The sequence below is a fragment of the Xenopus laevis genome, chromosome 1L (genome assembly GCF_017654675.1).
Source record: "Xenopus laevis strain J_2021 chromosome 1L, Xenopus_laevis_v10.1, whole genome shotgun sequence".
Classification (NCBI taxonomy): Eukaryota; Metazoa; Chordata; class Amphibia; order Anura; family Pipidae; genus Xenopus; species Xenopus laevis.
In genome coordinates, this window is record NC_054371.1 from 108871785 (window position 1) to 108943873 (window position 72089).

General features: G+C 41.0%; 2 protein-coding genes across 3 annotated transcripts; one reads left to right on the forward strand and one right to left on the reverse strand.

Moving 5' to 3' along the window:
• The first annotated feature begins 2755 nt into the window (after positions 1–2755).
• cbarp.L (CACN subunit beta associated regulatory protein L homeolog) lies at positions 2756–12028 on the forward strand. 2 transcript variants are annotated; one of them, XM_018225039.2, is made up of 10 exons: positions 2756–3265; positions 4806–4863; positions 6235–6377; positions 6528–6589; positions 6674–6836; positions 7263–7458; positions 8244–8399; positions 8538–8727; positions 9942–10101; positions 10248–12028. In XM_018225039.2, exons 2-10 carry the CDS (start codon positions 4816–4818, stop codon positions 11323–11325), a joined length of 2196 nt encoding a protein of 731 aa, XP_018080528.1. In that variant the 5' UTR covers positions 2756–3265; positions 4806–4815; the 3' UTR covers positions 11326–12028. The 2 variants fall into 2 exon arrangements, with proteins under 2 accessions (XP_018080528.1, XP_041441111.1); XM_041585177.1 differs by lacking the exon at positions 4806–4863 and having other exon boundaries at positions 2759–3265.
• Positions 12029–12208: 180 nt separating this feature from the next.
• Positions 12209–43741, reverse strand: stk11.L (serine/threonine kinase 11 L homeolog; the record flags this gene model as incomplete). The annotated part of the gene is given in 10 exon segments (NM_001090289.1): positions 12209–12534; positions 17632–17834; positions 18431–18618; positions 23352–23409; positions 30763–30890; positions 32115–32251; positions 32333–32465; positions 33061–33150; positions 35387–35470; positions 43297–43741. Coding segments are annotated over 9 exon segments (1299 nt in total). The 3' UTR covers positions 12209–12534; positions 17632–17652.
• Between the last annotated feature and the right edge of the window lie 28348 nt (positions 43742–72089).

A 72089-nucleotide genomic window follows, 5' to 3' on the forward strand; every position in this document is an offset into this window, starting at 1 on the left:
TTTGCTTAACTTTTGCCATGCTTTCTGATGAGGATCTCACAGGGCCCAGCACAACTGTACCCTCATTCCCCTGAATCCTGAAGAATAAGGCTCAGATTTGGTGCTTTGTAAGGAATGCACTTGATTTGGGCTGCAGTGCACCATGAATAGCCCGTTACCACAGCTCTACCATATAAGTTGGAGGTATTGACAAGGAGATACTCATCTTCTGGAAAATCAGCTTGACATCAAAGCACATAGGGTAATTGGGAAAGAGGATCTCAAAGAATACACAATTACTTAACAGTGGCATTTGTGCTTCATGTCACGTTCACACCAACTGATCCACAGTAATGACTGGTTGTTTCCCTCTTGCAGGGCAAGATCGGCTGTGTGTGGCATTAGCCTTACTCCATTCCCTCCCATACTCAATTCCCTGTACTATTTATGCTCCAATAGAAGAAAGAAGAGGGCTATTACCTGGTTTTGGTACAGCCACGACTATTGTGTTTGAACCAGTGAATTTTATGCCGAGGCGATGCAGATGTTTTAATTTTCGCCAGCAGCCCCTAAGGACTTTGTGCTTTCAAGCAATGAAGGCAATACCTAGCTCTGATGGTTCACACAAAGGGCTCACTAAATTGATAAAATATATGGACCCCAATGCAACTTTAAAGGCTGCACTGTAGATTGGTTCATTGTGCCTTATCAATGATAAAGTCAATGATAAGTTATGTATGCTAGCAACTCAAAAGAACTTCTGGAGCTGATTTTGCTATATAATATAATAAATTACTGAATTATTCAAAACAAAACCGTGAAGCCTCTCATAATGCTTTTTTTTTTTTCAAAAACATCCTGGATTGATGGGATTGTGTAATCTCTTTACCAAAGGCCGTTCTTTCTGGTTACGTAATGTATAAGCTTGCTGGTTCATCACCCTTGTGTTTCATAGCCATGGCAACATTGCACATCTTCATATGTTTCCATTTTTCTGTGTTCTCTATAAAAAATATGAGTTGAGAACATTCTGTCCTGTTATTTGTTTTATATATATATATATATATATATATATATATATATATATATATATATATATTGAATAAAGTACCCTCTCTTGTAAATCATAAGGACATTATAAGTTACCGAGGAGTTTGATGACCATATAAAAGCACGAGGCCAAAGGCTAAGTGTTTTTATACAGGTCATGGAATTCTGAGGTAACTTCTTATATCCTTATATTTTGCAACATGGGGTACTTTATTTATTATAATACACAAGTTTCAGTGAGTCATGTGACAGAAATGACATCACTACTCACCGTTTATAACTGATGACACCACTAGTCACCGTTTAAGGATATATTTTACAAGATATTCATGGCTTTTGTGTAATATATATATATATATATATATATATATATATATATATATATATATATATATATATTTGATGCATTTCAACACATTCAAAGCAAAATTGTTATTCTACAAGAACCCTTACAAAAAATGTGTGCTGTAATATTTTTTGAGCTGCAACGCTAGGACATTTGGTGAGATATCCCTGGGCATGGTATATAGCATATGACATACATATATTTATAGCTGTGCACATTGTATCCACGTTCTGCTGTCGTTGCTTTTTCCCCACCTCCATATTTCTGACCCCATTTCTTTGTTCTGTTCTTTCTCACTATTTTTTCTCCCACTCAGATCTCTCTTCCATATCCCCCTCCTCCATTTTAACCTTATTTGCCTGAGCCTATAAATAATTACACACACGGGCATGACTCAGTGCTCCCCACTTCCCCCCCTTCCATTCTTATTCACTGCCCCCCTCTTTCCCATTCACTGCTCCCCCTTCTTATTCTTATTCACTGCCCCCCTCTTTCCATTCACTGCTCCCCCTTCCATTCTTATTCACTGCCCCCTCTTTCCCATTCACAGCTCCCCCTTCCCATTCACAGCTCCCCCTTCCATTCTTATTCACTGCCCCCCTCTTTCCCATTCACTGCTCCCCCTTCCATTCTTATTCACACACTCCTCGCGCAGTTATACACACACAGTGTAAGACTGGACCCTTGTCCAGTGTCTTTCCCATCTCTCCCCTTCTTATTCTTATTCACTGCCCCCCTCTTTCCCATTCACTGCTCCCCCCTTCCATTCTTATTCACACACTCCTCGCGCAGTGATACACATACAGTGTAAGACTGGACCCTTGTCCAGTGTCTTTCCCATCTCTCCCCTTCTTATTCTTATTCACTGCCCCCTCTTTCCCATTCACAGCTCCCCCTTCCCATTCACTGCTCCCCCCTTCCATTCTTATTCACTGCCCCCTCTTTCCCATTCACTGCTCCCCCCTTCCATTCTTATTCACTGCCCCCCTCTTTCCCACCTCCCCCCTTCTTATTCACTGCCCCCTCTTTCCCATTCACAGCTCCCCCTTCCCATTCACTGCCCCCCCTTCCTATTCTTATTCACTGCCCGCTCTTTCCCATTTACAGTTCCCCCCTTCCATTCTTATTCACTGCCCCCCTCTTTCCCATTCACAGCTCCCCCTTCTTATTCACTGCCCCCTCTTTCCCATTCACAGCTCACCCCTTCAATTCTTATTCACTGCCCCCCTCTTTTCCATTCACAGCTCCCCATTCTTATTCACTGCCCCCTCTTTCCCATTCACAGCTCCCCCTTTTTATTCTCTGCCCCCCTCTTTCCCATTCACAGCTCCCCCCTTCCATTCTTATTCACACACTTCTCGCGCAGTGATACACACACAGTGTAAGACTGGACCCTTGTCCAGTGTCAGGATTATTCCATCTGCAAGAGAATATCTAAGGGTAGTTTGATTTCCCACACTAATAGTTTGCATTAAAAAGGCGGCCCATTTATACCAACTAATATAGTGAGTACAGCATAAATAACACGGTCAATGGCAAGGCACCAACACTTTGTTATTGACCGTGAAGTAAAAGGTTACCAAGGTTTCTCTGCTCACAGAATCAGTGTGCCAGTTCCCAGCATTAGGCACACTTCATGCCTCTCCCTCTCAGCATCATGAAAAACCGCGGGCCCTCGCCCCCTCATCTCTCTCAGTCTGCAGCCTGACAGGATCACATGGTTACGGTGGGCGCGGCTTATTCCTCGGGATTCATTCATAAATCTTTGGGCTGGTGACGGAACTGCAGCTCGGAGAGGAACCCGGTGTTGAGAAGCGGGCACCGGTAATAGTGGCATCTGGGGAAGGAAACAAGCTGGGAAACAGCTGGGCCGGGAGCGACAGTGTGGAAGTAAGAGCGGCGCTACCTTGCACATCTGGGCTTTGCCATTGTATAATGAAACACGTATTCCGATTGTTTTATTTTGTGTTTATAAGCTGGTGGGCATGTCATGGGCGCTGCCTAGGAACGATGTGGACATTCTCTCCGTGCGACGCCTTGTTAATATCCGCCTATTAGCTGTGAAACAAAAGGGCTTTTCTGGTGTCTAAGTAACGGGCTGTTTGATGTTGTGCAATTGCCAGTGTATTATCTGGGTGCCAGTTTGCCAGTTGTATTTGTGCAGCCGGCTATTGTATGCCCATTGCCGCTCTAACTTTTGCCTACACACAGCCTTGCTAGGAAGTGGCCACTGCATGGGGATTATGGGTATAAAAAAGGTGTTTATGTTTTAATTCGATGCCTGGTATTGTCACGGCACTACATTGGCACAAGCTATTATACTAACGCTTTCATTATGTTTTTTATGACTTTGGTTTTTATACACTGCCTGAGTGAATGTACAATGGGGTCCTATTACTGCCCAGGTATATTTGTGTCATATTTCTGTGGTGCCCACAATCTAAGGGGCAATTTATCAAGGGGCGAAGTGAATTAGAGGGAATTTCAAAAAATTCAAAGTAATTTTTTGAATACTTTGACCATCGAATAGGATAGTACGACTTCGAATTTACTTCGACTCGAAGTAAAAATCGTTAGACTATTCGATAATCGAAGTACAAAACTTCGACTTGAATACTTCGCCAACTTAAACCTGCCGAAGTGCTATGTTAGCCTGTGGGGAACCTTCCAGTTTTTTGTATTCAAAGGAAAATCGTATGATCGCACGATAAAATAGTTCGAATCGTACAATTCGAAGTACGATCGGAGTACGATCGTACTATGAATAAAATCCTCCGACTTCGAATGTCGGAGGTTTCTATTCAATGGTCGAATTTAGAAGTATTTTCCACTTCAAAATTCGACCCTTGATAAATCTGCCCCTAAGTGTGCAAAGTAGCATATCCAGCTTAAAGTATTATACAACTGGAAAACTACACATATACCAGGGATATATAACTGAATTGTTCCAAACCTATTACATACTCCAAACTATGCACCATGCCCAAGACATACATAATATGAATCCAATGTTTTATGGATGTACAAATATAATCATTGTTTTGGGACTACTTTAAACTTTGAAGTTTGCTCTCCATAGGGATGGGGGTTTGTGCAAGTTCCTCTGAGAGAGCCAAAAAAAAGGAATTCTTCTAAAGCGAATTCCGAAATCCTTTTTTTGGCATACCCTTTCTCCTAAATGTATGGTGCCCACGTTTCTACTGACTTTAGTGTCTGACAAATGTTTCTTCTTCAGCTACCTACTGCATATATGTTAACTGAATACTGTAAGGTCCACAGAATTAGTAAGTCTTCTATGCTTCAACTATAAGTAGCACTGTCTTCTCTGCTCATTTTTCACTTCCATACCACCCACTCCCAGCTCTGTCCTGCCCCCTCCATTCCAATTCTTTCTCTGTATTCCTCTCACTATTTCTTTCTCTTTCTGCAGGTGTAAGATCATGAGCTATGAGTCACCTGCATGGAACAATATAACTGATAGTTCCACGGTGAGGAAAACTGGCATATATATATATATATATATATATATATATACAGATAGATAAATACACACCATTTATAAATATATTCATACACAGCAAATGCACACAAGGTAGACATTTGCTAATATACTTTAATGAAAGAATGTGTTGCCATAAATTTGTATTTTTAGCAACTGAACATCATATGGGCTATGGATGGATGTTCAAAGAGAAATTAATCAGAATAGGTAAGGAAAAATTGAACCAGAAAAATATTCTGTAGCTCTCTGCCCTGCAAAATATTAGAAAAAAAGAAGAATGCTTTATAATAGAAGAGGTATGCTTGACGTTCATATGCCTGTGTATATATGTACATTTGACGATGGATACCTACAGATTAACAAACAATGAACTATAGCTGATAAATTCCTAATTTAGGGTATTTTAATAATTTAGAAGGAAATCCATTGTACTAAAGTAATAACGCTGAAGCACTTCGGTTCCCTGGGTTTGTTAATCTTTAGCCTGTAAAGCCCATATCCCTCAAACTTTGCATGTAAAAAGCCACTTCATGTTGCTGCCTTTTTTCTACTACTGTTGCTGTTGAGACATAACATTATTTTTGGCCAATGAACCCCTTACATTTCAGGCCTCTTTTCAGTTGCTAGTTCTGTAGCTCTGCCTTTTAGCTGGTACACTCTTTTGTTCAACATTAGTTCAGTATATGTCAAACCTACTTTTTGCCGATTGTTTAAATCACCAAAATTATGGCTACCGCATGTTTGGTCCTTGGAATGTAGATCATTAGATTACCACTGTATAAATAAACCCTTGCATAATGGACTTCTGCATATCTTCAAGACTAAAACAGTCTGGATTGACTAGCAGATTGATACAGAGCTCATTATTGCTATTTATACTAATTCCACGAATTAATGGTGAAAAAGAAATAACGCTGTGCTACTGCTTTACGACAGATGCATTGTTTTGATAAAAGATTAGACCGAATGTATCTTTATATTAGTTAGCCCTTTGAGGTAATTGCTGTAGAAGGCATTGGGCTTACTGAAACTGCTAACGTGCCAGTTAGGAGAGAGCTGGTAGGCTCCAACCTACACAGCTTTCTGTGCAAAAGAACTTTTGTTGTCTGGGCCATCATTGTTGCTGTGTGGTTCAGGACTCCAGAAGCAGTGAAAGGAGCCTTGGTCCTAGGTGTGTGCTACACCACTTCCTGGTCAAGACCAGGCTCGGACTTTAAAAAAAAAGTGGGAAGGGATTCCAAGGGGTCTAGGTCAAAATGGGCTTAGGTGCAACTTCCTTCAGTGTAACCACATAAAACACATTTGCATACTTGATGGCTGTAGAACTGACAAAGTCATTCATTTTTTTTTTAACCAGACCACCCCCAGCACGCCCTCACAAGATGGGTATGTTTTACTCTTGGTTCTGCTCTCAATCTTTATTGGAGGGACGCTTCTTCTACTCACTGGGGTACTCATCCTCTGCAAACGCTGCTGTGACTCCCGTCTACGGCAATCCAGGTAAAATAAATATAATATAAATATATATATCTTTCTACACTGGGCATTCTGGATAAAAAAAATGTAAATAGGTTTTAAATGTACATTTAAATGTATTTTCTAATAACACAAATTGATAAATGTTTTATATTTGCATTGTCTGTTTTCCAGACCCAGTGATGATGCAGAAAAAACAAACACTTCATATGTGGATGAATCACAGCCACCTCATGGTGAATTAACATTTGGTAAAAAGAAAACCATTTAATCTGGTACAATAACATTTCTCATTTAACTTAATTTTGCCTGATCTACAGAAATTACAATCCGAGTGGACGATGCTGAATGTTTGTCAGCCACAGCTCTCAGAGATATGGAGTCAGAGAGATTTGTGTGTACAACTTCCAGTGGACGTAGAGTATCATTTAACGAAGGTGCTCTTTCTGGACAAGAGAGGAGAGATAGGGAAAAGGGAAGAAGGTAAGACAAAATAAACATGAATTATGATAGAATGTAAGGTCAAAGAGGAAGATGGGTAAGGGAATAATTCATTAAAAGAAGAGAGATGGACAGAGAAAACAAACAGTAAATGGAAAAGAATGTTGAGGAACCAGAACCCTACAATCTGTTATATCATGATTTTAGTCATGTATATGTGATTAAAGGGGTTATTCGCCTTTACATTAATTTGTAGCATGATGTAGAGAGTAATATCCTGAGACAATTTCCAATTAGTTTGTTGAGTTCAGGTTGCTAGGGTCCAAAATTACTTGAATAAAAGACGAATATGAAGAGGCGAGGGTCTGCATTCTACAACATACTAAAACTGAACGTAAATGTGAATCACCCCTTTAATGCAAATGGCCTGAATGGTATTGCATATTTCTTTCCAACCTTCCAACTCAGGTACACCTTGACTGAAGGAGATTTCCACTATCTAAAAAATGCACGGCTTACATTTCAACCTCTCCCATCACTACCCCCCACTGCTCTACAAATCCTAACCATACATGAGAGTGAAGGTGGGGAAAGCAGCAGCAGTGGAGGAGCTTCTGAGACAAGACAAACTTCTCCCAGCAAATCTAATATCTCAATATATCAGGTCTGTGTGTGCATGCATATGTAACTGTCAGTTCTTCTTTGTACTCTTCCTTGTTCAGCCATTTGTCCAATTTCCTAACTACTCCCACATGCCATCTAGGGATCATCTTTCCACTTATCTTAAAGGGATCCTGTCATCAGAAAACATGTTTTTTTTTCAAAACGCATCAGTTAATAGTGCTACTCCAGCAGAATTCTGCACTGAAATCCATTTCTCAAAAGAGCAAACAGATTTTTTTAAATTCAATTTTGAAATCTGACATGGGGCTAGACATTTTGTCAACTTCCCAGCTGCCCCAGTCATGTGACTTGTGCCTGCACTTTAGGAGAGAAATGTTTTCTGGCAGGCTGCTATTTTACCTTCTCAATGTAACTGAATGTCTCAGTGGGACATGGGTTTCTACTATTGAGTGTTGTTCTCAGATCTACCAGGCAGCTGTTATCTTGTGTTAGGGAGCTGTTATCTGGTTACCTTCCCATTGTTCTTTTGTTTGGCTGCTGGGGGGGGGAGGGAGGGGGTGATATCACTCCAACTTGCAGTACAGCAGTAAAGAGTGATTGAAGTTTATCATAGCACAAGTCACATGACTTGGGGCAGCTGGGAAATTGACAATATGTCTAGCCCCATGTCAGATTTCAAAATTGAAAATGTTTGCTCTTTTTAGAAATGGATTTCAGTGCAGAATTCTGCTGGAGCAGCACTATTAACTGATTCATTTTGAAAAAAACATTTTTTCCCCATGACAGTATCCCTATGGTCTTTGACTGTAGGATGTATCTTCTTAGCCTCCCCGCAGTTCTCCCGCACCGGTGACTCGCCTATCACTCAGTCTAAGCTCTGCTCTTCCTGGAGATATGTACAATTCTGTGGTTGATACCAGCTTTATGGAAACCCCAGTGCACAGACCTCCCACTCCTAGACAGAGCCCAGCCAGTGACAATGTAAGTAATAACTTTACCTTAAAAATGTATCTGACATAGTGAAATATATCTGTCATTGAAGCTAAATGAAAAGCAGGAGATTGCCATGTTCCACTGTTTTACTAGCTTCTTTCTTTCTTTCTTTCTTTCTTTCTTCAGTTCGACTTCAACAGCCATCCTCAAGGGTGTCAAGGGCCAGACATAGGGCCTAGCCGAGGACATGGTGCTGTCCTACATTTCTTCAGCCGTTTGCGTCGCCATGCAAGCTTGGAAGGAGCAAGCCCTTATTTAAAGATCAAGAAATGGAAATTAGGAAATGTGCAGAGAGCAAGCAGCCTTGACACTAGAGGTAAAAAGATAACAAACCTTAGATCAGGCTTAGCACAAATGATGTGACTAATGCAAGGTATACAAAATGTAGATCTAGCCATTCAGCCATATAGGGGGCCCAAAAGTCCAGTTATGTCAGGTGGAGGGACAAATGCCATCAATACAATACAATCAATAAAAAAACAGCTCAGCCAAAAGCAACAACCACAGCCAGATCTGATCATTTATCTTACATGTCCAGTAAGAATCTGTTGTGATCTATACACATTCTGACTGAAATGTCACATTTTTTGGTTCACACACAAGCATACATCAGGACTTTGTGACCAATACCCAATAAACTTTTATGGAGTAATAGAGAAAAATAGTAATGCACAGCAACCAACCCAAAGTTTTCTTTCAACCAGGTGACAAGTGAATATTTCCAGCTCTTTGGTTTCCAGACCTGATAAAAACTTTGTGGAATTTTACTAAATAACTCCAATAGTACAAAGAATTGCAGTGTTTGACGTTTTCTAATTAGTAGCCTTCCTCTTTTCGTCCTGTAAAAGAAAATGCTATACAGGTCAAGAATTAAGAATTGGTGTTGTAAAAGCTTAATAATCAGTGTAGCTCAAAACTGCCCATCAAAAATCTTAATAGTTCATGGTTTTAGAGATTTCCTTTTGTGCGTTAATTGCTAATGCAATCAGTGTCTCACTTATTCTGGCAGGTGATCTACTACTGTCAGAATCAAACATGTAGAGAAGGATCTCTCAAACATTGTTCTGACATTATGCACCTCATTTCTAGGTAGCAAAGTTAAAAGAAAATGCTTTTAAGGAGAAGGAAAGATCAAATTGCTGGGGGCTATTATAATCACATAACAGTTACCCCAGGCTGGTGCTCTACTTCAAAAAAATGCACTTTTCAGCATGCCTGTAGAGCACATGTGCATTACATAAATCTTTGGGAAAATTCTGTACTGAGCATACAATCACCCTAAGGAACACACTCCTAGAATAGAAAGATGATTGTGGTATGTTGCATAAAAAAGAGAAAAACTTTTTTTAAAAAAAAAAAAAAAAGAGAAAAACACTAGCTTGGCCAGTAACTAGAATCACTGGGGGTGGGGGTGCTACCCAAAAGTATAGCATCAGCACTGAAAAGATAGGAATGTATTCACAGTTTAAAACGATAAGTTAGTAAGAACTAATGTGGTTTTATTAACATCACTACCATTTTCCATTGAAGGGTCTCCAAAACGGCAACAGTTTCAGCGACAGAGAGCAGCAAGTGAGAGTGCTGAACGAGATGATGTTATACAGTATATTGTTCACACACAAGATACCTTTCCATCTTCTTCCGGACACGTCATCTCACAGCATGGGACCCCACCACACTCTCTCGGCAGGTATTCTTCTATGTATTCCCACTCAATGATCAGCTTTCTTTTCCCCAAACATCCTTCCCATTCCTAGGCATCATACCCCTTTTCTTGCATCCACTTAATAGGGAAGAAATACTTTGCCCTGACCATGACCTTTTCATACTCTGCAGGTTAGACCATGGGGCAGAAGGCTCTCTATCAGATTTAGGGAGCACTGAGCAGGCACAGCTTCCCCCTCAGTGTGACATTTGGAGCTTACGTGCATCTCTGGAGCTTTGTGCTTCTGACCAAAGCAGCAGTAACAATGATCGGGACTCTGTGCGTAGTGATGCAGATAGTGTGAGCTCTTTGAGTGGACTTCCTAGCCTTTCCTCTCAGGACCTGCCAGATGGCCGACCCACACGTGGTTCAGAGTCAGATACAGGATCCCGAAAACTACTACAGATGGACAGTGGTTATGCTTCTATTGAAGCCCCCTGTCGCTCTGCAGAGGAGCCATGTAGCAGTCCTCGTGACAAAACTGCATCTGAGAAAAGACTGTTTTTCACATATGCTGGGAGAAAAGGCACTGTCTTTGAGAGTTTGGAAGGCCGCTTATATGAGCAAAGTACTTCAAAAGGTGAAGAAGAAGCTTGGCATCCACAAGGCCTAGCATCAGCCCCACCAGAATCCATCTCACAACGCGATTACAGCATTGACGAGAAAACAGATGCACTATTTAATGAGTTTTTAAGGCATGACCCCCAATATGATGACTCTCCTCTGCGTATGAAGCATCGATCTCGTGCCCATCTCCGTAAACAGTGGCAGAGAACAAAGCAGTATAGTGACCCAGGCGTGCGCTATCCCCCACCACTGGACAGACACCGTGCACAAGCACTACACAGAGGAGACAGTACTAGCTACCTGTCTGACACACGTTACCACAGCACTTTGCCAAGGATTGCAAGCTCCACAGATGAAGAAGGGGTTGATGGCTGTCTGCAAAGTTCTGCTTCACTTTCTCCTGAAGACAAAATCCAGGCAATTGAGGAGGAGCCCAGCGAGCATGGGCCATGTCCTGAAGATCCTCGATGTGCCCCAGACCCTGATCAAGATTATGGTTATGGACCTCAAACCACAGAGCTACTGGAAAAGATAGGCGTTGGGTTAGAGGAGCGGCTATACCCCAGTGTACAGAGGACAGCACGTAGTCCTGAAAGACTTTGCACTGTGGCACATATTTCACCAGATCACAGTCCAGTGTAGAACTGCTGAAAAGGGAAAAGAACGCAGAAATCTGCAGCAGGGAGGTAGATATTTTGTTACTGAACAAGTATAACATTCATTACTTCCAAACACTGCAGTGCCAATTAATGTAAAAACAGTAGTAGCAGCTCACTCATACATTTTATATATACATACACAGATACCCATCCTCTCTCTCAAGTTGCCATATTGTGCGATATGGACACTAGGCATGACTGTAAATACAAGCAGCGCATCTGCAACATGAACAAAACATCCCTAAAAACACATACAGCATGAAGGTTCAAATTGCATCATTTACACAGGAGCACAGAAGCTGTAAAAATTTCTTCCAAGCAATATAAAATTTCTTCCTGACTACTAGATAATATGCACTGCCCTCAGGAATTCTGCACCAGAGAGGTATAGCAGGACGGTATGATGAAAAGGCTCCTCCAGCTCTCTTTTCGATTGCTGCCATTCTGGATCTCCATATCCAAAAAAAAAAAAAAATATTGAGTCACAAGGAATGATGGAGTAAGAGATGGATAGCTGCATAATATTGCACCTGTTTTTGGGGTGGAGTGTATTTATTTTTTTAAGCAAATTCTTGTTTCTGTATATATGAGTCAGTTCTTCCCTTGTATTCTCACAATTGCACTCTGTGGGGTACTTTTTCCCATTGATAGATATTCCCTTATTAAATTACCAATTATTTATTAAACTGATCTCACAATCTGAAGGGTTATTTGGGCACTGAAAAGCCTTTAGACCAAAAGAAGACTTTCTATAGAAGGCTAAAGCCCTCTCCTTAGGGACAAAAACCAAATAAAGGAACTCATGGAGTCAAAAATAATAATGAACACAAGGCTCTATTTTTCCCCAAATCCACACACGCAAAACATCACTGAAAGGGTCCGATAAACCCCATTTGCATTTTATTGTATAAGGGTTCAGGAAGGGCTGCAGGTGGGATTACCCAATTTTTTATATAATACGTGGGTATACAGCCAAATGAACAAGGGAGATAGGATGAGTTCAAGTCATAAAGTGCAGCGGCCTCTGCAAAGTCCTAGAGGTCCAGAGAGTTGACTGGGGCAGATGGTGAGGCAGGGAGTTAGAACATAATTAATTGACGAGTCCCTCTACTGCAGCAGTTTTGATGTTCACTCCAAAATGGAAGAATCCTTCCCAAGGAGGAATCCCAAAGAACAGCTGTAGTCTGCACCACTAGAAGGAAAGGAAAATAGATGAATATGAGATCACCTGCAGGCTTGAAATGTTTCTTCAGAGTGAGAATTTTGCATGGTAGGGGATACAAAAAACAGATTAACAGATACATGTTTCTTGCAATTCAAAAACACTTTTAAATACAATGAATCAAAAGAAGAAATATACAAAGAAAATGACAGGTGATAATGGAAGGCAAGGACAACAGCACGTCTATAATCTGTCGTCTGCAGATGGTACTTTGTGAAATGATATTTACAGCTTGAGTAAAAGCTAAACTTGCCCTAATTTCTGCACTACTCTGCAATGAATGTAGCAACATGGGGTGGCAAGATTATTCTTGGATAGAACACAAGGACAGAAACAAAGAACAGCCAGAAATGTAAATGAAATACTCCAGTATTTAGCCAAGTCTGTTTCAATAATATGTTGACCATGTGTACATATGATGTGCATATGGTCTACTCTAGAAAGCAAGGTGTAGATGAATGCAAATATTGAATTAGAAATGCTCACTACAGATTTTGCAGAGATGGCAGGAGTGGTTCAGGGGGAATTACTGAAAGATTCTGCACCCAGTCACACTAAAAAGAAGCAAGCTACACAGATAATATAGAATTCATCTGGTCAAATCAGAAGCTAGAATGTGATTTACACTATAAAAAACAGCCATTTTAGTTGGTGTAGACGAGAGAATTCTCTCGTCTTTATTTTTTGTTTTAATGTACTTTTTTTGTCAGCAGATCTTGATTTAACATGTTATCTAGTTACTAAGGGTTAATTACCCCAACAGCCAGAAAGCAATTTTGAAATCAAAACAAAAGATGAATCGTAGAGAGCCTGAAAAAAATTGAATCTACGCAGTCAATTTGGTTTTGGTTGCCCCGACAACCAGAAATAATTTTGCAGTCTGGAAACAGCCCGAATAGTAAGGATTATAAATAACCAAACCAAAAAATAATGAAAAATAAATAATGAAAAGTTGTTTAGAGTAGGCCCATCTATGGCACTATATAAATATATACATACATTAGTTCTAGCTTAAAGGAGACATATTATGTAAAAAATAAGAATGTGCCAATGCATTAAACTCTTGGATATAGTAGGAATGTGCTTTAAAAAGTTGGGTTTCTGGTTACTTTATTGAAAATTTCAGCAAAAACCCTACTAGTCCCACTTCCTGCCTGCTGAATTGTCTAGCAGGGGAGCGGTAGCACTCAAGAACACTGCACTGTAGAATAGGGACCAATCAGCATCTAGGCTGACCTGATAGGAAACTGAAGCCTGTCTTTGTTCGTGTGACTGCAGGGCTGTGATTGGCTGTCCCCCCTCATACTGTGCTTCTGGCAGGGACACGCCCACCCTTCACCTGAAACAGGGACCAGAGAACATCTATGGGGAGCTCAAATAAATGGGCTAATTTTGAAGTAGACATTGTTAAAATTTGTTTTTTTTTAAATGTATCCTATATGTCTCCTTTAAAGGTTAGTTAAGAGAGGGATATAGGGTGAATAATTATTTGCCGTCTCAAGATATTCTGGATATTGACTGATTTCCTGAGCTAAGAAGTGCCCTGACCAAAGCTTGAACCTTCAAGAGGAGCTGGAACTGGGTGCTAAAGTAATTGTCAAGGGTTAATAAATCGGTAATAATATAGTGAATAAAGTACCCCCTCTTGTAAAATATAAGGATATTACTAGTTACCGAGGAGTTTCATGACCATATAAAAACACGAGGCCGAAGGCCGAGTGTTTTTATAAAGGTCATGGAACTCCGAGGTAACTTCTAATATCCTCATATTTTACAACTGGGGGTACTTTATTTATTATAATACACAAATTTCAGTGAGTCATGTGACAGAAATGACATCAGAACTCACCGTTTATAACTGATGACATCAGAACTCACCGTTTATAAGGATATAATTTACAAGATATTCATGGCTTTTGTGTATTATAAAGGTATATACTACTGGACAATCAAATGTACAGGCCCGAAAACTCATCACAATCTGAGTAAGTGATATACAAACTGGAGAATTTTATCAATTATAAGGGATACTTTATAAATACATTTCTACATCATTAAAACACCAATTTTGGCATTGCACTATCCTAAAAATTGTCAACCCAAAGCTTAGGAAGTCTGATTGGTGCAGGCTCCAGGAGCAACTCAACTTCCTCAGCACCTTAAGGAGCCTGCCTTGGGAATCAGGATGCTGAACCACCAAAACCAAGCTTTCAGGTGACACATTTTTAAAACAGTGTCAGTATAAAAACTAGTACAGATATGGGATCCATTGTCCAGAAATCGGTTATCCAGAAAGCTGGAAAATGGGAAGGCCATCTTCCATATACTCCATTATAAGCAAAGAATTTTGAATTTTTAAAATTCATTTCCTTTTTCTCTGTTATAATAAAACAATACCTTGTACTGGATCCAAAGTAACATATAATCCTCATTGGAGGTAAAATATGCTTAGGGCAGAGACACATGGGAAGATTCAGGAGATTTAGTCACTTTAGTTACTAATTGACTCTTCTTCGGGCGACTAAAAAAGAAGAAAAGCCTTCACGCCGGCTAGAATCTAAATCGCCGGCTGAATGGCACTCGGAACACTTCGTTTTCCGAAGTTGCCTCACGAGGAAACTTCGGGCGACTTTGGCTTGAAATATTTTATTTGGTTTTCACAATCAACCATAAAAATCAATATGATAAACAAATAGTATGCAGAATAAGAAGATTAATACAATGACATATTATACAGAATGTATAATTTACAATGAAGTAATATGTAAAATAAAATAGAAACAAGAACTAACTATCACTAACTAAGCCAGTGGACACATAGACATTCTGAAAAGAAAAAGCCCATTAACGGGCGACTTTGGAAAACTAAGCACTTAGAGTGCCATCCTGCCGGGGATTTAGTTGGCGTGAAGGCTTTTTGGGGAGATTAGTCGCCCGCAGAAGAGGCGATTAGTCGCCGGGCAACTAAATTTCCCTGAATCGTCCTGTGTGTCTCTGCCCCTAAAGCCCAGAGATCCAAATTACCAAATTTTTTACACAAGAAAGAGGAGCCATAAAATTCTCTCTACTTAGGTTTACAGATATATGCAAGGTCAGCAATAAGTGGGGCTACAATTATACATTTTTAGTAAATTTAACTAAGCTAGTTTACTACATCCAGCATAGATCTACAGTCAGTGTTTTGGAATTGTAGCAGGAGCAACGGCAAAACTCTAATGCAGACAAAAATTAAAGCAAAGGGGTGAAATGAAGAAAACATCAAAATATGAAATAAAGTAAAACTATTTTAAAAGAAGCAGCGTCAAAGAAAGACTGTATAAGCTATGTGGGTGCAAAAAGACCTAGTGCTACCAATCAATTTTTTGAACTACGCATGAGAGTTAGCAAACTGAAGCTGTGGCAAAACAAATTTTAGAATTGAGCAGCCCATAGGAAATTGTAGTTGTGGCTTTGGTACTGCTCCTCATTCTACTGGCCTGACCGGTAAAAATTATGCTTGATCCCAATGTTATTAATAGGGAAAAAAATCTAAACATACAGTCAGGCCAGTATTTTTTCCCAAAAAAGGTGGCAACCCTACCTGCATCTGAGGCCCTATATCTGGAGATTAGTTAAAGGACAGGTACAGGCACAATGCTGGAAAACCCAAAGCTGTATCAACACTGGACTGTAATAATGTTTATCAAAGAAGCCAAAAACAATAACATTTATGAAAGATCTGGGTTTAGTATAAAATGTGCAGTTTGCCCACGGCAGCTACTATTCTAAATGAATGTGTAGAGTAAATAGATGCAATGAATGAAAAAGAAAAGTAGTGGAAATGGTTAATCTATGTAAAAAAAAAAAGGTGTCACACAGGAGTAGCGGAATAGATGTGGAGAGTGCTGGAGATGGAAGAGCAGGGGGAAGGGATGAACAATGAGCGTCACAGAGGACTTGCTGTCACAGGCAGTGACTCATTCTCTGTTGGATATGAATGAGGACACCTCTTATTCAGACCTCATTATCTCTGCTGCTTCTCACTTCTGCCGCCTACACAATACCGGTTCTAGCTTATGATCCCACCCTCCCCCATCCCACAGCAACTTTGAGGAACCTGGAAAACTACCTTTGTAAATATAAAATTACATTAAACCTTTATGTGTCCAGAGAAGGACCATTAGTAGTAACACGTTGCCCCCCCCCCCAATCCCTGGGCTTCTGTAACAAGGCCAGTCTGCTGCTTCAAGGTCACTGTAGCACACTCAGGGCTGCCATCAGGGGGGCACAGGGGGTACAACTGCACTGGGCCCAGGCCTGAAGGGGGGCCCAGCAGTGCTGCACTTTTAGAAAGAGCCGCACCCCCCTTGACAGTGCCGAAGCTGCGCCGCCCTTCCAAATTCCTGAACCCACTGAAAAGCCAAACAGCCGAAGTCCCGAAGCGGCAAAAAGACCCGAAGTCACAAAAACAGCCGAAGTCCCGAAGCTGCAAAAAGACCCGAAGTCACAAAAACAGCCGAAGTCCCGAAGTGGCAAAAAGACCTGAAGTCACAAAAACAGCCGAAGTCCCGAAGCGGCGAAAAGACCCGAAGTCACAAAAACGGCCGAAATTTAAGTCCCGAAGAGGCGAAAAGACCCGAAGTCACAAAAACGGCCAATTGGTGGCCACCAATGTATTATTTTAATATTCTATAGGCTCCTGCCACCAATGTTTTTTTAAAAAATATTCGCTAGGCCCCAATTTTTTTTTACTTGTAAGGGGGGCCCTGGCACCAATGTTTTTTTAAAAAAACTTTTATGGGGGGCCCTGGCGCTACAATTTTCCAGTGACCAGTGTGCTATAGCGACCTTGGACTGGTTATAGATTATTCTGAGCCTGAGCAGGGGGTCTTATAGGCCGTTTAGCATCTGACACCTGAAAAGGAGGTTAGCAGGTACAGCACGCTAGTACTGTATGAATATATTCTAAGGCAAATATTAAGTTAGTGTATAAAACTAAATGCCATATGAAGATTTTCTCTCCAAAAACAGTACAGCATTCCCTAATGACCACAGAAACTTCCACATCTGCTTCATAATGTTATATACCTTGCAAAGTTGTTCCCCCAGTCACTGTTGTTTGCAGGCAGATAATTTTCGTACTTTGCTTCCAGTTGTACTGGCCTTGCGCTGTGATGAAGAGCTGACCCTTCTTTCTGTTTTGAGCTGGCTCTCAGTGCCATTCATACACAGCTGCTTTGAGGGAGCGGTGCTCTGTGTCTGTGCAAAGTAGTCATCCTCAGCCACCTGACCTAAATTGGAAAGGAATCACAAAACACTGGTCAAAACAGAGGCATTTTTCTTTGAAACTTACCTTTACATCCAATTTTTATTTAATTTTTGGCCAATATCACCCTTTCGAGGCAACAGAATGTTGTACTGGGATTATTCTGAATTTAGATTTTCTTTTGAGAGCACATGTAGTACAGAGGAAGGAACCAGTTACACATAGTTCGTTACCCCTTCCTTGCTCTCAAGAGTTCAAATGAATTTAGTCCCCTTAATTCTTTCTCTAATGAATCAGATGGCCATTGTGTGACCTGTATCTGCACTTGTGAAGTGTTTTGGAATCCGGTGTCCCTTGGTTCTGCTGAAAGACATCTCATGCTATTCTGTATGTGTCCAACCCTGCTTACAGTCATAATAGGAAATATTCGCTCTCTGGAGACATTATAATTGGTGAGCAACAGTTCTCCAGTTTGATGTGTAGTTAATGCAATACTATGCTGCAGCCTGGAAAAACTCACATTATATATAGTTTTTAGAGAGAGAGGCCAACAAATTAGGGCATTGAAACAAATCTTGCAAAAATTTCATAGGGTTGTTGTGTTTAGAATAACCTTTTTACCTGGCACTGTGAAATCCTGTGTATAGATTATATCATCTTCAAAATCACACAGATCCTCCTCCTCACTATACCCGTGCAGATCCTCCAGATAAGGCACAACTGTTAGACTTCTCCAGCGGTCCTTTGTTTCTGGGCTGGGAGGTATGGGAACAATGGGATCCATATGAGGGTGTTTCTTCCGGAACCAGCTGTGAGCAATGTAACATATGGATGTTTTTTTTTTTTAAATCTTATCTATGTAATAATTACATTTTACATTAGAGTAATCACAAAAAAATGCTTTCCTTCCAACATATGAGTACAGTACATCTTTTTTAGACGTTATCACAGGTTAAAATAAATAAACCTTCCCAAATGAATTCTTTCCTTACACCCTCCTGTTATCAAACTACTAAGCTGTTTCCATATACAGTACGAGACCTGTTATCCAGAATGCTTGGGGCCTGGGGTTTTCCAGATAATCGATCTTTCCATAATTTGGATCTTCATACTAGAAAATCATGTAAACCTTAAATAAACCCAATAGGATGGTTTTGCTTTCAATAAGGATTAATTTTATCTTAGTTGGGATCAACTACAAGGTACTGTTTTATTATTACAGAGAAAAAGGGAATCATTTTTAAAAAATTTGATTATTTGGATAAAATGGGAGTCTATGGGAGATGGACTTTCCATAATTTGGAGCTATCTGATAATCCATCCAATACCTGTATTTATATCTTGTTCTCAACCAATACAATTCTCTCAGTGAAGATAAATGCATTGTGATATCTAATAAATCACTTTAGCCACTTGAAAAGGAGTGCCGAGTGCTGGTCCTTGCCACAGTTTATATAAACAATTCTGACTGTGCACATGCATTACATACATTATATAGGAAAAAATGTACCCCTTATTGTAAAATACAAGGATATTATAAATCACCAAGGAGTTCCATAACCATAAAAGCCAGAAGGCCAAGGGCTGATTGCTTCTGTAAAGTCAAGGAACTCCGCAGTGACTTCTAGAATTATTGTATTTTACAACAGGAGGAACTTTATATATATCATAATACACAAGTTTCAGTGATTCATGCAACAGAAATTACATCACTAAGTGCCTATAACTGATGACATCACCAAGCACTGTTTATATAGTAAAGAAAGTACCCCTATTGTAAAATACAAGGCTATTATAAGTCATTGAGGAGTTCCATGACCATATAAAACAGCCGAGTGCTTTTATACAGGTCATGGAACTCCAAGGTTATCTCTTATATCCTCATATCCAAAAAGGTACTTAATTTATTATAATACACAAGTTTTAGTGAGTTACGTGACAAAAATGACATCACTAAGCTCCATTTATAGCTCATGACATCACTAAGAGGCGTTTAAAAGTGTCAGGGGGCCTATTGGCTCGCAGCGGGAGAAGTCTGGACCAAAGAGGAAGCTTCGGGTAAAAGTCCAAGTTCAGCGTATCCAAAAGGGGTCAGACGAAAGTGTAGTCAAATTCAGGCAAAGGTTCAAAAGGCAGGCAGCAAGAATCATAGGCAATGTAGAAGTCAGGAAACCAGGAAACAGGAATTTAGGGAACTCAGGAACACAAGTCAGCAAGTCCTATAATCAGGCATCGAACTGTGACCTGGAAGTTCTTTGGTTTACATATTCCGCACCTGGCGCATGACGTCATCACGTCGGCGTCAAGGTGCCAGCATCGACCCACATGGGTCATGGGCGCTGCCATCTTGGACGTGGCGGCACCGGGAGCACCATCGGCACTCCTGACAAGCATATAGATTACAGGATAGTCGTAACATTTGTGTATTATAAGGATATAAGTATAAGTGAATGATCATTACATTTCAGGGTATTTACATTTAGAATCAAAATGACTACTTTCCTTGAATGCTTGGACACTATTTGTCCCCCCTGGCAATAAATGGGCTATCGACCCTACATAAAACTTTTGTCCTTGGTAAGCCCACTGTGCATACATTTTTATATTTATTTTCTAACATTTCTTCCAACCAGCTTTCTTCACCTTATCTGCTCATCAACCACCTTCTTCTGTCCCATCCTCATCCCTTAATCTACTTTGTTTTCTTCTATATGCTCTTTCACACACCTTGTTCACTTTTCCTCTCACCACTTTAAAAATCACATTTGTTTTTCTGAATTTCACTTTTTTTTTTTCTATTTTTCACATGCGGTATGAGAAAAAATGTATTAAAAAATAATTTAACAAAACTTGCTGTTTCTGTTCCTTTGAGCTTACAGTCTACAAACTCTGTCTGTCCTTGCTCCCCTATTCTTTGTAGTTAAGTGCAGCACATAGAGAGAAGTGAAGTGACCCAGTTGCTGTGGTAACCAAGTGGAGGGTGGGTGATTTTTGCATATATTGTGCACATCTCTCTACGCTCAGAGGATGAGTCACACAGGATCTTATAACAACCCTGTCACCAAAAGGAAACTCACACAAGGATAGAGAGAGAAGAGAGGCTTAAACAAGATGGATTAATAGAACTTTGAATAATGCAAAAGTAGAGCAATACGGCAAAGAGAATAGAGCATTTCTGAATCAAAATATTGATAATATTGATTATATGAAATAGCAGATTAACTAGAGAGAGAGATTAACCAGAGAGAGAGAGAAGAACCCTGAGATATATTCATTAAGCATCACTCAATAAAGTAAGCAAAATGCTATATATTAAAGGTGACCTTTTAGCCCTTTTAGGGAAGAAAGATGGAATTCCATAATCACCATTCCTGTATGTTACTATATTAACCCCATCGTGCCTTCACCCTACCAAAGGGAGAATGGGAATGCAAGATATATGGGCATAGCATAAAACAAGGAAGATGGAGAAAGAGGACAAAGACATTAAAAAGAGTGGAGACTAGAGATCAGAGGAGGAGGAAAGTTATAATCACTGGGGAGTGCCTAAGATTCTGGAAAAACAAAAAAAGAAAATGTAAAAACATCAGCAAAAAGAGAACAGTTATATGTGAAAGACACATATACAGGTATGGGACCAGTTTTCAAGAACCTGGGGTTTTCCAGACAACAGTTCTTTCCATAATTTGTATCTTTACACCTTAAGGGTCAGACTACACGGCCGAATTCTATGTGGTTCCGTCGGATCCGACGCTGGGCGACAAAACGCACGCGCCAAGTCGGATGCGACAGGAACAAGGTAAGTTATATAAAGTTGGATGGTGTTGCAACGGTGATCCAAGGCGACGCGACTGTCGGATGCAAATGCTGCAAACTGCGTCTGCATCCGACAGCCGTGTCGGATCACCGTTGCAACACCATCCGACTTTATATTACTTACCTTGTTCCTGTCGCATCCGACTTGACGCCGTGCGCTTAGTCGCCCAGTGTCGGAGCCAACCGAAACGCATCGAAGGCGGCCGTGTAGTCCTACCCTTAGTCTACTAGAAAATAATTAAAAATAACATTATATAACCTCAATAGGCTGGTTTTGCTTTTAATAAGGATCAATTATATCTTAGTTTGGATCGAGTACAAGCTACTGTTTTACTATTACAGAGAAAAAGGAAATCATTTTTAAAAAAATTTTGGATTATTTTGATAAAATGGAGTCTATGGAAGACAGATATTCTGTAATTCAGAGCTTTCTGGATAACGGGTTTCTGTATAAGATGCCATACCTGTACTAGGCTGGTGGTACTAATCCTTCCAAATATCTACACACAACCTAATTTATTGATCAACACTGGGCAAATTTTCCCTGTAGACAGGAACCTATAGCAACCATCAGTGACTGGCTTTTTTCAGGCAGCTGCAGGTATAACCATGAATGCAACTATCGATGGGTTGCTGCCCATGGGAAAATTTGCACAGTGTTGAAAAATGACCCCCACTATGCCCGTCCTTAGCACTTCAGAAGTTTGCTCTCGGCATGCCTGCTTACCCACTACCTATCATATGCAACTGCCACATGCACAGTACAGGCAATGCACCCCCTCTTCAGCTCCTCTGTCCGATTCAGCCAGAAGTGTCCAGTGGTGGGCTGAAGGGGTTAAGTGGTGCCGAACGCCCCCTGAAGCTGGTGCCTATAGAGAAACTACAGCTCTGCCATAAAGTCATTTGCACTGGGGCAGACCAGTTTATACCAAACACAAAGGTGAAATATATAGGGCAATGGAACCAATCTATTGTTGCTGTACCAAATAATAAAATACATAATTTCCCCTCCGAGACAAATTGGAAAGGTATCAAATTGGGTTTTTTTCAGCCTTCCACTTTTAAAAGGTTGAACTTGATGGACGTGTGTCTTTTTTCAACCTAACTTACTATGCAACTATGTATTTCAGATTGACCTCACTTCAAGTATATCTAAGAGCACATTTTCTGTCATATCTTAAAAAAATAATTCCTAACAAAAACTACACAGTCTAAGGTAACCACAATCCTCCATCAAAGAAAAAAAAAGTAGAGAAAATATATGGCAAGCATTCGTATCTGTGCTGTGATCAATTTAAAGCAAGCATAATTGAAGAGGGCTACTTTTCTCACACACACGCCAGAGAAAATCCTTATATCAGCTTGTGCGTGCAGCAGCAGCATCAGTCTCCAGTGGAATACACAGTGACGCAGAAAGGTGGGGGAAGGGCAGGAAGCAGAGAGTTATCCATGCAATGAAAATAGAGTAGTTAAGTGTGGCTTGAATACAGAAAGAGGAGACTTACGTGACACTCGCAAAGAAAGTGGATTGAAGGTGGGTGTCAGAAACACCGAAGAAAGAGAAAGAGTGTGTGTACATTACAAAGAAAAAAAGATGGAGGATGGTAGAAATTGCATGCAGTAGAAAATGAAGGCACACCAGCAAGAATAAAGGTATCAGAAGAAAGACTAGAAGTAGAAAAGATGATCCAGACTAAAAACCGAGAAACACTGTGTTTAAACTCACTTGTGCTGACGGATCTGTTGTATTGAGAACCTCTTGGCTGGGTCGTACTCCAACATTCCTAGAAAACAGTATAACGTTAATTTCAATATACCCTTTATGGACTGGGACAGGAGAGAACAATAATCATAATCTTGGCTAGCTCGGACGATGTTTGGCAGAAAAAAAGCTTAAACATAACAAATACAGGCATGGGATCAGTTACCCGGAAAGCTACAAATTACGGAAAAGCCACCTACCATAGACTCAATTTTATCCAAATAATCCACATTTTTTAAAAAAAAAATATTTTTCTTATTAATAATAATAATAATAATAATAATAATAATAAAACAGTACCTTGTACTTGATCCAGACTAAGATATAATGAATCCTTTATTGGAAGCAATACCAGCCTATTTAATGTTTAAAATTATTTTCTAGTAGACGCAAAGTATGAAGTTCCAAATACTGGAAAGAGCCATAAACCAGAAAACCCCAGATCTGGAGCATTCTGGATAACAGGTCCCAAACCTGTATAACTGTAAAAGCTGTTTTATAGCTATCACTTCCAAAAATATATACTCAGGACATAATGTTGAAAACACCATGTTATACAGGTGTGGGATTATTATGCAGAGAGTTTGTGACCTGAGCAGGGCTGGATTAAAAAAAATGTGCACCCCTTGGCCGCCCAGGTATTTACACCCACTCTGCTGCCCTAGGCCCTGGCCTCTGTAGCCTGACCACAAATACAGGCCTGAGCCTAAGGTTTTTCTGCATAAGGGATCTTTCTGCATGGATATGGTTGTCTCTCCGATTCCTGTCCTTACCATACCATAAGAATACTAAATATTATAAAAACCCTATATGAATGCATTGTCATCACATGGCAAGGTTTCCATATAATCGATTTTGATATAATCGATTCCATATCTGTAGAAGAAGCAGTCATGTATATAAAAAGCCTGATACAATCCCCTCTCTGTAAATGCAAGCCGTACTTAGCATCAGATGCTGTGCACATGCTTATGCAGTAGGGTTCATTTCAATCAAGTACAGCTGAGGTGCATTCAACTCTGTGTGTGCCAACAATAACACTGGAATTCTGTGCAGAAGCCAGAAAACTCATGGTGATTTGTGTCCAAAAACTGTACTTTGCACTCTGTACCCCACAAGTGCACCTTAAATTTGCAATCCTTCTGCAAGACAAAGTCTGCATTGTACAGATACATGATCAATTATTTGGAATTCTTGGTTTTTTCCGGACAAGGCTTTTTTTTTTTTTTTTTCATAATTTGGATCAACATATCTAAACTACACCAAATACAATTGTTTTGCCACCAATATGGATTTATGCAGCATAGTTACCAATACCATCAAGTACAAAGTACCGTTTTATTATAACAGAAAAAAAGGAAATCATTTAGAAATTTTGTATTTATTTCAAATTATTTATTTACTTGCTTACATTCAAAGCTTTCTGGATATTAAGCTCCAAGAGATCCCATACCTGTACTCGATATTGACTGTTATCACTGCTTACGATGCGGGTGATTTTAAAAACCCACTATCACCCGATATTTCATAAAAGGCACTAAGGTTGCCCAGGTGCAGTAACCCACAGCAACAAATAAGATGTTTTTAAACGGGTGACCAGCAGGCCCGGATCTGTGGAAAGGCCCCCCAAGACCCGGGCCTAGGGCAGTAGGATTTTAGGGGGGCAGCATGCTGCCCAACCACACCCACATTGGTTTAAAAACACTGGGGATGCGCTGGAGATACAATAATTTCTTTAATTTTCCATGTGCCAATCTTCATTGCTCCAGTCCCAATGATGAAGATTTGCACAAATAAAGGATCGACAAACTGAAGTGGGCCTAGGGGTGCCCACTATGTAAATCTGAACCTGGTGACCATTAAATGCTGAAGGGCTGCTAGGAGTTACTGCACCTGGTCAAATTAATCTTTTATTACATATATGTTCCCTTTAAGAGTCCTAAAGCTCCCAATCTTTGGAGAGTTGAGGAGAATTACAAAGGTATTGCCTTTGTGCAACTGTAATACCTTAACATTTTTTTAAATTATTTTTATTTAAGAATTAATTGTACAAAGTCAAGCCATCTCCATGTCAGAATAAATATCACATTGACATTGTTACAGACAGTTTCAGTAGAAAACAGTGAAGGCAAAATGGGGTAAAGTATATAGTCCATATGTCATCTGGATTGTGTTACCAATATTGCAGAGTCTTCCCTGAGTAGTCCAGGAGATGGGATGTTTAATGCATTCTGTTCCAACAACATGCTTCTGTTATTTATATAACCATTAACCATAACAAAACAAAAGAAAAATGAAAAGATCATGGAAAACACTCTGTCTTTATGAGATTTCCAATATCATCAGCAAGGCCCTTTATGTAGGTCACTATGAGTGCACTCCCTGATCCCATTTCCTTAAAGGGATCCTGTCATCTGTAAAAAAAATTTTTTTCAAAACGCATCAGTTAATAGTGCTAGTCCAGCTGAATTCTGCACTGAAATCCATTTCTCAAAACAGCAAACAGATTTTTTTATATTCAATTTTGAAATCTGACATGGGGCTAGACATTTTGTCGAATTCCCAGCTGCCCCCAGTCATGTGGCTGTTCTTAGATCTACCAGGCAGCTGTTATCTTGCGTTAGGGAGCTGCTATCTGGTTACCTTCCCATTGTTCTTTTGTTTGGCTGCTGGGGGGGGGGGGAAGGGAGGAGGGTGATATCAGTCTAACTTGCAGTACAGCAGCAAAGAGTGATTGAAGTTTATCAGAGCATAAATCCCATGACTTGGGGCAGCTGGGAAATTGACAATATGTCTAGCCCCATGTCAGATTTCAAAATCGAATATAAAAAATTTTGAGAAATGGATTTCAATTCAGAATTCTGCTGGAGCAGCTCTATTAACTGATTCATTTTGAAAACATTTTTTTTTCCCATGACAGTATCCCTTTAACACATTTTATACTTTTCAGGGTAAGGCCACACTGGGCATTTTGGTCGCCTGGCGACTAATCACCTCGTCTTTGCGGCGACCCATCTCCCCAAATGCCTTCCCTCACTCTGCTCCGGCTAAAATGAAAAAATAATCGCACTAATCGCACACGGCGGTTCATTTTCCAAAGTCTCCGTGTGTGATTAGCGCCGGCATTTTTTCATTTTAGCCGGCGCTAAGGGAATGTAAGGGGAGTGAGGGAATGTGGTTGGGGAGATTGGTCGCCGCAAAGGACGAGGCGATTAGTCGCTAGGCGACCAAATCTCCCCAAAACGCCCAGTGTGGCCTTACCCTTAAACTCTAACTTTTAATCTAAGTATTAATACAATGGAAAGTTTCTATCTCACAAAACTGTGTAGCCTCAAATCATGATTTTTTTCTACAACCTACTTAGCGCTACATGGCATGGACCAGGAAGCTCATACCATGACGCAAGCAGAGAAACTTGTGGCAAAAAGTTTCGGCTGGTAATTTTAAGAACCAAAATTCTATTTTTTAAATGGGTGGTTCACGTTTAAAGGAGAAGGAAAGGCTTGGGCACCCCAAGTAATTATATATACTTACCTGAAACCCCCAGGTCGGTGCTCCTATCAGCATAAAACTGCAGCGGCCCGGGGTTATACCAGTGAGCACCACAGAGCTATTCTCTTCCGTATTCCTCTTTTATCGCTCGGCTGCGCATGCGCATTAGAACGAACAGCCGAACTTTAACTAAAAAGTCGGCTATTTCGTTCAACTGTGCATTCGTCTGCCCCAGTAAATTTTAAAAACGAAAAAGCGGGAAGAGGTCTCTCTGTGGTGCTCACTGGAATAACCCTGGACCAGTGCAGTTTTCTGCCACACATACATATATACACACACACGACAACGCATTGACTACTATCTGGGTCCTACGCATTTGTAGTTTCTGTTTCTTTTCAATGATAGTCATCAATATTAGTGATGCTTTGCACAAAAATGAATAGCTACCTCTGAACACATTTACTCTTTCCCTGATAATTACGCGCATAGTCTTACAACTTCACACAGTAGGATGAACAGAGAAACAAGAAGTACAACTGCTACATTAGCTTCACAGGCTAAGGATTATGGTACAAATGTACTAATATTTACTTGCAGTCCTTACAAGCAAGGGCAAAACAAATCACCCATCCATGGAGAAGCATGCTTTATTTGTTTAAATAATGGGTATACTGTCCCTTTAAAGGAGAACTAAACCCTGAAAATGAATATGGCCAAAAATGCCATATTTTATATACTGCACTTCTAGCACCAGCCTAAAGTTTCACCTTCTCAATAGTAGCAATGATCCAGGGCTTCAAACTTGTCACAGGGGGTCACCATCTTCGAAAGTGTCTGCGACACTCACATGCTCAGTGGGCTCTGAGCAGCTGTTGAGAAGCTAAGCTTAGTTGCAGGTAGGGTTGCTACCTTTTCTGGAAGTAAAATACTGCCCAGGTGGCTGTATATTGTGAGTGGGTCCCTAAGCTCAGTAAGTGATAGCAGCACAGAGCATGTGCAGTGAATCTGCAGAAAAGAAGATGGGGAGCTACTGGGGCATCTTCGGAGACACAGATCTTCCCTGTTAAACGGCTGTAGTTGCCTTGGGCTGGTACAGAAACCCAAAACATACAGTTAGGTCCATAAATATTTGTTTTTTCTAATTTTAGTTCTGTACATTACCACAATGAATTTTAAATGAAACAACTAAGATGCAGTTGAACTGCAGACTTTCAGTTTTAATTCAGCGGGTTGAACAAAAAGATTGCATAAACATGTGAGGAACTAAAGCCTTTTTCTTTTTTTTCTTTTTTTTTAAAACAATCACTTCATTTCATGGGCATAAAAGTAATTGGACAATTGACTATTGACTATTACATGGACAGGTGTATGCAATTCCTTTGTTATTTCATTATCAATGAAGCAGATAAAAGCCCTGGAGTTGATTTGAGGGGGGTGCTTGTCGGTGTAAGATTCTGCTGTGAACAGACAACATGCGGTCAAAGGAGCTCTCCATGCAGGTGAAACAAGCCATCCTTAAGCTGCAAAAACAGAAAAAAACCCACACGAGAAATTGCTACAATATTACTAGTGGCAAAATCTACAGTTTGGTACAGAAAGAAAGAAAGAAAGAAAGAAAGAAAGAAAGAAAGAAAGAAAGAAAGAAAGAAAGAAAGAAAGAAAGAAAGAAAGAAAGAAAGGGTGAACTCAGCAACACAAAGACCTGGACTTCCACAGAAGACAACAATGGTGGATGATCGCTTGATCATTTCCATGGTCAAGAGAAACCCCTTCACAACAGCCAAACAAGTGAACACCACTCTCCAGGAGGTAGGCGTAACCAAGTCCAAGTCTACCATAAAGAGAAGACTGCATGAAAGTAAATACAGAGAGTGCAAGAATAGGAAGGCTATATTGGACTTTGCTAAAAAAAAAAAACATCTAAAAAAAGCCAGCACAGTGCTGGAAAAACATTCTTTGGACAGATGAAATAAAGATCAACCTCTACCAGAATGATGGCAAGAAAAAAACATGGAGAAGGTGTGGAACAGCTCATGATCCAAAGCATACCACATCTTCTATAAAACATGGAGGAGGCAGTGTGATGGCTTGGGCGTGCATGGCTGCCAGTGGCACAGGGACACTAGTGTTTATCCATGATGTGACACAGGACAGAAGCAGCCGAATGAATTCTGAGGTGTTCAGAGAGACTGTCTGCTCAAATCCAGCTAAATGCAGTCAAATTGGTTGGGAGGCATTTCATAATACAGATAGTCAATGACCCAAAACATACACCCAAAGCAAACCAGGAGTTTATTAAAGCAAAAAAGTGGAATATTCTTGAATGGCCAAGTCAGTCACCTGATCTGAACCCAATTGAGCATGAATTTCATTTGTTGAAGACTAAATTTTGGACAGAAAGGCCCCCAAACAAACCGCAACTGAAAGCCGCTCCAGTAAAGGCCTGGCAGAGCATTAAAAAGGAGGAAACCCAGAATCTGGTGATGTCCATGAGTTCAAGACTTCAGGCTGTCATTGCCAGCAAAGGGTTTTCAACCAAGTATTAGAAATTAACATTTTATTTTTAGTTTTTTAATTTATCCAATTACTTTTGAGCCCCTAAAATTAAGTGATTGTGTTAAAAAAAAAAAAAAAAGCTTTAGTTCCTCACGTTTTTATGCAATCTTTTTGTTCACCCCACTGAATTAAAACTGAAAGTCTGCAGTTCAACTGCATCCGAGTTGTTTCATTTAAAATTCATTGTGGTAATGTACAGAACCAAAATTAGAAAAAAAAAAGTCTGTCCAAATATTTATGGACCTAACTGTAGTGTAAAACATTTCTGAAACCACCATTGCTTATCTCTGTAAGCCATTTTTTCAGCAGAAGTCAAAGGACTTCAATGCAAAGAGTTTTCCAGCAAGTGACATGTTTTCAATTAATAGCCTATCGACGGAGATGGGGTGAGGGTATACTACGTATACACAAAACAGTTTATGTGAAACTTTCATTTAATCTTTATGGTAATATTATGCAATGGTAGTATATCCATTTAATAAATATAAAGAGTTAATTATTCAGCAAGCTTCCCTTCCTGGGACTATTCTTCTGTTAGGTATATGGTATGTGGTGTGCTCTTCACCAGCATTTTTCAGGGAACAGAGAAGCACCTAAACACACCAGTGTAGCATGCCATTTATTTAAATGAAATCTGCCTTTTACCTGCAGTGACAGGAGGATGACCCTTAAATGCAAGGTTTCTGGATAAATTCCCTTATCACCACTAGTGATGTGCACATTCCAACTAAATGTCAAGCTGCATGAGAGCTTCTTGGTTCGCTGAAAAATGCCAGTAGAAAATACACTTAATATTGAATAGATTAATAAGGATAATATGCTGCACATATTCAGCTTTACTTTCACACTAGACATGGAATTGGCACAGAAAAGTATAAGAAAAAGGCATGGGCCAAGACAGACATTTAGAGACAGAAAGAAATACATTTCCACTAGGGATGCACATAATCTACTATTTTGGATTCGGCCGAACCCCGGAAACCTTCGAGAAAGATTCGGCCAAATACCAAACCAAATTTGCATATGCAAATTAGGGCTGGGAAGGGGAAAACATTGTTTACTTCCTTGTTTTAAGACAAAAAGTCACGTGATTTCTCTCCCCGCCCCTAATTTGTATATGCAAATTTGGATTCAGATTCGGTTCGGCTAGGCAGAAGGATTCGGCCGAATCCCGAACCGAATTTCCACTAAACTTTATATATAAGCATTATATAATTAGGCAATATCACAGTACTACTACTGTTTTTTATTTTCTTTCTCCCCTATTTCTGCCTTCTTAAAACATTTTTTTTTTTTTTTTTTTAAGATCTCCTTATCCCTCTCTCACCTCTTAACAAGTCAGACAGCAAGGGTCCACATTCCTCTGGGATGGAGTAGTCTCCCTTTCCAATGTTTTCAAACAATTTATATATATTGTCCCCCTCGAATGGGTACAGTCCTGTGGTAATATTATACCTATGCAGGGACAAATATTTGTTTATAGTGAACTTTGTTACATATAAATGAAACAGTCAAGAAATCATTTAAATCCCCCCTTGTTCACCTTTAAGTTAACTTTAATTATGTTATAGAATGGCCAATTATAAGCAACTTTTCAATTGGTCATTTTTTTTTATAGGTTTTTAATTATTTGCCTTGACTCCATCTAAATAACTGCTCTGTAAGCTAGAATATTACTGTTATTGCTACTATATGTTACTCATCTTTCTATTCAGGCTCTCTCCTATTACATTCTCTTATTCAGATGAATGCATGGTTGCTAGGGTAATGTGGATCCTAGCATCCAGATTGTTGAAATTGTAATTTGGAGAGTTCCTGAAAAAAAAGCTAAATAACAAAAACCGGAAATAATAAAAAATTAAAACAGTTACAAATTGTCTCATAATATCACTCTCTATATCATACTAAAAGTTAATTTAAAGGTGAACAACCCTTTTAATAAACATGCTGAGATAAGAAAAAGATCGCCACATTTTTGGATAGCAGATATTTACGAATTCAACCCGTGGGCCAAGTGACACATAAGCAGGGTCGAATTGGGGGGCCTGCAGTCCCCCCTTCTGTCCTCCAGCCCACTTGCACGAATGCGCCGTGTGCACTCAAAAGACACGACCGAGGGCCCCTAACTTCCAGTCCCCTGCGCACATCCATAAACACGCCATGTGCGTGCGGAAGACGCACATGCGCAGAAGACGCGCCACGGCAACAGCTTTATCTTTTCTGGGGGAGCAGAGCTGGGGCAGCGGGTCTGGGCCGACAGGGGCCCATGTGGGCTGGAGCCCACTGGGTTATTTCCCGGTGTCCCGCCGGCCCAGTCCATAAGAGATTTGGAAGGGATACAAAATCCTGTACCGGTAATTTCTGTAGTGGCCAATGACCTTCCACTGGTGTAGATGAAAGGCTTCAGTAGACTGGATTTTGAGTCAGACAAAAAAAACTATTTGATGGGATTGCACAACTGTATTTCACAATGCCATGTCAAAGAGTGTCCAAACAGTCAGTCTGGTCCCTTGACCAGCTTTGTTTTTATTAATATATTATTTTATTAATAGTACACAGCAAAATTCTGAAAAAAAAGCACCAAATATTTTCTAACAAAACAGGTGGTGGCATAATGGCTGTTTTCCACAGGAACTGTGCTAGGTGAATGCAGATAGATGATAAAGGCTCGTTACTCACAGCGTTACTCCTGCTGACCAGATGTCCACTTTGAACCCTGAGAAGGTGTCCAGGCCATTGGCAATCTCTGGAGGCTGGAAAGCTGGAGATCCCTGGCTGGTCCTACAAGTATCACCTTCAGCAAATGGGTGTAAAGCCTGCAAAAGTGAAAAACTTTTTTACCTTATCGCCGAACGTCCAAATATTTAAGATTTTTTTAATAATCCATAATTACATACCTCTGCCACCCCCAGGTCTGAGATTTTGAGTGTCCCGTCTGTTGTTAGCAGCAAATTCCCTGGTTTAATGTCTTTGTGGACAATTCCCTGACTGTGAAGGTATTCTAGACCATCAATAAGTTGGCAAAAATAACTATAGAGCAAAAGAAGTTAGAGTCAAGAGGGTCGTTCACCTTTATTATTGAATTATTTGCCTTCCTCTTCTGCCTATTTCCAGCTGTTGGTGTTTATGGTTATTACTTTTTATTCATTATATTTTCTACTCCAGTTATTTTCCTACTCATGTCCCAGTCGGTCAACCACCACTGCCTAATTTCTAGGGTAACTTGATCCCTAGCAACCAGATAGCTAGCTGTTAAAATGTCAAATTGAAGAGTTACTGGAAAAAAAAAAAGTTAAATAATTTCTTAAAAAATTACCAACTGGAAATGTCTCAGAATTTCATGATCTATCATACTTAATTCTTATTAAGTATGAAGTAGATGACCTACACCTTTAGAGTGGTGGCACAGCTATTTGGGGAGATAAGTCGCCCAGCGAAAATCTCCTCTTCTTCGGGCGACTAATGAAGAAGAGAAAAGATTAGAATGGCTGAATAAAATCATTGTGGGTAAAGAATAGTGGCATTCCACAGAGTAAGTAAACTATTTTGCGACATAATTTAAAAGTAGAATATATTTACTAGCGATTGCCATATTGTGCTTTGCAAAAAGAGATATTATACATACCCGTGGGCTTGAAAAACAGGGAAGTGTTTGTCCTGCACACTGTCCAGCATCTCCTGCATCCCACAAACACAATATTCCATCACCATATACGTATAGCAGTGGTTAAGGAAAACACACCTTACATGTATGGCAGAGATACTGAAAATTGGGGCAGCATCAATGTTATCATAATAATATGTTATCATAATTATTCTAAATCACTGTAAACCTGATTTCAATATGCAATAAAAAAAAGAAGAAACTGCAATACAGACATATAATTAAACAGCCATTAATTATATAGTGTTGCAGAATGCTGGTGCTTTATAAACAAATGTAAAGTTCAACACGCATAACACCAAGCAAACACTTCCTTATCTAGAACATGGTACTCTATATATGTGGCATCACCCTGACAGCAGAGTGTGAACAAAAGCAGCAGTCAAATTTCAGTGTTATGCCAGAGCAGGAGGGGACAGAAACTTAGCCCATGTTGAAAAAAACTGGATTCATAGACTTGACATTGTTACCCAAAGGGATTTGAACGTGATTCTCCTCAGTTTTTCTGTAACTTCATTGAGATTCATTGGGTTATACACTGATCTATTGAGTACTGTATGTTGCCACTGCTGCAATCAGCATGCGACCTATTCTTGAGACAATAAATTATATTTCCGCATGGGCATTTGCCTCTATTTAGGCTCTATATTGGTCGACATAAAATGGTTCACACTCTTCTCTTTTCACACCTTTTTGTTTTCCATATTGCTTTTTTTTTTTTTATTATGCTCCTGTTGCACTTTTTGTTTCTATTGGGGGATCAAGTAGATGAGACTTTTTGCTGCATAACACAGTCAACCCACGTTGGTGCAGCCATATGTAGTGAGTGTTAAGCCCTCTATCCCTATTAAGTGACAGAGCGTCTCCCTAGGGTTGCAAGTTTTACCACCATACTTGTATAGCTATAGGGCAACTGTGCACAGCAATCTAGTGTTTCTCATGATGGTGCAGTTGGCCCATGACTGAGGTTGAATGAGCTTTTGCTGCGCACACACGTTACCTGTGCCTTTCTAAGATTACCTAAGTACTGGATAGCATGACAGGTTTTGGTCAGCCTACCAGAGTTCAGGCGATGTATGCTTTGCAAGGCAACGTTGCTGCTTTTGTTTGTACTGTCAGGGTGATATAGGTGTTTAAACTATAATGCTCAACATGCATAACACCAAGCAAACGTGTCTCCCTTGCCCACACATGGCTGTTTTAAATCACAGCAGTCAGTGGTCTCAGTAGCAATTTTAACGTTTTACATTTTTAGCGTGAAGTGCATCTAGCGGTTTGTATATTGGCATGCTTCTCTGGACACATTGGGTTGGGGTTTCTTGTCCTCCACATACTGTCATGTACTTGTCTTCAGTCTGATATCAATCACGATGCACCTATTAGCCTGTTCTTTCTATAGATGCCACTTGTTGGCACTTCTGGTAACCCTTCATACGTCTGTGTTTTTCATCTGTATTACTCTGAGTACAACTGATCTCACAGTTTGGTCTCTGATCATCTTTATTTTATGGATTTTTAAAGGTTTATTTGCTTATTAGTTTTAATTTACTTTCCATAGAGCTTAAGGGGTTTCCTTTGGTGCTTTTCTGCCTTGGAAAGATTAAGGGTTTGCACTGATCACAATCCTGTCCCTAAAGCCCTGAAGAAAATAACCGTGCTGAGATTGAAACTTGGACATTTTGTTTTTTGCGTATTAAAAAACAATGAGCTTGTGAAGTGAGAAACATTTTGTTTTTACTCTGTTTACATGCACCCAGGCAAGATGTTTTTTGAGTGAGAGATCCCTGATAATACTAAGCACCCAGGTTACTGACTGTCTGTGGAGTACACCTATATATTATGTGGAAAAAAGTATAAACTGGCACACTTGCATTTGTACAATATGCAAAAAGGATATTTAATTTAATGTTCTGGTGCCAAACTAGTACCTCCGTCAGAGAACACTGTCCTGGTTTGGGACAGAAATGTAAAATAAAATCTCCTTTTTGCATTTTTAACAAAACCTGAGTGTGCCAATTTATGTTTATTGCCATATATTAATAATTTGTGGATTGAAACAAAAGCATGAAATGAGTTCCTTAAGCACAGTTTGTAATATAGAAAGCTTTTCTAACAGATACCGTACTTCGGTGGAGACACCAAGTGGTTAATTGGGTGATACTGCAGTCACAATATCTTTTTCCATCTTTTTTTTCCTCTATATCTCAATATGAGAAAATTTCCCTTTCCAATACAGTAGCTTCTGTTGATCCATCTTCAGCATATCCCATGCAACAATCAAGGATATATTTTTTGCTTTTCTTCATTGTAGAGCACATCTACTAACTGGATAACATTCCGATGCCTCAAACGCCTCAGTAGTTGTATCTCCCTAAAGGAATAGGACAGGTTATCAATAGTCACCACATGAGCAATAAGATAGTAAGTACAATATCAAATCAGTCAACAAATAGATGTGGTTGAAAACTTTATCAAGATGTTTTGTCCCGCCAGCGTTCAGCCCTTCCCTACAGCACTGCAAGTACAAAGGGGATATATTTACTACGTGCCCTATGGAACATTGAACAATTGGGTAAATTGGCCTAATTTTAGCCACGTTTTTGACAGTTCAATTGTGGGGCTTAAATCCTTTTAAAGGCATAGTTCAAGTTAGAACTTACAGACAATATACTGGCTTTAAAGCTTAAATTTTGTTTTCTGGTTTCTAGGACACATTAACCCTAGCAATTTTGAAATCATAAAATGTAAACAAGGAGGGTCAAAATAGAAAGCTGAGCAATAAAACATAGGAATAATAAAAGAAATAGAGCCTTGGTTTAATGGCACATGCAACATATTGTCGCAGCAACAAAACACCAGAATATTTCCTGGACTTTTTTTTTCTTTTCAAAACTGACACATTGATCTAAACCAACTGTCATTGCCCCAAGTTGACCCCAAAAGTTATCTGCGTTAAACACATTCTTTGCCAATCTATGGGATTCATGCAGGCAATGGTACACTTTCTGTAAACAAACACCATTTTTGCAATCAATAGTGGGCAACCCATTCTTTCTGCCACGTGTACACGCGCAGAAATTTGATAACTGGACACAAAATCAAATTCTGTATCAAGTCATTATTGGGAACCACATTCATTATTTCAGTCTTTTCTATATTTTTTTTTTTTTAGCTCAACTACTACTCAATCTTCCCAATAAGAGCCTGGCAAACATTTGATCTGCAACTAAATAGACACAGGTTATCAGTTGGTTATCTTGGGTAAACTATGTAACAATAAACCAACTGTTTTAAATAAGCATGCTATTTTCTTCTCTCTTCTTTCTTTGACTTCTTCCCTTTCTTTCCTTTTATCTTCCTTTTTCCTTCATTGCCACATCAATACATACTGTAACGATAGCCGGAATTGTTACTTTAATTTGGCTAAAAAAAATGGAACTGTGACATCAGTAGACAAGATAAGTACCTATCATGACTGTAGAGAACATAACTAATTACTAGGGATGCACCGAATCCACTATTTTGGATTTGGCCGAAGCCCCGAATCCTTTGCAAAAGATTTGGCGAATACCGAACTTAATCCTAATTTGCGTATGCAAATTAGGGGTGCGAAGGGTAAAACACTTTTTACTTTCTTGTTTTGTGACAAAAAGTCACGCATTTGCCTCCCGCCCCTAATTTACATATGCAAATTAGGATTTGGTTCAACCGGGCAGAAAGATTCTGCCAAATCCAAATCCCGCTGAAAAAAGCCAAATCCTGAACTGAATCCTGGATTCGGTGCATCCCTACTAATGACTACCTTTTGGATTTTAAGCTCTTTTGGCCAGGGCCCTCTTTACCTTCTGTTGGTTATTTGCTTTTGTATGTATTGTTGTATGTTCAATGTATACACCTCTTTATTGCACAGCTCTGTGGAACTTGTTGTTGCTTTATAAATAATTTTTTTAAATAATAAAATAGTAATAATATCTATCTATCTATCTATCTATCTATCTATCATAATGTTGCTAAAAGTGGGAGAGCAAGAAATAATTTTCAGGGTTCTTCTACATAATGTTTTTTAGCAGCAGAGATCCTCTAATAGCAGCAATTACCCAAAAGCTGCTGTCCATATGAAGGACAGCCAATCTGGTCTGTGCCCTGGCCAACAGGGAAAGCGGGGAAGAGCAGGGTACGGTTAAGTTAGAATAGCCCCAAAAAGCTTTCTGAAGGGACACTGACACACTCTAAAACATTTATCATACCCTTATGTATGGGTATTGCTCAGGAATTCCCTGCTGCAAGTGGGGAGTCAATTTTAAATACTGCATTGCTCCCTGCAAGAACCAAAGTAACCAAAGTAAACAAAGAATGATTGTTTCCCCTCTTCCCCGAATTGTGTTTTCGATGAAAATTCAAGTTTTCTAGGGTTATTTTGGGTCAGAACTCACATTTTCAAGTTAAAACACTCACATTTTTTGAGTTTTTATTAAATAAAAAAAAATATTTCTTGATTTATTATAGGAGAAACACGGGTTGTGAATGTAATGAACGGAGCTCACCCTTCCTTGTGGCGTCTCGGCCGCAGCTCTCGCGATACTCCGGCAACTCCAAGCCGGTATTCACAAGGCAAAATCTGTGTATCGCTGTTCAGCGCTGGCCCGTCCCCATCAAGACTCGCCACACTTAATTCTTTGAAAAGCGGCTTTTATTCAGCTTGCATAAGTGATAACAGGCAGTGGGTAAGTGGTGCGAACTAACGCGTTTCGTGCCCTCTCTTATTGGCACTTCATCAGAGCACTCTGATGAAGTGCCAATAAGAGAGGGCACGAAACGCGTTAGTTCGCACCACTTACCCACTGCCTGTTATCACTTATGCAAGCTGAATAAAAGCCGCTTTTCAAAGAATTAAGTGTGGCGAGTCTTGAAGGGGACGGGCCAGCGCTGAACAGCGATACACAGATTTTGCCTTGATTTATTATACCCCGACCCAGGAAATAGCTCAAACCCAAAAATACATAATTTAAAGCCTGTCAAGGTCATGTAGAAGTCAATGGCAGAGGTCCCTTGAAACATTTGAAGATTTTAATAGCCTTCATTATGTTAGAGTTTTAAGGGTTTTGTCATTAAAGTCGATCAATTCAGGAGATTAAAGTTTTTTTTGCCGATAACGTGATTAATTAGAATTATTACTTTTTGAATTGAGTATTTTCCATTTGAGTTTTTTCTTAAAGGGATACTGTCATGGGAAAAAAAAATTTTTCAAAATGGATCAGTTAATAGTGCTGCTCCAGCAGAATTCTGCACTGAAATCCATTTCTCAAAAGAGCAAACAGATTTTTTTTATATTCAATTTTGAAATCTGACATGGGGCTAGACATTTTGTCAATTACCCAGCTGCCCCATGTCATGTGACTTGTGCCTGCACTTCAGGAGAGAAATACTTTCTGGCAGGCTGCTGTTTTTCCTTCTCAATGTAACTGAATGTGTCTCAGTGGGACATGGGTTTTTACTATTGAGTGTTGTTCTTAGATCTACCAGGCAGCTGTTATCTTGTGTTAGGGAGCTGTTATCTGGTTACATTCCCATTGTTCTTTTGTTTGGCTGCTGGGGGGGAAAAGGGAGGGGGGAGATATCACTCCAACTTGCAGTACAGAGTGATTGAAATTTATCAGAGCACAAGTCACATGACTTGGGGCAGCTGGGAAATTGACAAAATGTCTAGCCCCATGTCAGATTTCAAAATTGAATATAAAAAAATCTGTTTGCTCTTTTGAGAAATGGATTTCAGAGCAGAATTCTGCTGGAGCAGCACTATTAACTGATTCATTTTGAAAAAAAATTTTTTTCCCATGACAGTATCCCTTTAAATAAGAAAGTTATGAGTTCATTTGAGGTATAAAAAAACCCTAATTTTTATTTACCATTGAGGAATAACCCCCTTAGTGTCGTACTGGTGCCTGTGAAAAATGTTCTATTAAAGTGTGTAATACTGTGGCATGCTAAAGTGCATTAAAGTGCAAAACCATTTTTTTAACCAGACAAGCGAGTCACTGTATAAAAAAGTAGTGGCCATGGGCTGCCTAAAGAAAAGTACATGAGTGGTGAGGATGACCAACACCACCATTACAGAAAACAGTTCTCGAACAATAAAATTTATAGGACAACCTATAAAGGTTATGCACTTTGGCAAAAATAATATAAATGCAAGTCATACACTAAATGGCAGTGTGTTGGGAGTTTCCTTAAATGAGAAGGATCTAGGGATTTTTGTAGATAAGTTTTCTAATTCTGGGCAGTGTCATTCTGTGGCTACTAAAGCAAATAAAGTTCTGTCTTGTATAAAAAGGGCATTAACTCAAGGGATGAAAACATAATTATGCCTCTTTATAGGTCCCTGGTAAGGCCTCATCTGGAGTATGCAGTGCAGTTTTGGACTCCAGTCCTTAAGAAGGATATAAATGAGCTGGAGAGAGTGCAGAGACGTGCAACTAAATTGGTTAGAGGGATGAAAGACAAATAATGAGGGTAGACTGTCAAGGTTGGGGTTGTTTTCTCTGGAAAAAAGGCGCTTGCGAGGGGACATGATTACACTTGACAAGTACTTTAGAGGACATTATAGACAAATAGCATGGGACCTTTTTTACCCATAAAGTGGATCACCGTATCAGAGGCCACCCCTTTAGACTAGAAGAAAAGAACTTTCATTTGAAGCAACGTAGGGGGTTCTTCACAGTCAGGACAGTGAGGTTGTGGAATGCACTTCCGGGTGATGTTGTGATGGCTGATTCAGTTAATACCTTTAAGAATGGCTTGGATGATTTTTTGGACAGACATAATATCAAACGCTATTGTGATACTAAGCTCTATAGTTAGTATAGGTATGGGTATATAGAATTTAATTAAAAGTAGAGAGGGGTGTGTGTATGAATGCTGGGTTTTCATTTGGAGGTGCTTGTCAGGTGTTGTTGGGTTGTTTGATTAAGAAAACAGGCCACCGGGGATGCTTCCAGGAACCAAATCCTGGGGTTGTTCAAAACTATTAACCCAGGAAAGAGTCAAAGATTGCAAATGAACAGGTTACAACTAAAACTTAAAGGAACAGTTCAATGTGAAAATAAAAACTGTGTAAATAGATAGGCTGTGCAAAATAAAAAATGTTTCTAATATAGTTAGTTAGACAAATATGTAATATATAAAGGTTGGAGTGAACAGATGTATAATAAAACAGCCAGAATCCAACTTCCTGCTTTTCAGCTCTATAACTCTGAGCTAGTTAGCGACTTGAAGGGGGGCCACATGGTACATTTCTGTCCAGTGAGTTTGCAATTGATCCTCAGCATTCAGCTCAGATTCAAAAGCAACAGATATGACCCATGTGGACACCACTCAAGTCTCTGATTGGTTACTGCCTGGTAGTCAGGGTAACCAGTCAGTGTAAACCAAGAGAGCTGAAAAGCAGGAAGTAGTGTCCTGACTGACATGTTATACATCAAATCACTCCAGCCTTTATACATTACATTTTTGGCTAACTAACTATATTAGAAACATTTTTTATTTTGCACAGCCTATCTATTTACCCAGTTTTTATTTTGACACTGAACAATTAGTTTAACAATCAAAAATACCAGAACAGTTAAACAATTCAATACAGTGCCTTCTTTAACTACTCTCTGGGTCATAGGGTTCCCTTAAAAGGGAAAACCCACGTATGCAGTCATTTTTATGGTTATTTCTGTTGGGGAGCATGTCAATAAGATATTGCCCATTCTGTACACTATATTGAGTGGAGATCTCGGGTGATAATACTACTTAGCTCCTGTTTGCCCAGTGGCCCGTAGGCGTTTCCCATATCCATTTATTTAGTTATTTACCCATCACAGTTCCTGTTTTTTTTTCAAAAAGTATGAATACGTGCCATCTTCTATGCTGCAATCCAGCTGGTTAACAGTTCTTCTCTTTCTGCATCATTTCAAATTCTGGCAAGGAAGGAGGGACTAAACACTGATGTTACAAATTGTAACAACTTCTCCACAGCTTATAGAAAGCATGCAGGAAATACATAACCCACAATGCATTGCACTGTGATGCTCTGTTCCTTATTGAAATCACATGTGCAGGGAATTGTGGGCTTTGAAGGATGGAGTCTAAGGACAGCTGGCTGTTGATACAAAGTAACAGTAGTCAGACAGATCAGCAGAAGGCTAGGCTTAGGGAACTGTCAGAAACCATAAAAAAACATGAAACGTTTGCATACTTTATAACTGATGACAAAGTTGCTTGAAATTATTTGCTTTTCAAAAAGTTATGTTTTTGTGGAGTTCCCCATTAAACTTCATCTTTGAGAAAAATGGTAATAAAAAAACAGAAAATAAATGAAAAAAAACTTGATTGCTGGCGAGCAATCTGAAAACAACTGAACTGAAAAAGTGTTTGGAAGGTGAACAATTTCTTTAAAACCCGAGATCTGAGAAAAAGGTATAAACACATTCTACATTTACAAATAACTTTAAAACCTCAGGATATTTTTAATTTAAAGTGGGTGGGAGGATGGGGATTGGAGTGTGCCGGGCCCTCTGAAGATTTTTTTGCATGGGGGCCGACGCCCCTCTAGTTACGCCACTGAGCATGCACTTTATAAACCAAGGCTAAATTGACTACTACTGCAAGTGGTTCGTTTTAGCGTTCAGTGGGGCTCATTTATCAACACTGGGCAAATTTGCCCATGGGCAGTTACCTATAGCAACCAATCAGTGATTAGCTTTTTAAATCCAGCTGCAAGTAGAACAATGAATGCAGCAATTTGATTGGTTGCCATGGGTTACTGCCCATGGGCAATTGTGCCCACTGTTGATAAATCACCCCGTGTCATAACCGACCAACTATTACAACTGATGAAAAATTAAACTAGAATTCGCTTCCACATGAATATGTTACATTATTACAGGAATGGGGCCTGTTATTCAGAATGCTCAAAACCTAGGGATTTCTGTATAAGAGGTATTTCTGTAATTGGGATCTCAATATCTTAATAAAATATTTAAACATTAAACCTAATAGAAATATTTCCATCTAATAAAGATGAATTATATCTTAGTTGGGATCAAGTACAAGGTACTGTTTTATAATTACAGAGGGAAAGTAAAACATTTTAAAACATATTAATTATTTAATTAAAATGGAGTCTATGGGAGAGGGCCTTCATTCCGATGTTGTAACTGGACTGCAAAAAAGCACCAAGTCTTTCATTAGACAGACATACAAAGGCATGTTTGTGTCAGGATTAAAGAAACGTACATTGTTTAAAGTCATGAAGCAAAGTTGAAATTGAATGCAATCTAAAACAAACAACTGCTGAATATTGCAGGAAAGCAAAGAAAACGTAATAATTTGGCTACTTGTCTAGTGATGCTATACTGTAATGTCACTGATCATGTTAAAGTGGACCAGCCACCCAGACATAAAAAGCTGTATAATAAAAGTCCATTTCAAATTAAACATGAAATCCAAATTTTTTTTTTATTTTAGTGTTCATAGCTTTTTGTAAAAATCTCAGCTGTCAATCAAATATTGCCTGCCCCTCCTCTATGCCTTATGCATAGAGGCGGGGCAAGCAAGATTCTGAGATGATGCAAGGATTGCCTTAATAACAGTGTCCACAAAATGGCTCCGGCTTGCTTGCTATAATTATGAGTTCCCAGACTGAAGGAAACAAGATTCAATGAATTTATATAGTGTAATTAAAGTTAATTTTGCTTGACTAAAATGATAAAATAGGATTTGGAATACTTTGACGGGTCCCCAGTAATCATAAAATGTATCTTTTTATTAATGTATCCCATTGTGCAGTTATGCCAGGAGACTTTTGCACATCTCATGTACATGGATAAAGGGAGAAATATGTCCCCTGAACCCGATGTACTAAGGAATGTTCCAATTGAAAGCATGTGGTTCTTTCTATAGGATGTGATGTAGAGATCATTGCAGATGCAGGCCTGCTTTCAAACTAACTTTTTGAAGTTTTTGATCCGAATTAATGACAGCAGCAAAGCTTGTTTGCAAAGGTTTATTATAGCTGACACAAGCTGTGTTGTGGTTTCTTAAACACAGGTCCAGATGATATGGAATACAGTCTCCTCGTATATAGCTCCTCACCTTTGGCAACCCTAATCAGTTTTAACAAAAACAAACTGGGGAGAGGAATAGAAAACTCACTTCTTGACATTTGCCTCTCCATTGGGAATCCTTCGCAGCTTCTTTTTTTTCAGGATTTTGACAGCACGGCGACACAGTGTGTCCGAGTCCAGCATTTCCTTTACTTTCCCATAAGAGCCCTCCCCGAGGAGATCCCCCATCAGATACTTCCCAACCAATTTGGCACGCTTGCGGCGAGGCTGATAAATCACTTCAGTGGAGTCAATGCGGTGAATGAAAGTGTCCATTCCTACTGACAGGTCTCCCAAAAAGCCAATCTCTTCTGACCCCTCTTCATCCATACTGGAAGGACACAGCATACCTCACAACAGGCCCACTTTTCCCGGGACAGGCCCGGGTTTCTTAACACAACCCGCAGTCCCGGTTCGCTGTTTAAAAGTCCCGCAGCCCCGTTAACGTTTAGCTCCTTGACTCCTGCCGGATAGCTAATCCAGCCGTCACAAATCTCATCTCGCGATACCTGTGATGTCACACTACACATATATGAGCGCGGGGACGCCACACGCAGGCGTCTTGGGGGAGGGACGCACAAGGGCGGAGTGCTTAAATGTCAGGCTAGGATAAGCGACTAAAGACAACAAGCCCTGTTCCTGTTTAGTGTCAGTTTTTACATACCTCCCAACTGTCCCTTTTTCAGAGGGACAGTCCCTCTTTTGACAGCTCAAACCGCAGTCCCTCATTTGTACTGGAAAGTCCCTCTTTTCTCTGCATTGAACAGCCAGAAAAAGAAACAAAGTTTCTCACTTAATTGGCTTTTAGCAGAGAGCCCAGAACAGCTAACAGGTGCAAATAAGATACTTTGTAACAATTTTGAGACACAAAAACACAGTTTAGATAAGGAGAAATATTTTCAAACTTTCATAACCTGCCAAATTTTGTAAAACAAACATGGTAATTGGGGGGGTGGCCACAGAAAGGGGTGTGGTCAAAAAAATTGCTGCGCTACGTGCGGAAAAATTTTTTTTTGTCCCTCTTTTTACTTCCTATATGTTGGGAGGTATGGTTTTTATTATATCGGCTTGTGGCATATACTTGATTTCTCTGCTTACAAGAACTCTTTTTTGTGCTACTTTGTTCTTCCATTGGCTGGTGCATGCAATAGATTAATTGTGCCTAGCAAGAAAGAGACACATGGAAGACATGCCATACAAGAGCTGGTGTTGTTTTAAAGGAATTGTTCAGTATAAAAATAAAAACTGGGTAAATAGATAGGCTGTGCAAAATAAAAGATGTTTCTAATATATTTAGTTAGGCAAAAATGTAATGTATAAAGGCTGGAGTGACTGGTTGTGTAACATAATAGCCAGAACACTACTTCCTGCTTTTCAGCTCTCTTGGTTTACGCTGACTGGTTACCAGGCAGTAACCAACGAGAGGGGGGCCAGATGGGTCACATCTGTTGCTTTTGAATCTGAGCTGAATGCTGAGGAGCAATTGCAAACTCACTGAACAGAAATGTACCATGTGGCCCCCCTTCAAGTCGCTGACTAGCTCAGAGTTATAGAGCTGAAAAGCAGCAAGTAGTGTTCTGGCTATTATGTTAAACATCCAGTCACTCCAGCCTTTATACATTACATTTTTGCCTAACTAACTATATTAGAAACATTTTTTATTTTGCACAGCCTATCTATTTACACAGTTTTTATTTTCACACTGAACTGTTCCTTTAACGAAAAGTACATTTCATTTGTCAGAACCTCTTCTCCCAATTTGAATAGGAAGGAAAGGATTTTTGTGCAAACTCTGGCAGGTCAAATTAATAGAGCAGTAAAGGTATTTGTACTTGGAGGGGGTGTGCCAAAAGTTAGGCACCCCAAATCAGGACCACCATCAGAAATCGCAGGGCCCCATACGACAAAATTTACTGGGCCCCCTGGGCTGCGCCCACCGCAAGCCCCACCTACAGGTCCGCCCTCCCCACCACACAGTAAAAAAACAAAAAAATATTGGTGGCTAGGGTTCCCACATGTTAATAAAAAATAAAAAGATATTGGTGGTCAGGGCCCCCCATAAAAAAAACATTTGTGGCCAGGGCCCCCAATTAAAAAATATTGGTGGCTAGGACCCCACATGAGAAAAAAAATGGTGTCCAGGGCCCCCCCTCCACACATTATAAGAAACTTGGTGGCCAGGGCCCCTTAAACGTCCATGCCTTCCCGAAGTCAGCAGGTCTCAGAAAGATGGGGGGGCCCGGCTAATCAAGTAAGTGTGGCGTGGCCGGGGCCGGGCCCCCCTTACCCTCGGGCCCCCTACAACTCTCCCCCCCCGATGGCTGCCCTGCCCCAAATGATTGTATGTACTTACTTGACACCCCAGCCGGTGCTCCTATCAGTAGTAAACTGCAACAGCCGGGGGTTTTTCCAGCGAGCACCATGGAGTGATCTATTTCTTCTGCTTCTTCATTCTTGGGCATGCAAAAGTAGAGTGAAAAGCCAAACATAAAAGAAGAAGTTGGCTATTTATATATTTTTTATTAAAAAAAACTAAATTACATAACCGGTAATATGACAGGTTCATGATTAACATTCATTGTATTTTACATTTTGGGAGGTATGCATAACATATCTACTGCTGACGTAGAATGTTCACTGCAAGGCAGACAGCTGGTAGCACAATCATATGATACAAAGAGAGCAGTGGGTCCCAAACCCAAATAACATTTTCCATTGCACTGCAGTGAGTATTAACATAACAAACAGATTCAAAAGTGAGAAGCAGTCGTTTCTGGCACCCTAAGCACATAATAGAGTATAGTACGAAAGATTTGGCTCTGAAACCCCAATCAGTAGTATTTTGACGTAACAGACTGATAGGGGTGTTGCTAGGTACACAATGAATCAGTGGTACTGGTCAATCAAATCAAATATTCTTATCCTTTCTTAACCCTTTAAGTGCCACAGAACGTAGAATCTACGTTCTGTGGATCAAAGGACCAAAGTGCCACAGATCGTAGATTCTACGTTCTGCAGCACTTCCGGGTTTGCGAGCGGAGGAGCGGCTGTTAGAGCCGCTCGCTCCGCTCCTTCACGATCCCCTGCCCCTAGACAACGAGCAGAGCAGGGGATCGTGTGGCCCCTGGGGCGCGATCGCCCAGGGGCCCCAAAGCAGCAGCAGGGACGCGTTTCCTATGCGTCCTGCTGCTGCCTGCGCCGCACTTCCGCCCAGCTCCGCCCCCACATGGCTGATGATCGTTGGAGCTGGAGATCTGCTGCGTGGGACCCTTTCTGATCGATCTGCAGCATCTACCCCAGGTAAGTGTAACATTTACACACACAAAAACACACAAACACACCAACACACACTTATTACAGTAATATACACTTACATTCACACTTACACACACTCACACATAGATTTTTGGGGATTGGGGGGGTCACACACACTCACAGCACCCATGTACACTTGCACACGCGCACATGCGCAAATAACATGCAATTTACCCGTTGTGCACACGCATATGTACATATATGGCTTTGTGGCTTTTTTTTTTTTTTTTCTTATCGCATCGTCTCTTTTTGGGCTAAAAAAAATGTTTTATTGCCGTTCCGAATAGCGTATTCGCTAACCGTACTGTGCAATAGCTTTTGTATGTTATTTTGGTGGTTATATTGCAATTTTGGGTATTTTGGTGCATTTTTAGCCATTTTATTGAATTTTTAGCCATTTTATTGCATTTTCAGCTCTGCATTTGTGTTGTTCACTTGTTTCTGCCCGTATAATCGATTTGGCCCCAGCTAAAATATTCAAACGGTAATTCTGGTGGCCGATTACACTAGTGTGAAAAAAAAAAGCATTGATTTTTGTGGTTTTATTAGTTTTTGGTGATTTATTTGCATTTCACACTGTTCTGTGTTATTTTGTTTTGCCTATGTAAATTTTATCTACTATATATCCATTTGGGGGTCTCTGTGCGCCACATAGTTTGGTATATCTATGCATATTGGGCATCAAAGTGTTCAGTAGACCCCTGTCATTCATATTTAGGATGTTTTATGCTGATACGTTACGAAATGTGGGGCACATAATGGGGTAAAATTCAAGCTTTGTGACGATTTTCAGAAATTTGATAAAAACCGTTATGTTCAGCATTGCTTTGCAGTTTGGCAGTTTGCTGTAGAAACACTTATTTACCCATTTTGGATTCGTCAGAATGTGTACTTTCTGAAAATATATGGTTTTCTGGGGTCTCTGTACTGTTAGGGGGGTCTAATGTCGCATAATACACACACCAGGTGCTTATATTGCAGCAGCCAGCGCGTCAGCTGTGAAAATGTCTATACATATTGTCATTTGGGGGTCTCTGTGCGCAACATAGTTTGGTATATCTATGCATATTGGGCATCAAAGTGTTCAGTAGACCCCTGGCGCTCATATTTAGGATGTTTTATGCTGATAAGCTACGAAATGTGGGGCATATAATGGGGTAGAATTCAAGCTTTGTGACGATTTTCAGAAATTTGATAAAAACCGTTATGTTCAGCATTGCTTTGCAGTTTGGCAGTTTGCAGTAGAAACACTTATTTACCCATATTGGATTCGTCAAAATGTGTACTTTCTGAAAATATATGGTTTTCTGGGGTCTCTGTGCTGTTAGGTGGTCTAATGTCGCATAATACACACACTGGGTGGTTATATTGCAGCAGCCAGCGCGTCAGCCGTGAAAATGTCTATACATATTGTCATTTGGGGGTCTCTGTGCGCCACATAGTTTGGTATATCTATGCATATTGGGCATCAAAGTGTTCAGTAGACCCCATGCGCTCATATTTAGGATGTTTTATGCTGATAAGTTACGAAATGTGGGGCATATAATGGGGTAAAATTCAAGCTTTGTGACGATGTTCAGAAATTTGATAAAAACCGTTACGTTCAGCATTGCTTTGCAGTTTGACAGTTTGCAGTAGGAACACATATTTACCCATATTGGATTCGTCAAAATGTGTACTTTCTGAAAATATATGGTTTTCTGGGGTCTCTGTACTGTTAGGGGGGTCTAATGTCGCATATTACACACACCAGGTGCTTGTATTGCAGCAGCCAGCGCGCATCAGCCGTGAAAATGTATACACTATTGTCATTTGGGGGTCTCTGTGCGCCACATAGTTTGGTATATCTATGCATATTGGGCATCAAAGTGTTTAGTAGACCCCTGGCGTTCATATTCAGGATGTTTTATGCTGATAAGTTACGAAATGTGGGGCATATAATGGGGTAAAATTCAAGCTTTGTGACGATTTTCAGAAATTTGATAAAAACCGTTACGTTCAGCATTGCTTTGCAGTTTGACAGTATGCAGTAGGAACACATATTTACCCATATTGGATTCGTCAGAATGTGTACTTTCCGAAAATATATGGTTTTCTGGGGTCTCTGTACTGTTAGGGGGGTCTAATGTCGCATATTAGACACACCGGGTGCTTATATTGCAGCAGCCAGCGCGCGTCAGCCGTGAAAATGTATACACTATTGTCATTTGGGGGTCTCTGTGCGCCACATAGTTTGGTATATCTATGCATATTGGGCATCAAAGTGTTCAGTAGACCCCTGGCGTTCATATTCAGGATGTTTTATGCTGATAAGTTACGAAATGTGGGGCATATAATGGGGTAAAATTCAAGCTTTGTGACGATTTTCAGAAATTTGATAAAAACCGTTATGTTCAGCATTGCTTTGCAGTTTGGCAGTTTGCAGTAGAAACACTTATTTACCCATATTGGATTCGTCAGAATGTGTACTTTCTGAAAATATATGGTTTTCTGGGGTCTCTGTACTGTTAGGTGGTCTAATGTCGCATAATACACACACACCGGGTGGTTATATTGCTGCAGCCAGCGTGTCAGCCGTGAAAATGTCTATACATATTGTCATTTGTGGGTCTCTGTGCGCCACATAGTTTGGTATATCTATGCATTTTGGGCATCAAAGTGTTCAGTAGACCCCTGGCGCTCATATTTAGGATGTTTTATGCTGATAAGTTACGAAATGTGGGGCATATAATGGGATAAATTTCAAGCTTTGTGACGATTTTCAGAAATTTGATAAAAACTGTTACGTTCAGCATTGCTTTGCAGTTTGACAGTTTGCAGTAGGAACACATATTTACCCATTTTGGATTCGTCAGAATGTGTACTTTCTGAAAATATATGGTTTTCTGGGGTCTCTGTACTGTTAGGGGGGTCTAATGTCGCATATTACACACACCGGGTGCTTATATTGCAGCAGCCAGCGTGCGTCAGCCGTGAAAATGTATATACACTATTGTCATTTGGGGGTCTCTGTGCGCCACATAGTTTGGTATATCTATGCATATTGGGCATCAAAGTGTTCAGTAGACCCCTGGCGTTCATATTCAGGATGTTTTATGCTGATAAGTTACGAAATGTGGGGCATATAATGGGGTAAAATTCAAGCTTTGTGACGATTTTCAGAAATTTGATAAAAACCGTTACGTTCAGCATTGCTTTGCAGTTTGACAGTTTGCAGTAGGAACACATATTTACCCATATTGGATTCGTCAGAATGTGTACTTTCTGAAAATATATGGTTTTCTGGGGTCTCTGTACTGTTAGGTGGTCTAATGTCGCATAATACACACACCGGGTGGTTATATTGCAGCAGCCAGCGCGTCAGCCGTGAAAATGTCTATACATATTGTCATTTGGGGGTCTCTGTGCCCCACATAGTTTGGTATATCTATGCACATTGGGCATCAAACTGTTTAGTAGACCCCTATGTTTATATTTAGGATGCTTTATGCTGGTAATGATACATGGACAATACGATGCTGGAAAGTTGAAGCTTTGAGGCAATTTTCAAAATATTTTACCAAAACCGCCAAATTTGGCAAAGCCTTGCGACTCAGTAGTTTGGGGCAGAAAGGCATGGGTACCCATTTTAGATTCTGTATAATGTGTACTTTCCAAAAATATATGGGTTTGGGGGGTAAACATATATTTCTGTGTTTTTACCCCACAAAAATGCAGTCAATGTGTTGATTTTTCATTAGCTGAAGTTACCCACAGGACTATTTGTATGCGCTAACTTCATTTTGGGGCCTCTAACTGCCATATACTTTGGTAAACCTATGCACAGTGGGCACCAAACTGTTTGGAAGACCCCTGCCAATCATATTTAGGGTGTTTTTTTTTGGTGCGTAACGATACGTGGGTGATATGGTGCTGAGAAGTTGAAGCTTTGAGGCAATTTTCAGATATTTCACCAAAACCGACAATTGTGGGAAAGCCTTGCGACTCAGTAGTTTGGAGCAGAAAGGCATGGGTACCCATTTTAGATTCGGTAGAATGTGTACTTTCCAAAAATATATGGGTTTGGGGGGTAAACATATATTTCTGTGTTTTTACCCCACAAAAATGCAGTCAATGTGTTGATTTTTCATTAGCTGAAGTTACCCACAGGACTATTTGTATGCGCTAACTTCATTTTGGGGCCTCTAACTGCCATATACTTTGGTAAACCTATGCACAGTGGGCACCAAACTGTTTGGAGGACCCCTGGCAATCATATTTAGGGTGTTTTTTTTTGGTGCGTAACGATACATGGGTGATATGGTGCTGAGAAGTTGAAGCTTTGAGGCAATTTTCAGATATTTCACCAAAACCGACAATTGTGGGAAAGCCTTGCGACTCAGTAGTTTGGAGCAGAAAGGCATGGGTACCCATTTTAGATTCGGTAGAATGTGTACTTTCCAAAAATATATGGGTTTGGGGGGTAAACATATATTTCTGTGTTTTTACCCCACAAAAATGCAGTCAATGTGTTGATTTTTCATTAGCTGAAGTTACCCACAGGACTATTTGTATGCGCTAACTTCATATTGGGGCCTCTAACTGCCATATACTTTGGTAAACCTATGCACAGTGGGCACCAAACTGTTTGGAGGACCCCTGGCAATCATATTTAGGGTGTTTTTTTTTTGGTGCGTAACGATACATGGGTGATATGGTGCTGAGAAGTTGAAGCTTTGAGGCAATTTTCAGATATTTCACCAAAACGACAATTGTGGGAAAGCCTTGCGACTCAGTAGTTTGGAGCAGAAAGGCATGGGTACCCATTTTAGATTCGGTAGAATGTGTACTTTCCAAAAATATATGGGTTTGGGGGGTAAACATATATTTCTGTGTTTTTACCCCACAAAAATGCAGTCAATGTGTTGATTTTTCATTAGCTGAAGTTACCCACAGGACTATTTGTATGCGCTAACTTCATTTTGGGGCCTCTAACTGCCATATACTTTGGTAAACCTATGCACAGTGGGCACCAAACTGTTTGGAGGACCCCTGGCAATCATATTTAGGGTGTTTTTTTTTGGTGCGTAACGATACATGGGTGATATGGTGCTGAGAAGTTGAAGCTTTGAGGAAATTTTCAGATATTTCACCAAAACCGACAATTGTGGGAAAGCCTTGCGACTCAGTAGTTTGGAGCAGAAAGGCATGGGTACCCATTTTAGATTCGGTAGAATGTGTACTTTCCAAAAATATATGGGTTTGGGGGGTAAACATATATTTCTGTGTTTTTACCCCACAAAAATGCAGTCAATGTGTTGATTTTTCATTAGATGAAGTTACCCACAGGACTATTTGTATGCGCTAACTTCATTTTGAGGCCTCTAACTGCCAGATACTTTGGTAAACCTATGAACAATGGCCACCAAACTGTTTGGAGGAACCCTGGCAATCATATTTAGGGTGTTTTTTCTTGGTGCGTAACGATACATGGGTGATATGGTGCTGAGAAGTTGAAGCTTTGAGGCAATTTTCAGATATTTCACCAAAACCGACAATTGTGGGAAAGCCTTGCGACTCAGTAGTTTGGAACAGAAAGGCATGGGTACCCATTTTAGATTCTGTAGAATGTGAACTTTCCAAAAATATATGGGTTTTGGGGGGTAAACATATGTTTCTGTGTTTTTACCCCACAAAAATGCAGTCAATGTGTTGATTTTTCATTAGCTGAAGTTACCCACGGGACTGTTTGTATGCGCTAACTTCATTTTGGGGCCTCTAAATGCCAGATACTTTGGTAAACTTATGAACAATGGCCACCAAAATGTTCAGAGGAACCCTGGCAATCATATTTAGGGTGCTTTTTCTTAGTACGTAATGATACATGGGTGATATGGTGCTGAGAAGTTGAAGCTTTGAGGCAATTTTCAGATATTTCACCAAAACCGACAATTGTGGGAAGGCCTTGCGACTCAGTAGTTTGGAGCAGAAAGGCATGGGTACCCATTTTAGATTCTGTAGAATGTGTACTTTCCAAAAATATATGGGTTTTGGGGGGTAAACATATATTTCTGTGTTTTTACCCCACAAAAATGCAGTCAATGTGTTGATTTCTCATTAGATGAAGTTACTCACGGGACTGTTTGTATGCGCTAACTTCATTTTGGGGCCTCTAAATGCCAGATACTTTGGTAAACTTATGAACAATGGCCACCAAAATGTTCAGAGGAACCCTGGCAATCATATTTAGGGTGCTTTTTCTTAGTACGTAATGATACATGGGTGATATGGTGCTGGGAAGTTGAAGTTTTGAGGCAATTTTCAGATATTTCACCAAAACCGACAATTTTGGGAAAGCCTTGCGACTCAGTAGTTTGGAGCAGAAAGGCATGGGTACCCATTTTAGATTCTGTAGAATGTGTTCTTTCCAAAAATATATGGGTTTGGGGGGTAAACATATATTTCTGTGTTTTTACCCCACAAAAAATGCAGTCAATGTGTTGATTTCTCAGTAGCTGAAGTAAAGTCCTGAACAATTTGGATGCGCTAACTTCATATTTGTGTCTCTAAATGCCAGATACTTTGGTAAACCTATGCATAATGGATATCAAACTGTTCAGTGGACCCCTGGCAATCATATTTCAGGTGCTTTTTCTTGGTACGTAATATAGTTTGGGATATGCGGAGCAGCAAAATAAAACCTTTGAAATGATTTTTCAAAATTTTGAATTTTATTTTGAAAAACCGCTATGTTCAGACAAGCTTTTCTGTTTGGTAGTTGGGAGTAGAGAGACATAGTTACCCATTTTGTAATCGGCAGAATGTGTACTTTTCAAAAATGTATGGTTTTCTGGGGTAAACCTATGGTTTCAGGATTTTTTGCCTTGGAATCTAAAGCATGCCGTTTTCTGCCTTAGTGCTTTCAAAATTCAGTAATATACTGCCGGGAGTTTTTGCTGTACAGAAATCCTAAATCTCCCTAAAACTATACATATCTGGTATTGGCACGTTCGAGAGACATAAGGCTTTCCAAATCAGTTGGATTTTCATCTGTAAAATGAAATATTTTTCTGGTATAAATTGATATACAATGAAAAATGGTAATTTTTCATTTTTTTTTGTTATTTAGCACTATAAATTTTTTTGCACAGGTGGAAATACATGAAAACTCAGGCAGATTTAGAAAGCTCAGTTTCTACCGAAAAAAACAATGTATAGTTTTCCTAGGTAAACTATAGGTTTCCCCTCAGAAAATGCCCCTAAAGTGAGAGAGCACAAAATGCTTAAAAACGGCTGGCATTTTGCGTAACCAAAATGTGAAATTCTGCTGGCACTTAAAGGGTTAAACGTTTTCTATATGTATTCCTTCTTTTCTGTTAGCTAACCTTTTGAGAAATTTTTTTAATAAGGGAAAATTTGTCTCTTTTAGTGCAGCGAGTACAACTAAGCACATCCATCAACCCACTCTAATCACAAATTAAGTAAAACTTAGAGGGTCAAGGGAGATAGTATCAGGGCAGCTGCCCCAGAATCTCCTTAGTAGAAAAAGGCATTTTTGTCATATTATAGTCAAGTGTAATTTTCAGGTTTGTCACTAGAGGGCAGTAGCCACTAAAGTTAGTAGTCTCCTGGGCAGTTTTGAAAGTGTTATTGAAATGAAAGTGTTTTAAAGTAATGAACATATCATGTAGTGTTGCCCTGCACTGTTAAAACTGATATGTTTGCTTCAGAAACACTACTATAGTTTATATAAACAAACTGCTGAGTAGCAATTGCATAAATTGAAAAAAGGCTATATGGCACAATAAATAATGAATAACAGATAACTTCATGTTCTACAGAGCTTATCTGTTATCTGCTGTGTAACTTGAGCCTTTTCTCCTTTGAATAGCTGCCCCAATTGCTACACAGCAGCTTATTTATATAAACAACAGTAGTGTTTCTGAAGCAAACACAGAAGTTTTACCAGTGCAGGGCAACACTGCATTGTATTTTTATTACTTTAAAGGGGAAGGAAACATAGTCGGCGCAAACCCCCCACCCCCCCTCCCGTTTGTTGCCCACCCTCCCTCCTCCCCCCTGGCCTACCCGTCCCGCTGGGCAAATGCCCCTAACTTGTTACTTACCCTTCTGCGCAGGTCCAGTCCAGGGAGTTCACAGACGACATCTTCTTCCACGCGATCTTCTTCCTGCTTTGAACGGCGCATGTGCAGTAGGATCATTTCCCGGTACGATCTACTGCGCATGCGCGTGACTTTTGCCGCATACGCAGTAGATCCGTACCGGCGAAATGATCCTACTACGCATGCGCCAAAACGCCGTTCAAAGCAGGAAGAAGATTGCGTGGAAGAAGATGTCGTCTGTGAACTCCCTGGACTGGACCTGCGCAGAAGGGTAAGTAACAAGTTAGGGGCATTTGCCCAGCGGGACGGGTAGGCCAGGGGGGAGGGTGGGCAACAAACGGGAAGGGGGGTTTGCGCCGACTAGGTTTCCTTCCCCTTTAAAGGGATCCTATCATCGGAAAACATGTTTTTTTCAAAACACATCAGTTAATAGCGCGACTCCAGCAGAATTCTGCACTGAAATCCATTTCTCAAAAGAGCAAACAGATTTTTTTTATATTTTAAAATCTGACATGGGGCTAGACCTTTTGTCAATTTCCCAGCTGCCCCCAGTCATGTGACTTGGGCCTGCACTTTAGGAGAGAAATGCTTTCCTGGCCATCCTCCGTCAACATGGAACCAAAAGCACTAATGGGTATTTCCCTCTAGCTCCGAAGCCAGGACAGAAGGACCAATCTTGAAAGGCTATAAGACCCTCCCCTTCCTGTGAACCGACAGTCTTTTTCCTTCTGTCTGAGCTTCGGACATGTTATTTTTTTTTTTAAGCACTCACGTGGTCCCTTTGGATCACGATTACCGGGCGCAGTCCTTAGGAGTTCCCTCCGCCCGTTGCCCCAGTCCCTGTGTAGCAACGGCGTTGCTTGGGCGGGGACCCCTGTGGTGGGGTGTTTGCTGCTTTAGCAGCCTCTTACGTGGCGCTTCTGAGAAGGGCGCATCACGTGACGTCATTAGAAGGCGCCGAGGAGATTTAATGAGCGTTCGGCGCTGTTCCATGCCGGTGCTGTTCCATTGCTGTGAAGATGGATCCGGCTGCCAGTAAGAGAGCCGCTCCCAAGGCGAGAGAGTGAGTGCTTGTTTTTTTCTCTAACTACGAAAGGAACTCCCCTTATTGCTGGTACTATTATACCTTGCATGCTTTCTTTCAGTATGCCTGCCCCTTCAGAAGAGCCTGAGAAGAAGAGGGATAGGCTAGAAGCTGAGAGGCGCTGTAAAGCTTGTCACAATCCTGCTATGAGGGATAAGAGGGTGTGCAGAGAATGCTTTTCTGAGATGGCTAGAGAAGTTTCAGGCTCCACTTCTGGAGAATTATTGTCTGGCAGTATTGTCAGACAATAATTCTCCACTTCTGCAGAATTATTGTCTGACAATACTGCCATTCCTTCTACATCTGCAGCTATGCCTGATCAGCAAACCCTATTGACATGGATCAAGGAGACAGTGTCTCAGACGGTCAAGGACTCTATACATACTATGTCAAAACCAGTGTACAGAACCAGAGACTCTATTTCAGTTCATGATAGTTCCTCCGAGACTGATATGTCATCGGAAGAAGAATTATCTTCTGCATTTGACCAAAACCATTTGGGCCCATTAATTAAAGCAGTTAAGCTTACGTTGAATATTGAGCAGGTGGAGCACTCAGCAGCCTCTCTGCTTTTTTCTAAAAAGAAGAAGCCAGTCTTTCCTCTGCACAAAGAGATCAAGGATCTGATTTTGTTAGAATGGAATAAGTTATCTAAGAGGATACCAGTTGAAAGTAAAATTGAAAACTTATATCCTTTCTCTGATAAGATGGTTGAGATCTGGAATATGCCCCCTACAGTTGATGCGCCTATAGCAAGGCTGTCAAGGAAGACAGCGTTACCGATAGATGATTTATCGGCCCTGTAACACCCTATGGATAGGCGCATGGAGTCAGAATTAAAGAAGGCATATATGTTGGCTGGAGCTGCAAGTAAGATAGCTGTAGCTTTGGTTTCTGTGACTAAAGCTTTGTCCCTCTGGGCAGAAAGATTGGAAATGGCTGTTAAAGAGATGTCACCAAGAGAAAAGATCTTACTGGCTCTGGAAGATTTTAGAATAGCCTAAAATTTTTGTTTAGATGCTGCTTTGGATATTACCCGGCTATCCTCTCGATCTTTAGCATTTGCAGTAGCAACCCGCAGAGCTTTGTGGGTCAGGCAGTGGTTTGCTGATACAGCATAGAAGAACGCTTTATGTAAGATGCCTTATGAGGGTAGAAGACTATTCGTAAAGCCTTGGATGACATAATATCTAAGTCTACAGGAGGGAAAAGCACTTTTTTGCCTCAAACAAGGCGTTTTTCGTGAGCCAACGAGAAAACAGTCTGATGCGTTTTCCAGAAAAAAGGATGACCCAAGATTCTATAGACCAGGTAGAGAGTTTAGATCTACAGCCTGGAGATCGGGGCAGAGCAATTTTTTCAGGCCTTCCAGAGCCAAGGCTCATAGATCGCCTAAACAGCAACCCAAGGCCCAATGATGGTCAGCATGCCCTACCTCCAGTGGGGGGAAGACTCCTCACATTTTATGAGGTTTGGGCAAGAGAAGTTCAAGATTTTTGGGTTTTAGCCACGGTGCAAAGAGGATATCGTTTGGAGTTTCAAAAGAAGCCTATTTTGAATCATTTTGTGGCCACAAGCGTGCCAACAGACAAAAAGAAACAGAAAGCTGTACTGCAATATATTCAACAGCTGCTAGAGAAGCAGGCTATAGCTCCAGTTCCAAGTCACGAATACGGAGAAGGGTTTTATTCAACTCGTTTTCTAATCACAAAAGCGTCGGGAGATTTTTACGCCCAATTTTGGATTTGCGCATGTTAAACAAATATCTGAAACGGCAGACCTTCAAGATGGAAATATTAGCTATGGTGAGGAAGGTCATTCTCGAAGGGGATTGGTTGGCGTCCTTAGACCTCAAGGACATATCTCCATATTCCGATAGCACAAGATCACCAGAGGAACCTGCGTTTTTCTTTCCGGGGCCTTCATTTCCAGTTTTGTTGCTTACCTTTCGGTCTAGCAACATCTCCGAGAACATTCACCAAGGTCCTTGTAGTAGTGATAGCAAAGTTGAGACTCCAGAAGATCGAAATATATCACTATTTAGACAATCTCCTTTTGGTGGCCAGGAGTCCGAAGACTCTGAAGAAGAATGTGTCGAAAGTGAGACAAGTCCTGGAGGACTTTGGGTGGTTAATAAACGAGGAAAAAAGCCAGACTATTCCATCCCAGAGGATGGTGTATCTGGGGGCTCAGCTGGACACGCGTTTGGGGCTCCTTTCTCTTCCTCAGGAGAGGATACAGCGGATAATCCGAGCTGTGTCTCAGTTCAAGGACAGATCTTCGGTGGTAGCAAGAGAATTCATGAGTCTGGTTGGTCTCTTAACATCCACAATAGGCCTAGTCAGGTGGGCCAAATGGAGGATGAGGCCAATTCAATTATCTTTCCTGAGGCAATGGGATCCCGTGAGACAGAATTGGTCTCAAAAGATTCATATCATGCAGGAGTGCAGAAGCTAGTTTGGTGGCAGAAACCCAGCAATCTGAGATTGGGGTTTTCCTTGGAGGAACCTCCTTGGGTGGAGATCTTCACAGATGCGTCGGGCATAGGATGGGGAGCCCATCTTCAGGATTTGTGGGCTCAAGGAAGCTGGAGCAAAGATCTCTCAGTGATCCCATCCAATGTGCTGGAGCTCAAGGTGGTGTTTCAAGCTCTTCTAGCATTCCAAGATGTTTTATTGGCTGCAGCAGTGCTTATCAGGTCAGACAATGCAGCAACTGTTGCTTATATCAGAGGTCAAGGGGGTACCCGGAGTGCTTCTCTCTTCAGAGCAACAAAACCAATAATGGATTGGGCTCAGGAGAACCTGTTAGACATAATAGCTCGGTATATACCGGGCCCGCAGAATGTAAGAGCAGACTTCCTCAGTCGACATTGTCTCCCGAAGGGGGAGTGGGCCCTGAATTCATCAGTGTTCACTTGGATAACATCGCGTTGGGGTTGTCCTCAGTTGGATCTGATGGCGACAGTGGACAACAGGAAGCTTCCGGCGTTCTATTCTCGAATACCTTGTCCAGAAGCCTTGGCGAGTTGGGACAATCTTTTTGTTTATATCTTTCCCCCAGTGCCAGTGATAATGAGAGTGTTGCAGAAAATTTGGCATTCCAAGGTAGAGGCCATGGTTCCCATTATTGAGGAGGCTATCGATCCGGGAACCTCTGGACCTGTCTCAATTTCCGAGTCTTCTAGTCCAAGGAACATGGGAACATCCAGATCAACACAGATTCAATTTAATGCCCTGGAGGTTGAGAGGAGAATTTTGAGGCAGCAGGGGTGCTCAGAAGTAGTCATAGACACTTTGATCAAAGCTAGGAAACACAGTACTCTTTCCAAGTATCATAAAGTGTGGGAATGTTTTTCATCTTATGCAAGATTACATAAGTTTAACCCAGTTTCTCCAGCTGTTCCGGATATTCTGGAATTCCTCAAAGTCGGACTGCAGAGAGACCTAAGTGCCAGCACTCTCAAGGGTCAGGTCTCGGCTTTATCGGCGATTCTTGGTAATAGATGGGCTAAGGACCCTCTAATTCAAAGGTTCTTCCAGGCGATTAGTCGTTTAAGACCTGCAAAAAGACCAGTATGGCCTGCCTGGGATCTACCATTAGTTTTGAGAGCACTCATGGTAGCACCTTTTGAGCCATTGGAGCAGGTGGCTTTATGGCTGCTAACATTGACGGTTGTCTTTTTGGTGGCTATCACATCAGCCAGATGCATTGGGGAACTTCGGGCTCTGTCGGTGGACCACCCTTATACCATCTTTCACGATAATAAGGTAGTGTTGAGGCCTGTGTTGGAATTCCTACCAAAGGTGGTATCTACATTTCATCTTAATGAACCAATTATTCTACCAGCCTTACGTCCGTTGGAGATGACTCAGGAGGATCTCTCTGCTTTGGATGTCAGAAGATGTCTACAGATATATATAAAGAGAACAGAGGAATTCAGAAAATCGAGAATTCTCTTTGTAATCCCTGCGGGGAAAAGGAAGGGAGAGCCAGCGGCCAAAGATACCTTAAGTTCATGGGTTGTCAAGACCATTTCAAAAGCCTATAAGGAACAAGGCAAATCTCCGCCACTGGGGGTGAAGGCTTATTCAGCAAGAGTGGTGTCAGCATCTTGGGCAGCAGAGGCAGGAGTGTCCATGGAGACCATTTGCAAAGCAGCAACGTGGGCTACGCCAAACATGTTTATTAAACATTATAAATTAGATGTTTTTTCAGTTTATCAAGCCCTGTTTGGGCAGTCAGTAATTCATTCTGTTCAGAATAAATAAGTGTGTCAGCATGAATCAGTAGTATTATTCCCACCCTGGGATTGATTGCTTGGGTATAACCCATTAGTGTTTTTGGTTCCATGTTGATGGAGGATGGCCAGAAAAGGAGAAAATCGTTATTATACTTACCGAGATTTTATTTTCCTGGCCATCCTCCCAGTCAACATGCCCTCCCTAATTTTGTGGTTGTATTTTTCAGCTTTATAATAGACTGTCGGTTCACAGAAAGGGGAGGGTCTTATAGCCGTTCAAGATTGGTCCTTCTGTCCTGGCTTCGGAGCTAGAGGGAAATAACCATTAGTGTTTTTGGTTCCATGTTGACTGGGAGGATGGCCAGGAAAAGAAAATCTCGGTAAGTATAATAACGATTTTCTCCTTTCTGGCAGGCTGCTGTTTTTCCTTCTCAATGTAACTGAATGTGTCTCAGTGAGACATGGGTTTTTACTATTGAGTGTTGTTCTTAGATCTACCAGGCAGTTATTATCTTGTGTTAGGGAGCTGCTATCTGGTTACCTTCCCATTGTTCTTTTGTTTGGCTGCTGGGGGGTAAAAGGGAGGGGGGTGATATCACTCTAACTTGCAGTACAGCAGTAAAGAGTGATTGAAGTTTATCATAGCACAAGTCACATGACTTGGGGCAGATGGGAAATTGACAATATGTCTAGCCCCATGTCAGATTTCAAAATTGAATATAAAAAAAAACCTGTTTACTCTTTTGAGAAATGGATTTCAGTGCAGAATTCTGCTGGAGCAGCACTATTAACTGATTCATTTTGGAAAAAAATTGTTTTCCCATGACAGTTTCCCTTTAAGGGCAGAGACACATGGGCATTTTTGGGAAGATTTCCTCTTTGGGTGACTTCGGAAAAAAGTGCTCCGAGTGCCTTCCTGCCGGCGATTTTCATTCTAGCTGGTGGGAAGGCAGTTCGGAGAGATTTGTAAACATTAATTAGTTGATACATTTTTCAGCAGCATCTCTGGAGTATTAGCAACTATTGTATCAATTCTAACAGCTGCCTGTAACGAAACCCAGAGATTCTGCTCAGCAGGGACAAAGATAAGAAATGTATCAACTAAATGTATCCATTTAGAACAGTTTACAGGGTCGGCGACCCCCCCCTCTCAGGGCTGCTTCAGAAGGTGAAAAATTACACTTTACACTTCAATATTAGAAAAACCGTCACACACAGAAAATAGAAAGTCATTGGAAAAAGTTGTTATTTCTGGTGATCTATCTGAAAACAACTAGTTGTTTGAAGGTGAACCACCATTTTAATGGAGCACTGAGATACATGGGCATATGCAGAAAAATTTCCAGGGGGGCAAGGAAAAAACTTATTACACAAATTACTTGTACCCCCTATATTTTGGTTTCCACACAAACCTAACAACAGCCTTTCTATAAATATATAAAGTAGTAACTGTTGCACAAATATATCATTTCCATTCTATTAGTGACACAAACTCCTTGTTTGCCAGGACAGCACTTGGTCTTTTCTATTTCTTAGCAAAATTACTAACCAGCGGTTTGTAGAATGTTATTCCCTCTAGAGTTCTAGTTACAGCTGGATACATACAGCGAAGCCTCCTATTCTGACTCCAATTGCTGTAATAATGGCTGAATCCCCATGAGACCTCCCTGCTGGGCCTGTATGGAGCTGTAACAACCACTGAGGACAATCTTTGCCAGATAGCTGAACTCACCAGACACTTGTAGTCCACAAAGCTGCTTTATTTGAGGTGGATAAACAATGTAGCAGTGGATGAATAAGTGCTGCAGGTCAAAAAGAATATTTCCTTCCTAACCTCTGAGCTGTAGCTCCTCACTCATGGAAGGCAGGAACACAAGAGGATGATGGGAGGAACTGACGTCACATATAAGGAAGGAATAGGAGGAGGGTTTACAAACAAGGAAATACAGAGCTTGCAATACAGCCTTGGTCAGCAGGTGGCAGCATAACAATGGGTATGCATATAAACATAAGCAATTAAACATATATTTTCTAACCCTGATAACTGCTGGGGCAGCACACTCCCCGTCTGGTATTTTTAGATACCACGATATTATAATAAACATAAATGCAATTATGAAAATGCAAAATAAACATTCAGCAGTTTTGCTTGAAGAACTTTCCTGTGATCTGAAAAACAAAGAGGAAAACAGGCATGCAATGCAATAAACATGGCATTGTAAAATAAACCAATGTCCTTAGTAGGTTTTCCTGTTAAAATCCGTGGGAGTCTCTGTTTTAAGAACTGATGAAGCAAATCAGAGTTCAATCCCCAAAGGGTAAGATGAGTACAAGTTCAGTGATAGGCCGACTGAAAGTCTTTGTGTTGCCATCTTTAACGATTTTGACTTCCACCTTACGTACTTTACCATCCTCACTAGGAAGGCACTTTGTGATGAGTCCCATTGGTCAATCAATTCGCTGGGCTTGTTGGTCTTTCTGTAGGACAAGGTCTCCTACCTTCAGATTAGGAGTCGGTCTTTGCCACTTTCTGCGTCCTTGCAAAAGAGTGAGGTATTCCCTCTTCCATCTGTTCCAGAAGCAGTTAGCCAAATGCTGCACACGCTTCCACTGGCTTTGGTAGAGGTTCCCTGCTGCAAAGTCACCAGGTGGAATGGGAGCATTTCCAATTTTCTGGGTGAGAAGAGTGGCTGGGGTGAGGATGACTGGAGATTCTGGGTCTGCAGACACTGGAACCAGAGGCCTTGAGTTGATTATAGCAGACACTTCTGCAAGGAATGTGGTAAGAATCTCATGAGTGAGCCTTGTAGAATTCAAGTCCAGTAACATAGAGTCAAGTATTCTACGTGTTATGCCTCATTCTCTCCCAGGATCCACCCATGTGGGAAGAATGGGGAGGATTGAAAATCCATGAGCAACCATTACTGGATAAGTAGTCCTTGACAGGCTTGGTATCAAACTGCAAATCTCTGCAGGCTCCAGTGAAGTTAGTTCCACAGTCTGATCATAACAGTTTCACTGGCCCTCTGATAGCAACGAATCGCCTAAGGGCATTGATGAAGCTTGAGGTATCCATAGACTCTATGACCTCAATGTGTACTGCACGTACACTCATGCAGGTGAACAATACTGCCCACCGTTTGTTGTGTGCTTCGCCACCCCTAGTCTTACGTGCCATAACTGTCCATGGCCCAAACACATCCAGGCCAACATGAGTGAAAGGAGGATCAGTGCTTAATCTGTCAGGAGGCAAGTCCGACATCTGTTGCTGTTGATACTTCCCCCTTAATTTTCGTCACTGAACACACTTGTGGATGATGTTATTTATCTGTCTTTTTGCACCAATAATCCACAGCCCTGCAGCCCTTACAGCACCCTCAGTGAAATGTCTGCCTTGGTGCTTGACTTGTTCATGGTAATGACGAATAAGCAACGTGGAAATGTGATGGTTACCAGGTATTATCAAAGGGTTTTGTTCATTCTGTTGTATTGTGGCCATGTTCAAGCGGCCTCCAACCCTTAACATACTATCACTGTCAATTACTGGGTTCAGGTTGGCAATAGGACTATTTTTGGAAATGTTGTCCTTATTAAGAATGCACTTGATTTCTGAAGGAAAGGCATGTTGCTGTACACTGCGTATTATGATTAACTCACTTTGGGCAATATCTGCTACAGTAGTTGATTTATGACATAAGTGCCAGCCACAGCAGCCCTTAGCATCATTGGATTTTGTGTGATAACAGCGTGCAATGTGGACTAACCTTGTAATGGTGAGCACTAGTCTTGTCCAATTGGAGAAATGTTCAAAGCGTTGGCAACCCAGATTGGACCCTTGGTTAACTCTTGTGACAAGGGTTGAAACTTCAGGACGAATCTCAGAGTCTTTGTCAGGATCTAAGAGCCGGAAGGCATCTGCAGTTGTTGTAGCCTCTGAGTGCAGGGCTGGAACTAGGGGTAGGCAGAAGAGGCAGCTGCCTAGGGCACAACGGTTGGGGGGCGCTGGGCAGCTACCTCCTCTGCCTACTCCCAAACCTTGCACTAGAATTGCGCTTGAGTATGGCCCTTCTGAGCATGCTTACGCTAATGCTGTTGCCGCGCATGCGAGTGATGATGCCGGCCCGCGCATGTGCAAATGAGCGCTGATGCCTCGTATGCGCGCACAAGCACTGAAAACTTGCATGCGCACTATGATGATGACGTGCGCGCGTGGGGCAGCGATCGGGGCGAGCTGGCTGGCTGCACTGCCTTGGGCGCCCGATCAGCCAGGCCCGCCTCTGTCTGAGCGATCCAGCAAGAATTCAGGACCTGCTAACCATGTGGTTCCTGCAAAAATAGCTGTGGACACAGGCCTGGTTGCATGATCTGCAGGGTTAAGTTCAGATGGAACATAATGCCACTGTTCTGGTTTAGTGGATTTTCTGATTCTCTCTATGCGGTTGCTAACATACACATAAAAACGTCTTGTCTGATTATATATGTAGCCTAGAACAACTTTACTGTCTGTGTAGAATTTGACGGCATCAATTTGAATATCTAGCTCACACAATATAAAGTCTGCGATTTCTACTGCTAGTAGAAGTTCAAGCCTTGGGATAGTGTGCTCAGGCTTTGGTGCTAACTTAGCCTTGCCAAACAGAAAACCTACATGAGGTTGGCCACAAGTGTCTCTTACCTTGAGGTAGGCCACAACCGCTATGGCTTCAGTAGATGCATCTGAGAAAATATGGATCTCTCTCTCCTGGTTGGCAGCAAGAGAATTTGAAGTATAGCACCTAGGTATGTGAAGCTCTTCCAGGGCCTTTAAAGAATGCTTCCATGACTCCCATTTTGATTGCTTATCAATTGGTAAAGGAGTATCCCAGTCCTTAACAGTCTCTGATAGCTGTCTTAGCAAGGATTTACCTTGTATGGTGATGGGTGCTACAAACCCCAGTGGGTCATACAGGCTGTTCACTATTGATAAGACACCACGTCTGGTAAATGGCTTATCTGCCACGGTAACCTGGAAGCCAAATGTGTCATGCAATAAGTCCCATCTTAAGCCAAGGCTTCTCTGAATGGGTGGCTCATCTGTTCCCAAATTTAAGTCTTTAAATTCTGTGGCATGATCATCAGAATGGAAGGCTTTCATTACAGCTGTACTGTTTGAAGCAATCTTGTGGAGTCTGAGGTTAGCCTCAGAAAGCATACATTGTGTCCTTCTGAGTAAGTCAATAGCCTCTTGGTCTGTTGGTAAAGATTTAAGGCCGTCATCCACATAGAAGTCTCTCTCCACAAAGTGTTGAGCACCTGCACCATATTTACCTTCACGAGCAGTCCTTCTTAGACCGTATGTAGCAACAGCAGATGATGGACTGTTACCGAAGATATGCACTTTCATGCGGTATTCCATTACTTCGCTGTTGATGTCATTGTTGCGGTGCCAGAGGAATCGGAGAAAGTTTCTGTGGTCCTCTCGTACCATAAAACAATGGAACATCTGCTGGATATTGGCTGTGATTGCAACTGGCTCCCTTCTGAACCTCATAAGTACCCCTACAAGGTTGTTAGTTAGGTTAGGACCAGTGAGAAGAACATCATTGAGAGAAGTACCTTGATATTTGGCACTAGAGTCGAATACCACCCTTATTTGTTTTGGTTTGCGTGGGTGATACACGCCAAAGGAAGGTAGGTACCAGCATTCATCATGTTCTTGTAGTGGCGAGGCTGGTTCAGCATGATCATTGTCAAATATTTTCTTCATAAAGGCAATAAAATGTTCTTTCATTTCAGGCTTGCTTTTAAGAGTTCTCTGCAGTGAGGCAAATCTGGACATGGCTTGCTCATGATTGTTTGGAAGTTTGGTTCTTGTAGAGTGGAATGGCAAGGGTGCAACCCAACTGTTAGAGTTGTTTTTAAAGAATTCAGTGTCCATAATTTTTATGAACTCCTTGTCCTCAATGGAAGGTGCAATTTTGTTATCATCACTTGTAGTATGAAACACCGTATCCCCAAAGTTGTCATCACAGAAGATGGGAGTGACACTGGGATCATATACTTAGGATTCTCCTTTACCTCAAAATGATGTGGGCATGGTGTGAAGTGAGTTGCTTGTCCACTTTGCAATACATGAGTTTTAAAGGAGTCAACTTCAGATGGCCTGTGCATTTTGTCTAGACAAACATCGCCCACTATTACCCAGCCTAGCTCAAGTCTTTGCGCATAGGGAGCATCATGAGGACCATTGCACTATTGCCGTACCTTATGAACTCTAAGAATGTCTCTTCCCAACAAGAGCAGGATTTCAGCATCCTTTTCAATGGCAGGAATCTGACTGGCGAGGTGCCTTAAGTGGGGTTGGTGGCATGCAGCTTCTGGTGTGGGAATCTCTTCCCTGTTTTAGGTATCTCCCCACATTCAATTAGTGTAGGTAAAGGCAGATGAATGTCACCTTTAATCGAGGAGATAATGTACCCATTAGCCCTCCTGCCCAGAGTCTCTATATGACCAGCACAGGTATTGAGTGTATAGGGTTCTGCATCTCCCTTGATGTTGAAAATCTCAAAGAACTGCGGTCTTGCCAAAGATCTGTTGCTTTGGTCATCAAGCATAGCATAAGTCTTTATTGCTTTCTCTGGTCGACCTTCAGGATATACCTGGACTAGGCATACCTTGGCACAGCATTTGGGACTATAGCCTTCTCCGCAGACTTCGGTACATGAAGTTGAAATCTTTGTTGAAGCAGGAACACATCCTTGTTCCTCCCCGCCATGATTTGAGATGGGGTTTGGAGACTGTGGACTATCAGGAAGAGGTGTTGGATGCATTGCTGCAATATGCTTGTCACTGCTGCACTCAGTACACTTAATAACAGTCTTACAGTCCTTAGCAATATGGTCTGAGGAGGCACAGCACTTATAGCAGACCCCAAACTTCTGGAGAAGCTCCTTGCGCTCCTGTAAAGGCTTTGCCCTGAACCCACGGCATTTCTTAAGTGGATGTGGTTTCTTGTGAATTGGACACTGACGGTTGGGATCCTCGGTTTTTCCAGCAGAAGTTTTGTCAGCTAAAGAGTTTGCAGCAGGAGGGATGTCTGTCTTTCTAACAGACACGGTGCCACGCAAGTCTCTGTGTTTAGTAGCTGTGTTGTCATGCCGTGCAGATGATGAGGCAGAAAGGCTGGGTTCACTAAAGCTGAAGCTTGGATCATTTTTGACCCAGGCATAGTCGCTAAGGAATTTGCATAAGTATGAGAATGGAGGGAAGGATACATTATATTGTTTCTTGTACCTTGAACCCGCTGTGGCCCACTTCTCTTGCAGCCCATATGGTAGCTTCAATACTACTGGGTTCACCCCATGAGCAGTATCCAAGTAGCTAAGTCCTGAGAGACTGCCTTAGCTAACTCCAGCTCCATCAGAAGGTCACTGAGTTCTTGCAGCTTGTGATTGTCTTTGTTGGTTATTTTTGGGAAAGATTGTAGTCTCTTAAACAAGGCACTTTCTATAGCTTCAGAGCTGCCATAGGTTTGTTCAAGTCTTCCCCAAGCAGCAGCAAGACCTGCATCTGGGTAGTCAACATGCACAGCTCTTAGTCTCTTAACACGATCTGCAGACTCTGGACCTAGCCATTTGATGAGTAAATCAAGTTCCTCTTTGGCTGTGAGGTTAAGGTCAGCAATTGCAGCTTTAAACGTAGATCTCCAGGCTCTATAATTCTCAGGACAGCCATCAAACCTTGAGAGACTAACGTTAATGAGCTCACGACGTATCATGTACCTGGCAATGTCAGACAGGTCTGATCTCTCACTCTTTGGTGCCTGGGTAACTTGTGGAACCTGGGGGTTGTATAAGCTTCCCGGTGTATAAAGGTGAGATGAACCAGGATAAAATGAAGTGGCGTAAGCATTAAGCAGTGGTTCGGTCTGGAAGGCTTTTGCTGGCTCTAGTTTAAACTGAGATTTGTCACTGAAATTCACCTGAGAGATGGTAGGGGGTATCATCTCATGCTGAGTGACTACATCTGTGTGGTTGGTCTGTCGCTGTGCTAGCGGTGGCAGCTCCATGGTTTGGGTACTGTAAGGTACAGCAGTGTTAGTAGTAACAGGTAAAAGAGACTGACCTGTGTTATGAGTTGCAGGAGTTAAGCTGGCCATAGATGTTGAGATTTTTAAAAGATCAGATCCTGATCGTGAGACCACGATCTTCTCAGAACGATCGTACGATCATACGAATTTACCATCAACTAAAAAGACCAATTTACCAGGAAAACAAAGGGGAGCTGCCTGCGTTGCCCTGCAAACATAGAGAGATTGCACTGGGACCGACAAAGATTTTTTGACCTGGCCGATCAATTTCACGACAGATGTCGGCCGAAAAATCGTAAGATGTACGATCGTTCGAATACCACTAACCACACGATAATTGGTCGGGCTTCCCTAAAGTCGGTCGTTCGGCAAGAAGAATCGTCGCGTCTATGGGGAGCTTTACCCTTGGATTTTGTAAGATTGGTTGGTTGTCATTAGATGCATCCTCGTTTAGTACATATTTACTTGTGCGTTCAATAGGATCTTCAGACTCTGCTGGGATAGGGCAGTCTGGTTCATGCCATTCTCCCAGTGCTTGCTCAAAGACCTTTAACCTTGCAATAGCTGCTGCCTTTTCCTTTTCCATTTGAAGAATTTCTAATTCGGCTTCCATTTCTGCCCTTTTACGTGCAGCTTCTGCTTGGTTCCTTGCAACTTCTGCTGCTGCCTCTGATTGCTGGCGTGCAGCTGCTGCTTGCTGCCTTGCAACTTCTGCTGCTGCTTCTGCTTGCTGGCGTGCAGCTTCTGCTTGCTGCCTTGCAGCTTCTGTTGCTGCCTCTGATTGCTGGTGTGCAGCTTCTGCTTGCTGCCGTGCAGCTTATGCTTGCTGCTTTGCAACTTCTGCCGCTGCCTCTGATTGCTGGTGTGCAGCTTCTGCTTGCATCTCTGCTTTAAGTTTAACCTCTCTTTTAGCATAGGAAATTTGCACCTTAACTACTTCCGCATTAGCACGGGCCTCTATAAGCTTGTCACTTAGTGTGGATTTCCTAGAATGAGAGGTCTTGGAAGATCTTGATGTGAGCCGTGATGATGTGGATCTGTGAGACCTAGTCTCTTGCAGGTGTGTAATCTTGAGCTCTGCCTTATCCTTAGTGCTTTGCACCAAAAGGACTCTTTCTTGGTCTAAGGCTTCAGATCTGGTTAGCTCTGCTAAGGATTCCTCTATATTAGTGTCCTTTAAGAAGGTAGTATATTTAGCAGACAGCCGCTGATAACGTTCATAGTTAGCAGATAAGCGATTTATACAGTCTCTTAAATCGGCTGCGTCATTGTTAGAATGTGAAAGAACAGACATGCACTGCACAGTTCTAATCCCATAGTTCTGATAAATTGCTTGAAAACTCATCCCTTGTAATCTCATAATTTTCTCTGGACTTTTGAGATGGCTTTATTATGCGCTTGGGCCTGACGCTTTGCTCTGCAGTATATATGGGGTTTTCTCCCTGGATGTCTGTGAGCTCTGGTGCATGGTGCACTTGCTTAGCTTCAGTTGAAAATGAATGCACAGAGCCTTGCTGAGACATTTTGCACTTTTGCTGAAAATGGTTACTGTCTCTTTAAGAAAGTTACAGCAGTGGCAGGAGTGTGGGGCAAACTGCAGCAGTGTTATAGCAGGACCCTGAGAGCAGTATATACAAGAGCTTAAGCAGTACAATAACACGATCCAGTTACATAAAACAGTCCTGAACATTCACAGGGAACAGCATGTGCTTGTAGAACCATGTGCTTGCAGGGAGTTGTTAGACTGCATTAAACTTGGCTGCAGATTGAATATAAGTGACTTGCCAGTGAGTGGAGACTTGATGGAACATACATCAGGTTGTGACATCAGGTTATAGAATTTTATTCTTTTTGACTATTCTGACTCCAATTGCTGTAATAATGGCTGAATCCCCGTGAGACCTCCCTGCTGGGCCTGTATGGAGCTGTAACAACCACTGAGGACAATCTTTGCCAGATAGCTGAACTCACCAGACACTTGTAGTCCACAAAGCTGCTCTATTTGAGGTGGATAAACAATGTAGCAGTGGATGAATAAGTGCTGCAGGTCAAAAAGAATATTTCCTTCCTAACCTCTGAGCTGTAGCTCCTCACTCATGGAAGGCAGGAACACAAGAGGATGATGGGAGGAACTGACATCACACATAAGGAAGGAATAGGAGGAGGGTTTACAAACAAGGAAATACAGAGCTTGCAATACAGCCTTGGTCAGCAGGTGGCAGCATAACAATGGGTATGCATATAAACATAAGCAATTAAACATATATTTTCTAACGCTGATAACTTTAACTGCTGGGGCAGCACACCTCCATTTTACATACCCTCATTTTAAGTTTTTTCATATGAACAATAACTTGGTTGCTTTTATAGAACTCAGCATAAACACTTCAGCATAACATGTGTGCAACAGGAACTTTTCATAGAGAGCATACACAGGAAGAGGAAGAAGAAAATCACACAGGGTTACAGGTCAACAGGCCCGGACTGGCAATCTGTGGGTTCTGGCAAATGCCAGAGGGGCTGCTATAAGGTCCCATTGAAAGTCAATATTTAGTGGGCTGGTGGGGGCTGTTTGGGCCTCTGTGTGGGCTGATTGGACCTCTGTGTACCTTAAATGCCAGGGCCTATTTTAATTCTCAGTCCGGACCTGCAGGTCAACAACAATAGACCCTCCCTGCATTAAGTAACATGTGCTAAAACAATCTCTGTCTGTTGTTTTCCAACACATTTTTTGGCCACACCCATAATTGCCATGTTTATTTTACAACATTTGGCAGGTTATGAAAGTTTGAACATATTTCTGTGTTTTTTATCAGCTATTACAGTTTAGCTAATGAAGGTGTATTACCCTTTAAGCTGTAAGTCTAACTACTCCCAAGGGACCTGTTATCTAAATTGTTACAATGACATATTTGCTTATCTCAAAATTGTTACAAAAGTATCTTATCTGAACCTTGTGGCTGTTCTGGGCTCTCTGCCAAAAGCTAATTAAGTTAGAAACATTGTATGTCTTCTTTAGTTCAGTTCAGTGCAGAGAAAATCAGAAATTTCCAGTACAAACACAGGACTGTGGGTTGAGCTGTCAAAAGCAGACTTTCCCGCTGAAAACGGGACAGTTGGGAGGTATGCATTCTATTTCAGTCTAGGGGAAAGCTGCTTTGTTCCCAAAGTGGCAGAAGGGTTAAAGATGAGTCATATAAAAATAAGCAATGAGGTGGATACAGGTCAAGAGCAGAGAGGGGGGATCAGGTGCAAAAATATATTTTATAATATATAGGATTCAATAATGAATGTAGTTATACACAGGTTTATTATAGTCTCTATAACACACAGTTTGTCAGACACAGTTGCCCTTACACACACATTAACACTAAGGGGCCCATTTACTAAGGGTCGAAGTGAATTTTAGAATTTCGAAGTAATTTTTGGGTACTTCGACCATTGAATAGGTCACTTCGACTCGAATTGAAAATACTTCACAAATTCGACCATTTGAAAATCTAAGTACTGTCTCTTTAAAAAACTTTGACTTCGACACTTCGCCACCTTAAACCTGCCGAATTGCTATGTTAGCCTATGGGGACCTCCTAGAACCTATAGCCAGTATTTGGCTAAATTTTGAGAAGACGAAGGATTTTTTTGTAAAATCGTACAATTAAATCGTTCTATTCGAAGTACGATCATAGTACGATCACACAATCTTAAAAATCCTTCGACTTCGAATGTCGGACTAGCCTATTCGATGGTTGAATCTCAACGTTTTTTTCACTTCGAAATTCGACCCTTGATAAATCTGCACCCAACAGTTAATTTACACACAGGCATAAAAACACACAAAGACACACACATATACACTGGCATTGATACACACACACACACATACACTGGAATTCACACTCATCTGCCCTGGGAAAGAAGCTGTTTTATAAGGATAAGATGATCTAATCTGATTCTCTCCTCTGATTCTCACTTTCCTTACACAGTTGAAGAGCAGGAAGCAGAGGGAAGGGGCAGAGCTAAACCGGACTGC

Coding starts and splice junctions, on each gene's coding strand:
- cbarp.L (XM_018225039.2), top strand. CDS start 4,816: ATGAGCTATGAGTCACCTGCATGGAACAATATAACTGATAGTTCCACG. Junction 6,378..6,527: donor TCCCGTCTACGGCAATCCAG/GTAAAATAAATA, acceptor TCTGTTTTCCAG/ACCCAGTGATGATGCAGAAA. Junction 8,400..8,537: donor AGAGCCCAGCCAGTGACAAT/GTAAGTAATAAC, acceptor TTCTTTCTTCAG/TTCGACTTCAACAGCCATCC.